Here is a 71,556-nt window from a genome sequence, read left to right as displayed (position 1 = left end):
TTGTCTTGAGTTTAATTTCTTCATCTTCTTATCAGATTTCTAGCCTTTTGAACTCGAAATTCGTCCATCCATGTTGGCCCATATACAAGCTATCCATTTAGTGCCCAAAACTGCTCCAAAATGCACCAAAATGCACTTTCTTGGTACTTTAACCCTTTGGACCTACAAACACACGAAAATGAGTTGAAATACTACATTAACTAAGAAATAATAACACAAATGCACAAGAATAAGCTAGCTAAGTTGCCTAAATATGCTCCTCTCATTACTCTCATGTCACATTCAGAGTTCGGCACACTGACAGTCGAACCATTTTTATGATTAAGACACTCATCTCTTTTAAGTATTATTGTCCATACAATTTGATACCAATTCGACGGACCTATATTTTTACTAATATAGTTGAGGTTGCTGAACTTGGTACACAGGTTCCAAAATTTTACAGTGATTTGCATAACTTTGTCTTCAAGTTTTAGAACTTAAGGCTGAGAGTGTTCCTTCCTCAGCTGAAGTCATTCAATTTAGAAGTTAGTTGTGCATTTCACCACATCACCATTTTCAAGTTATTCGCCCGGCCTAGCTCGGCAATGAATTGGCACGCTTGCATCAACATTCAAGCCACGAAAGACATATAGTTAGCTCTTAGTTACTTGGCTCGCATGACACGTAGACTTTATAATTTTTAGGATCAACATTTTGACACGCCCGGTAAGACCCTTTGTGCAAATCTGTGAAGCCCACATGATATTTCAATATTCCAATCTGTCTTAATCGGCCGATTGGACAAGATTCAAGCTCAACAAACTCATTCAAAAGGGTGAGGAGGATAAAAGGGCATGAAAGTGAAGAAGATTCTTGATACATATGAAGAGATGAGAAAATCCTTCTCCCAAATGTTAAACCCGAAAGCTCATGTTACCTTACAAGAACAATGGGTAAAAGAAGACAATGCCTATTTTAATACATGGCTAGATGAGAAAAGCTTTCCTTTCGTTCTTGGGTAAAAATCAATTCCATTTAAAGTATAGTTAGATCAAAAGACCGGGCTCTTATCATTCTTAATTTTCTGTTGAAAAGGGGAGGTAGTGTCTATTTCTTTTCATATTTCTTGAACTATCTAAAGCTGGTTCTGTTGCCAAATTTCTTAATCACTGTATTCATTTTCTTAATGGAGTGGAGAAATATATGATATGCCAGAAGAGTGAAAGCTAAATGTCAACCTCTCATTGTACAATTAAACATGCACATGGCTATGTTGCGTACCAAATGCATATGAGATCCCTGAGCAGATAAGCAATGGCTGGAAGGAAGAACGGTAGATCTTCTTTCTGGAGAAAGTACTTTCCTCCCTACGAGTCGTATAAAGTGCTTCTCAGGCCCCATCAATAACTGGCAGAAGAATGCAACATCAAAGATCAAATTAAATTCGACCCCATAAAAAAGGAGTGCAATGACATTGAGAAGTCGATTGCAACACATATGCATCTGCCCAATCTTATAGTTTCTTGCTACTAGAATTGGGAGACAATCTTGGTAATGATTATGTAAATGATATGTGAGTTGGGTGTTTGTTATACTAGCAATGTCTTTCCGTAGAGGGTATTTATAGCATACAACCGGATATATATCCAGCATTTTTGTATGGCTCATCAAGACGTATGAAGAAATGTCATAAGGGAAACATCCACAGGGCAAGCAAAGAATCTCTGTAATCGGATCACACACTCAAAACAGAATTCATTTGATCCACACTACAAGGACGGCCACTAGCTACCAACAACTACAGTAGCTAACGTGTGGCAAAAGATACAAATGCCACTATAATTAGGTCTTCCGTCCTTAAATGTTCCCATAATATTTGAAATTAATTTGTCACTGTTCTTCAGTCTTCCATGTTGAAAAACCCGCATACTAGACCTTGTTCTTTAATGTAACCATCGGCAATAGACTAAACTAGCAAATATTAGAAAACTTAGAAACACACAAGAATTATACTGGTTCAGCATAACTTTTGTCTACGTCTAGTTGTGATTTCTCTAGGTAAAAAAATCACTGCTCCTTTGATTAATAATAGAGATTATAGAACTTTTGCAAACCCTAGAACTAATCTCAAAACTCTTGGTTGTCTGGCTGTTTTCTTTTTTTCTGTAAAAATCAACCTTGTCACACCCTATTTATAGACATAGGGTTGGCTTACATGTCACAAGGCTGATTGAATTTTGTTATTTTTTTTTTTAATAAACTAAATGTAAAGAGTAATGCTAAGGAGATTAAATTTGTAAACTAAATTTGCAAACTAAACAATGTGTTACTAATAGACAATGAGCACGTTTTTTAACGCTTAAGTAATAATCAAATCAACAATTTTCATGTTATTTAGTTTACAAAATTTTGTCTACAAATTTAGTCTTCCTTACATTACTCAAATGTAAAATATTATTGACCAATACAAAGCAATTTGAGAACCTTCGCTAATTTCGAGTTGAATGCAGTCAGTACCATATAAGTAATGTTAGGGAGACTACATTTATAGATAAAATTTATAAATTAAATTATGTGTCACCAATAAGAATAAGTACGTTTATCAATACTTAGTAATAAACCAATCATCAACTTCCATGTCATTTAATTTTCAAAATTTTACCTACAAATATAATCTCTCTAACATTACATGTACCATATTATCTAGCACGTTTAATTCATTTCTTTGTTTATTATTTGTCATGTATTTTGGTCCAATATTCTTGTCAATTTTATGTTTCATATTTGATGTTGGAGAATACGATGGTCAAACTAAAAGTCCACCATCACAACATCCGTGTCAATTTCGTGTCATTCCTAAAGTTTCACCGTCAGATCAAAAACCCTTCTGCGAAAGGACACGTGGGAGCGACCGAGCCTGCGTTTGCATTAACTAACAAGTCGTCGCACTGAAACAGAAATTTCGTTCTTTTCCCATTCGAGTTTCCTTCACAAAACCTACTATAAAACCCCATTCTCCATGGAAATCGACATCACTCATTCAAAAAACCAAAACCTATCCGGCAGCCTGAGGTCTACTAAACCCTAAAAATGTCTACGGAGAAGAACTGCGGATCGAAGAAAGCCGAGGATCGAGGTTTGCTGATGCTGAGGCTGCTCATTGGGAAGCTAGTGCATAAGGCTCTCTCAATCTTGGCATCAAGAGGCCCTCACGATCACCACCATCGTCACAATGATTTGGACGAAGATTCAGAAGTGGCGACGGTGGTGCCGAAAGACGTAAAAGAAGGTCACTTTACAGTCTTTGCAGTGAAGGGTAATGAAGCAGAGAGGTTTGTTGTTAAACTGGAGTCGTTGAGTAACCCTGAATTTTTGAGGTTATTGGAAGAGGCCAAGGAAGAGTACGGATTTGAGCAGAAGGGTGCTCTTGCAGTTCCTTGCAGGCCTCAAGAATTGCAGAAAATCTTACAAACATGCAGGAGGAAGAAGAGTAGTAGAACATCTAATAATATTAATTTTACAGTTGTACAGGGATACTAGCTTGCTTCTTTTGCAGAAATTTGTGTAATTTATTTATCTAATTATTCCCTACTTTTCTGTATGTTTTGCACTGAATGTAGAACAAACTTCTACATGGAAATAATGAGAAATTGATGCTATATTATGTGATTTCTGCCGGCAATAATGGTGGGTTTGGGGATGACAATAATTGATAATGATATTTAAAATATTGTTCTAAATGTCGGTGGTCTTATAAATTATATGAGTTTTTATCACAAATGGTCTGTAAAATTGATCCACCTTGTCAAGATGGTCTTTGAAATTAATCCACCTTGTCAAGATGGTCTTTGAATTGAAAATCAATCAATGTAGTCCCTGAAAATGGGTTTTCACAAATCAATGCAGTCCTTCCGTCGAAATTCTATGAAAAATTATGTTATGTGCTGACTTGACACATAACTGAGTCTCACAAATCTAATTAAATATTATCATTTGTAATAAAAATATTTAAATAATAAAAACAATTTTTATATAATTAAAAACTTTAAAATAAAAAATAAAAAAGAAGAAAAAGACAAATAGTTCATCAAGGAATGCTCTGTGAGGACTCCTTGCATTCGTCCATGAAAAAACACCAAGATATGAGTGTGGAAAACACTAAAGTATGGGACAGTGGGTTTTGAATCATACTAACTCATCCATTTGCCTATAGAACCAACTCAATTAAATGTTCTAGATATAACACATCATAATAGAGAAATTCAGATAAAGTATACCAAGGCTACAGAGGAGACATAAATAGTGAAAGTTATTTTTGTACTCTTATTATTTCAAATAATGAAAGAAACTATTGTTGTTGTTGCAGGACCTAGGCACATTTGTCAAACCTCGTAAATATTCTGTCTTATTTACTTTGTATGCCACTGTAGATATATATTGTTTATTTTACAACACCTTACCAACACGACAATCTCTCATGTCAACAGTAAGCAAAATGACATGGATATGATGAAGCACTACCTACTTCTCACCTCTATCGGCGGAAATCTCACATATAAGAAAATCTTCTTATTTTAATATTTTATCCTCAAACCCCAATACGACTAATTTTCTTAAAACAAGTATGTATCTTGTTGTAAGCCTATATATTATCATTGGCAGAAGCAAAAAGCACAGACATAAAGAGAATGAATGAAGATAATAGTGCAACATCAACTTGAAGAAGATAATGCAACATTCAATGATAAAGAAGAAAATGATAGTGTTGACTCTAAAAACTACCAAGCATACGTCACACGCAAGCCGAATAGCGAATGAGCTAACTATGTCCTTAGGTTGATGAGGGGCGTGCCAACTCATCGACCGAACTCAATCGGTAAGTGAATGAAATGTGGTGGTGGTGGTGTCGAACGCGCTACTGACTTCTTATCCAAGCGATCACGATCAAGGAAGGAACTCATTTCAGCCTTTGGGTTCGAGAGCCCATAGACAAGGCTACTAGTCAATGTGAAGTTTAAGAATCGTCTGCACCGGGCTTGGCTATTTCAATTATATTTGTGAAAATATAAGTGTGCCGAATCGATACCGGACTATATGCACACAAATACTCAAAAGAGATAAGTGTCTTGATCGTAAAAATGGTTCGGCCATCGGAGTGCTGAACTCTAAAATGCACTTGTGAATATTCAATAATAAAATAGGTTCGATTTTCAATGTGCCGAACAACATAACCTGGTAATACCTCACTCACTGAGAGACTGATGAGATGACCCCTTTCGACAAGGACTCAGAGATCCCTTGGACAGAGACTTGGATAGATAGTCAGCCGAACTTCGAGTTGTTTATTCGAATTGGAAGATATGTTTAACGAAGTTAGGAAGGTCAATGTTTTCACAAAGATGAGAGAGTTCACGTAGAGCGATAAATTGTGCAGGATAGATTTATGTATTGTGTTGGAGGTCTTTCTCTGTTACATAACCCTTGTATTTATAGTAGTCATATTTTTGCTTGGCATGGCCTGCCTATCTTATAGAATCCAACAAGCAACTAAACCCGCGTGATGCCGCCGGTTACAAAACTATGTTAAACGTGTAGAAAATTTTGAAAAAGTATGTGCTAAAGAATAGTGTTTATATACATATATTACATGAGAAAATTGAGAATGCTGATTTGCCATAGCTAGGGAGTGCTGTTTACAAAATGTATAGAGATTACCTTCAACCCTTTGTAACCATATAGAGGTATTGAACGATTGATAACCATGAAAATTCATATGTATTCTATAAACAACATAAATCAACCAAGTTAATGAATTCCATTAAAAAAATCTAACACATGAAAAATTCACTTCGTATTTACTGTAAAGCCAAACCACTGAGGAATTGAAACTTATTTAGTAAAAAAATTAACCCTTCTTCGGGTTCAACCAGCTGCAACTCTTGGCGTTGGCACCCTCAAGCATTGTGGTAACTCTTATGCTCTCGTCATAAACATTTGATTCTTCCAAATCCTTCCACCTCGATCCTAGAATTCGACCCCCGGTCACCGCAAATACATGTAAAAAATCAGAGAAAACCAAATGATATAAACACCAAATTCCAAATTTGCAGTAAAAACCAAATTACAAACAATGATTGTTTGCATATACGAGCCATAAGGGAACTAAATTTAAAGAATTATTTGGACATGAAAACATTAAAAAACCGGAGGGAAAAATATAAATTGATCAAAATTCCCTATTCAAGGATAAGCTAAAATTGGAAAATATTCAAAACCCAGAAGCTCTGGTTTCCTAAGAGCAACTCCACCCCTAAAGACTTTGCGCCAGCACCCAGCCCATTTATCCACTTAATTGAACAGTAATAGACCCAATGAACAGTAATAGGCCAAAGCATCTCCACCCCAAAAAAAATGTGCTGGCACCCAGTCTAAAAATGCGCTGGCACAAACGATCTTCACCCCTACAAAATGCGCTGGCACCCAGTCCATTTAAAATATTAAATAATTTTTTTATAAAATAATAAATAAAAAAAATAGTTTTAATTTCGGATAGGATTTTTAACCAATCTCGTCACGCCACGTGTCATTATCCGAACGTACTATTTTTTGAATAGATTTCCACTAAGATTTTCAACCAATCCCGACAACCCACGTGTCACTTCCTGTTTATAATAATTTAGGCAAGATTTCGATAAGATTTTTAACCAATCTCGTCACGTCACGTGTCATTATCCGAACGTACTATTTTTTTAATAAATTTCCGCTAAGATTTTCAACCAATCCCGACACGCCACGTGTCACTTCCTATTTACAATAATTTAGCCAAGATTTCGATAAGATTTTCAACCAATCACGTAATGCCACGTGGCATTGTCCAGAACCTCATCTTTTTTTTTTGTCCAGAACCTCAAAGTGTACAAAATATTCAAATGTAGAAAGTGTAGAAAGTGTAGAAAATATTGAAATGTGGTGTAAGGTGGAAGATGACGGTTAGGTTTTTATAGGAAAAAAAAAATTAATTTTTTAAAATTTTTCTGTATTTTTTAAAAAAATTTCACAATTTTTAATTATTTTTTAATAAATTTTAATGTTGTAATTAATCTGGACAGTTGGATTTGAAAAATAATCAAATCCAACAGCCAATAAGATGCCACGTGGTTCTCACCGGATCGAACCCACTTGCGCTGACACGCGGGGCCCGCGCGCTGCAGCGCTGTCGGCTACTCGCGCCAGGCGCGAGTGTTGTGCACGCGCCAGGGAAATGGACCGGTTTCTGGGTCTGTCTGAAATGGGCTGGCCTGCTGCCTGGCGTGGGCTGGGTGCCAGGCTGTTTCACGGGCTGGAGGGTGTGGACTGGGTGCTGGGCTGCTAATTGGACAGGGTGCTGGGCAAAAAAGTGTGGGGTGGATCTGCTCTAAACGCCACATACATCTGCATTAGAAAACATTGGAGTAGCATAATACTTAATTTGGTATAAAAGTGAAAAAGTTAAGTCTTTTCTGTATAATGCAAGTGTTTATGTTCACATAATCATGAGACATCATTTCAATGTTTTCTAATGCACAAAATTAAGGACTTCTCTAAATTGCATATTATCAAAACCCGCAGTTATCTTGCTTATGAAATTTCAAAACTAACAATTAAAGGGATGAACTACTCTGTAAGTTTACTCTTAATTTAGATAACATGAGCACTACTGAAAATAACAACATGCAAAATTCGAAGGGTAGGGCAACTAATGAGCGATATAATTTTGATGTACAACATAAATTTCATGGTCCAGTTTACCTTCCACAAATTGGCCATCATTCGTTTTGCCAACCATTCATTATTGCAACCAAGTTGAAAATGATGAGGACATGTCGTTTGACTTTTGGATTTTTTTTTTTTTTGGTGTATTCTGCAAGAAAATATATCAACTATTAAGTATTAAAGCACCAAGAATTTAAAAAATTATCCAAAAACCCTATATCGTAGAAAATTGAAAATTGCAAGTAATCAAAAGCTCAAGAATTTTACACATAAGAACTAACTTTCGCTATATCGTAAAGAGGGTTATGGAAAATGCACGGATCGCTAAATCATGAAATTATCCAAAAACCCTATATCGTAGAAAATTGAAAATTGTAGGTAATCAAAAGCTCAAGAATTTTACACAAAAGAACTAACTTTCAAATAATTAAATATATAATCACGGGAGAAACGACACCTGTATGGAGGTGCTTCAATGGAGGGGAGAGAGAGAGAGAGTGGAAAAGTGAGAAGCTTCGAAATCGAAAGGAAGAAGCTGTGAGTAGGTTTTTGATTTTTAGTTGCTTCGGCAAAGGAAGAGGTGGAAGAGAAGTCAAGTTGGGTTCGTTTGCCAGAGAAAGATTTGACGGAAGTCGGTGAGATCGAGAAAGAAGCAAGTTGAAACATCGAGAAGGAAGAACCACGCGTCACCATTTTGTTCTCACAGCATAGTAATTGGCAAAGTTGAAATAACAAAAAAGAAGTAGGGGTGAAAGCGGAAGAACACTGTTAAGGAACAATGTTTTTTTCTTTTTGGATTTTAGTATATGTATAATTTGAAGTCTAATTTTGTGGGAGACCACCTGCTTGGAAGTAACCAATCACCCTGCATACCAAATCCTTCAGCCGTTTGAAAATCTCTAAGAGGACAAAACTTATATTTAGGCTTTTCCTTAAAAGATGGAAAGATAGGCTCAGAAGCCTTCCACGTGACTTTATCACATCAATCTTCACTTTGCATGACTGCATATTACCTCGGAGCATTTTTGCTCACCAATATATTTACATTAAATATTCTTATTTTTATTTTAAAAAAGTTAATCAAAATTAAATAAAGTGATACGTAGTAAATAATTAAGTATATGATAATCTCTATTAATTAATGGAAACCTTCTTTGTCAATTAAAAGAGGGTGAAAAGACAATTTAATCTTCTATCACATAAAAAAAATGATGGGTAATAATGTAATTTCATAGGTTCAAATTTCATTTTTTTTTTATTGAAGCTTCACCTACATGTAATATTAAAATACCTCTAATATTTATATTAAAAAAATAAAAAAATAAAAAAAACCAAAAAAAAATAAAAATCTCCCACTTCCCCCACCTTCTCTCTCTCTCTCTCTTTCTCTCTCTCTATCTCATTTTCTAAAAAAAATGTGTTCATGCACACAAAATATGTATGCAAATACTAATCATATACTAAAGTTTAAGGTACCCGTTATGCACCCTTATCCCTTCAACCAATCTACCCTTATCACATCACCATCTCAATTTTTTTCAAACCATTCAATTGTTGGCGTGGACTTCAACCATCATCACCACCATCCAAAAACCCACAAGCACTTTGTGCTGCTGCCACCACGTGCTTATTGCTAAGCTGTCATCAACTCATATTTGTCTTGTCAATGGGTAATCCTTCATCCATCTGTAAACAATCAGCTGAGATTAAGTTTAGATAATTAATATATTATTAAGAGAGAATTATTATGATTAAAACTCACAATATTATGTCCAAACACTAATTAAAATTATCTCATCTAACGATCTAAAACTTTGTTTATTCAACGACTTTAATTGCACGAATTGATAACGTAAAATCGGGTCTAAACATATAAAAAAGAAAAAGAAAAAAAAGGAAAATTAGATTGTGAATTAAAGCGTCGGCAAAAGGAGGAAAAAGGGAAGTTGGTACTAGTTCACCAACTAGAAAGAAAAAAAAAAAAAAAAACTTTAATAAAAAGAGCTTGGATTAAGTTTATTTTAATAAAAAATCATGTTGTAACTTTATTTAATTAAAATAATTTAAATTCTAACGAAAAATCCTTAAATTTTAATAAAAATGATAAAAGAACTTAAATTTGAATGAAAAATCTGACATGCGGATCCACGCATTCTCACACAAACTGTTTATGAAACTTTCTACATTATTTTTGAAACTTAATGGTAATACAGTGTTTATGAAATTTACTACACTGTTTATGAAACTTAATGGTAATACAGTGTTTATGAAACTTACTACACTGTTTATGAAACTTAACGGTACTACACTGTTTATGAAATTTAACGGTGCTACACTATTTATGAAACTTAACGGTATTACATTCTTCTCTCTCTTCTTCTTGAATTTTCTTGGCACATTCTCACCTTCCAAACACATTTTCTTCTTCTAATTTTCTTCGATACTTATCAAATTTTTTCTATATCTCTTCAATTTCTTAACTTTCTACACCAATTATTTAATTTTCTTCTATTGTCCGTCCATCTGCCGCTTCCTCTTCTTCTCCACCTACAATCTTAACTTTCTACACCACATGTTATTATGTAAGTGGTGAGAAATTTTATTTTTGAACACAAGAATCTCACCACTTGTATAGAGACGTGGTGTATTACTCTATGTTCTGGGCGCATTGAAAAATCTCTCGTCATCTTGACTACTATTGGGAAACAACACCACAAAAATAAAACTGGAAAAATGTAATTCAATTTGAAATCTTTCTCTTATGCGAAGCAAAATAATAATAATAATAATAATAATAATAATAATAATAATAATAATAATAATAATAATAATGTATTAATGATAGCTGGCAATGAGGAGAAAACATAGTGAAAATGCGGGGTGGGGTGGGGTGGGGTGGGGTGTATGCGTGCCAGCGCATGTGTATTTATTGTTTTGTCTCTTATCATTAAATAAAATTAGTGGATGATTTTTTTTTATTAAAATACAAATATTTAAAGTCCTTTTCATTAGTTAAAAAAAAAATGTGTTTAGTGATTGTACGGTGAGGAGAATGAAAAAAAGGGAGACAATGTCCTACTCTTTGTCTTTGTTTTATTATATATATATATATATATGTATATATATATATATATATATATTAATTATTATGATGAGTGATGAGTGCCTTATTATCGCCCATCTTATATTACACACACACACGGTGAATTGGGCAATTTATTGCTCTTCCTATATTAACATACATATATATGAATGGTGCGGCATTATCGCCCTTCTCATATAGCAATCATTATTTTTAAGTTTTGATATTTATGTGAATAGTGTTGAATTAAATCCCTTGTGACAAGTTATATTATTTAAAGTAATTTGTTTACAGTAAGTGAAATTATTGCCCTTTGCAATGATTTATTTATTGTACAATATTTTGTTAGGATGAGTATATATTGAAACCTGAAGTTCCTTGATTCTAATCATATAAGAAATCGGGCCGAAAGTTCTTTCATCAAAATTATAACCTGAAGTATTTTTTTATGAATCAATTGAGAAAGCTACATTTCCTCAACTAAATTAAATGAAAGCCATAAGCTCTATTACATGAGGGCCAGAATTTCCTTGAATTATGCAAACGAGGATCATAAGTTTCTTAATCCATGTACAAATAAGTATGAGCATGAATTTCAAAAATATGAACCTAAAGGCTCTAATATTGTCGATATCGGGAATAAATTTCGAGTACATATGTTTAATGTCTTGACCTGAAATTCAAAATATACATAATATTGAGAACTTGAAGTTTTAACACTTTGTGTGAACATATATTTATATGGAATTAATTAATTATCACAAGTTCCATCATACCTCACTTTCTTCCTTTCGGGAATAAGAAAATGGTGGACTTAGGAAAACTCGATTTTGTTACTGTCGACGTCTTAGGCATGTAATACCTATCATGGATTCCAACTTCCAAAAGAATTCATATAATTACATGGAAGATATTCGGAGAAACCTCGTAGGATGACTTGAGGTTCCTAATCCCTAATTGTATACTTTGATCTTGACTTAAAAACTCATTTGTACATTTTAGTCAGAACCAGAAATTTTCATGGTTTCTTACAGCTAACAGGTCGAACCAGAAGTTTTAGGCATGTATAACTAAGTAAATAAAAAGAGTTTTCATGAAGGTTGATAATGTGGACCCTCAATACTTAGCAAAACTCTAAAAGGGGGAGGCACCAAGTGCATTCGGAATCTAGCCACGAACCTCTAATGGTCATTTTAAATCCGATTTTTGGATTCCTACAGCTGATCGAACGTTCTTCTCAAGTTCGTCGAGCATTAGTTACAAGTCTATGCAACTCTCTATTCTTATGCTTGAGTCCTCTAATCTCTTGTCTAAGACTCTCCACCTCAATTGTTAATGATTCAACTTGGTGAGTTTGAGCAAGTAGACATTGGCACATGTTAGATACAGAACTCGTACAGTTAATACTAAAAGCCAAAAAGTCTTGAACATCTAATTCATCAAACCTTTTTTACAAGATCCTTTTATCTATGAGAGTGAGAAGGTTCATAACTACTTCTGTGACAGTTATATCATTCTTCATTATAAAGTCTCCAATCGTAAAAGGACCGTTGGAGGATAAGAAAGATCGGTGCCATATATTGTCCTAAATAGACACATGTGCATCTTCTGTAACACTTCTGTAACATTCAAATCAAAACAGCTAATGAAAGAAAAAGAAGTTAGAAAAATGGAAGTCTCAAAAATACAGCATAGTCAATTTTCATAGGTGAGCAATTTTTCGAGCATGCATTTTGGATACAATTAATGTCTTTATAAAAGGAGAGGCAACATGGCTACTTGCCCAAAAATCAAAAGGTCACCCCTCCTCGAATTTCAAAAGTCGAGATTTTCCTTAATAAAGTTCGACCATGGGCAACTCTGCTAAAATATCTCTGAAAAAGTTGAAACGTGTAAATTTTATGGTTCAAGCTACACTACTGTTGTTGACAAGTTTGGATGACATGGCCCCAACGAAGCTACTATTTGCTATTGGAAAAAACACTATATATGTCCACCTCTGTCCTCCATGACAAGACAAACCTGCAAAAATGCATAACTCCCCTTCCTTGCTGAGAATGCATTTTCAATCAAGCCTTTCAAAATACTCAACATTCCTTCAACTATATCTCTCAAAATGCCTAACTCATTCTTTAGCAAGAAAATATTTTTAATCAAATAGTTTTACATCAACATGAAATTCTTCTACTGTTTTTCTCTTTGAAAACATGTTTCATGAAAGAGTTTGTATGCAGTGGATAAGGGACTAATTAGGATGCTTCTTCATATTGAAAACATGCAGTGTGAATTAAATCAAGTAAAAGGCGAAATGCACATTACACTATCAACGTAAAAATTCATTCAAAACTTCCAGAGTGATGAAAGGGTAAAAGGAAACAACATTGCATGCCACAAAGCCTACTATATGAACAAAAGTAAGAAGAATGCATCAAGTTAAAAGATAATAAAACAATTTAATTTTCATTTTTATGTTTTTGAATCTGTCAAATTCATGCAAGTATTTCTTTGTTGTGGTCCTACTTCCTATGCTAAATTAATGCCCTTTTTCATTTGATGAAATTTTAAAAATTTGCTTCACAACGTTTTTCCTAACATTGTAGTTTTTTTTCAAGACAATTTAGACTCATTTGCATTTTATTTCAATCCTCCAAGTATTTGATAAGTGGCATACATGCCTTGGAAGAAATAAAATTTTATGAGATTTTAAGCAACACTTTCCTAAGATTGTAGCATGATTTATTACATAAGAGGTTGTGGGTGCTAATGTGCAGGTCTTAATCATCCCAATCCAGAGACAAATATTGAAAAAAAATGACATCAATTGCTATGTGTTAATTGTATGGTTTTCAGGTTGAAAACATGTTTCATGAATGAGTTGTATACAGTGGACAGTGCACTAATTAGGATGCTTCTTTAGGTTGAAAACATGCAGTGTGAATTAAATCAAGTAAAAGATGAAATGCACATCAGACTATCAACGTAAAAATACATTCGAAACTTCCAAATTGATGAAAAGGTAAAAAGAAGCAACAGTGCTTGTTATAAAGACTATTATTTCAACAAATGTAAGAAGAATGCATCTAGTTAAAAGATAAGAAAACAATCTCATTTTCATTTTCATTTTGTTCATCCATTATATTTTGTTGCAATCTTGAATGTTTATGACTAAGATAGGAATTTGAATCTATCGAATTCGTGCAAGTATTTTTCTGTTATGGTCCTACTTTTTCTGCTACATTAAGGACCTCTTTCATTTGGTGAAATTTTAAAAATTTAACATTTTCCCTAAACATTGTAGTTCTCTAGGATAATTTAGACTCATTAGCAGTTTATTTCAGTCTTCCAAGTACTTGATGCATGGTATACAAGTCTTGGAAGAAAGAAACTTCTGTGAGATTTTAAGCAACCATTTCCTCGAATTGCAGCATGCTTTGTTACATAAGAGGTAGGTGCTAATGTGCAGGTAGAAAACATGCAGTGTGAATTCAATCAAGTAAAGGCGAAATGCACATCAAACTGTCAACTTAAAAGTACATTCAAAACTTCCAAATTGGTGAAGGGTAAAAAGAAGCAACAGTGCATGCCACAAAGCCTAGTATTTGAACAAATGTAAGAACAATGCATCAAGTAAAAATATAAGGAAACAATCTTATTTTCATTTCCATTTTGTTCATCCATAATATTTTGCCGCAATATTGAATGATTACGTCTGAGATAGGAATTTGAATCTGTTGAATTCGTTGAAGTATTATTTTTTTTTTTTTTTCTAGTCTTACTTCTAGTGCTACTTTAAGGTCATTTTTCATTTTGTGAAATTTTAAAAATTTGCTTCACAACATTTTTCTTTGAACATTATAGTTCTCTGGGACAATTCATACTAATTTGCAGTTTATTTCAATTTTCCAAATACTTGATGCGTGACGTACATGCCTTGGAAGAAAGAAACTTTTTGAGATTTTAAGCAACATTTTCTTAGAATTGCAGTATACTTTATTATATAAGAGGTGGTGGATTCTAATGTGCAAGTCTTCATCATTTCTATCAAGAGACAAAATTTGATGAAAATTGACATTGATTACTGTGTGTTAATTGTATGGTTTTTAGGTTGAAAACATGCTTCATGAATGAGTTTGTATGCAGTGGATAGCAGACTAATTAGACCATCTCCAAAGAAGATGTCAAATATGCCAAATAGGATTAAAAGACATTCAAGTATTCTCCAATAGATATGTCATATATGATGTGGCATGTGAGTCATTTGACTCATTGCTTTCTAGCTGCCTTTTTTTTATAACAAACAAATGAGTCAAATATATTTAATTTAATTTTTTAATGCATGGGTCCCATTAACAACTAATAGAATACAAACTAAAACTAATTTTGATTATTTTTTAATAGTTAATATAACTCTACGCCCAATAAAATAAATATTTGACACATCCATTGGAAAAGAAGAAGATTTAGCACTTGTATTCAATTTGCCACATCAACCATCAAATAAAATTTTGATATACTATATTTGACATATTCTTTGGAGATGCTCTTAAGATGCTTCTTTAGGTTGAAAACATGTAATGTGAATTAAATCAAGTAAAAGATGAAATACACATCAGACCGTCAACGTAAAAATACATTCAAAACTTCCAAATTAATGAAAGGGTAAAAAGAAGCAACAGTGCATACTACAAAGCCTATTATTTGAACAAATGTAAGAAGAATGCATCAAGTTAAAAGATAAGAAAACAATCTTATTTTCATTTCCATTTTGTTCATCCATAATATTTTGTTGGAATTTTGAATGATTACGACTGAGATAGGAATTTGAATCTGTCAAATTCGTGCATGTATTTTTCTGTTATACTCCTATTTCCTATGCTACTTTAAGTCTTTTCTCATTTGGTGAAATTTTAAAAATTTGCTTCACAACATTTTTCCTAAATATTGTTGTCCTCCAGGAAAATTCAGACTTATTTGCAGTTTATTTCAATCTTCCAAGTACTTGATGTGTAGCATACATTCCTTGGAAGAAAGAGACTTTTATGAGATTTTAAACAACCATTTCCTAGGTTTGTAGCATGTTTTATTACATAAGAGGTGGTGGGTGCTAATGTGTAGTCTTAATCATCCCCATCTAGAGACAAAAGTTGACGGAAAATGACATCAATTGTTGTGTGCTAATTGCATACAAACTCATTCATAAAACATACTTTCAACTTGAAAACCATACAATTAACACACAGCAATTGATGTCATTTTTTGTCAGCTTTTGTCTCTGGATAAGGATGATTAAGACCTGCACATTAGCACCCACCACATCTTATGTAATAAAGCATGCTACAATCTTAGGATACGATTGCTTAAAATCTCATAAAAGTTTTTTTCTTCCAAGAAAAAGGTTGCCACACATCAAGTACTTGAAAGACTAAAATAAACTACAAATGAGTCTAATTGTCCTAGAGAACTACAATATTTTGGGAAAATGTATGAAGCTCCTAATCATGGATGAGTCACTGAAAAGTGATCATTTGAAAGACCATTCAAAGGCAAAGGTTGCGCACCACTTTTGTTGTGCAAGAGGCTGAAGTAGAAGGATCAACAATGAACCCATAGAAGTTCAAAAGGAAAAACTGAGCGGCTGACTAAGTAAATAAAGGACCAAAGTTTAATAATGGGAATCAACCCCAAGTAATAAGTGCATTTACATTCACACAATCACCTTACTTGTACTGATGGTCAAGAACTTCTAAGGAGAAAACATTTAATGCGTCAAAATTCTGGTAAACTCTACCTCAGTTTACGACAACTACAGAACAAGCACGGCTTCAACTATTATTCCGTCTCACCAATTTATATCATTCAAATGATGTACAAAACGGTAATCAAATCTTGACAATTACTAGTTAACTACTAAATGCTTTAACAAGTTAAAAGAAAGATGGTGCATTGATACCAGTCCCAAAAGGACAATTTATAGATATGGAAATTTTAATATGTTTCATGCCTAAAGAATGATAGACGTATAGGTTCTAATGGTTCAACACTTCAACTCCCCAGAAGTGGAGATTAAAATCCAAGCTTTGTAACACTCTAGAGGAGATTATGATCCACATTCTCTAAACAATTCATCTTATAAGAGATGATTTTCCTATAAGAGACAATGTAAGTCCCTGAAGAGGCAAGGATATCCAAAGCAATGAAATGCTTATAAACTATACATGCCTATGCACATGAGAATTGTGGGATCATGAATTAATGATAATCAATAATAATTCTGGTTTTACAGTAGTTACTAGATTCATTAATGAGTAGTGTTGATATTGAGTCACGTTCTTGTGTTAAACGTCAATGAAAAATTACTGGCCAAAATGGAAAGAGGCAATTCCATTACAATTTAGTAAGAACGTGGAGAAATGGACTCATATGATCGGTTTCTAGTTGAAAGCTAAAATAGTGATATACTCCAGTAAACATGATTTCGCATTTATGAAACGAGTTCACTTCATTTCATATGAATGGAGAGTTATATATGATACGAAGATTTATGAAATGATGGAAGCATATATCCATAAGCAATTCCATATAGTATGCATTAAAGCAAATTTCTCTATATAAATTTCAAAGGATAATGTATCATGAAGTGTAGAAAATTTTGAAGGATTCAAAAGCTAGCCCTGGAAGGGTAAAGCACAATTTATATACTCAACACCAATAGATAGTATAAATTGCCTTACTGAATACTTTTATTATGACATGGTTGCAACGTACTAAACCTTTTGCAAGGGTAGATAATATATTGGGACACTTGAAGAGACTAGAAAGATTATAAAGTATTGAAGGACAAATATTGTGTCGAACTACAAATAGAGCAACATGTCCACGTGGGCGCTATGTCATTAGTTAACGGAGATTCTGATAGAAAACTTAACGGATGTAGGAAAGTGTCCCAGAATTATAAGTTTAGGTGCCAGATTGAGACGAAAAAAAAAACTTGATTTATGAAATGTTGAAAACCAAGAAACTTCAGAGTAATAAACTAATATTAGCCCTAACTTTTTAATGCATGGTCCCATTGACAACATAGGGTGAAAACTAACTATGGGGCCCAATATATAAATAAAATAAAGATTTGACATATCCATTGAAAATGAAGAAGATTTAACATAGATATTCAATTGGCCTCACTAGCAATCAAATAAAATTTTGACATATTATATTTGACATCTTATTTGAACATGCTCTTAAATTTAATAACTTACTTCTAAATATGCAAAATTGTTATCTTATTAACAATGAACATATTTTGATTCCTATGGCAGCAATGTATAAACAAAGACGGAATAAGAAAAAAAAAAAAGGTATTTCTTCGTTTATCTTCTTTAGCTTTCACTATGCCTGATCTCATCGGATTCAAGACCTAGGAATTGCTGAAGCTATTTTCTGTTAAACAAAGCCAGGTTATATGGGGAGTCTGGTGTTGCAAGAGATGGTAGATAGGTGGTTCATGGGCAAGGGCGGATCCAACTTGGGGTAAGGTGGGTCATCCAAGCTTAGAAATCCTCCATGGAAGAGCTTGGGGCTGCCCTTTGAAAATCTGTGATGCTCTTGAAAGTTGCCCTTCAACTGCTTGACGAATTGCCTCTATGGGCACTGAGCATGGTAGTTGCTAGTCTTATGTCTTTGTATGCATTGCTATGGGCATCTTTCAATAGGCTCACTCGGCATATGTTGGCATGTTCGCCCAAAAGTTATTGACATCAGTCGACATGCTCAATCAGAAGTTGTTGATATCTGTCTTTGGGCGTGCAATATGACTTCGCAAACAACCTCATGCCTACCAAGGCTCGATGAATGCTAATTTGCATGTTAATCCATCCAAAAATTTTGCACCCCTATTCTTATTTCTCCCCCCAATAATATTTCCTAGATCCACCACTGATGGAGAGGATAAAGAGATTATGAAAAAATATATAAGGTTATTATTGTACTTTAACAAGTTTCATTAAACTGCTCTTCGCCTCTTTCGAATTCAATTTGCGCAGATGCTTTTGCACAGAAGCTTTTTCAAGTTACCTTCAAAGTAGCTTTTTCACACCACAACTTTTTCAAAAAGTAGAGGTTAGGTCACTTATCAAAGAAAAATACTAGAGATACCATCGTTTTAGACCATAATTTATAAATCAAATTACGTGACGGTTGATGGTTAGATTTTACTTTAATGATTTAAAAAAAAGAATTCAATCATCAATCGTCACATCATATAGTCTACAAGTATGGTCTCTTTAACATAGCTAAATACTTAATCAACTAAAACATTTTTATAAGGTAGGAAGCTCGCCCAGATAAGCAAATTATCCTAAACTCGGTAAGCACCGGCATTGGAGAATTCTTGAATATAGTAATACGAATCTGTACTTATAAACGCACTGGAATGATTTATACCGTGTTTGGCCAGGTTAGGACCAACAAATTTGGAGCTTTTCTTCTTCCTTTTCGTTTTATTTTTTTAATGAACAATTGGAACATGGAAATGGACTAATGGTCATGGCGGTGGAAAATTCCAGCCAAATGCTCCGTTTGCACTTGTTTCGTTGCTCTATATTAATCTTTTTTTTATTATTATTAGGAAGGAATATTCTAATTGTCTTCATATTATTACTTCTTCATTACAAGTCTGTTCATTTTGTTTTCATAATTAGGTTCTTTCAATATTTAAGTGGTATTGATGGGACCCTATCTATTTGGACCTCGGGAATGTGAGGAATTGATGAGAGTTGTCCAACGTCAGAAAGTTAAAGAGTCTTGCATAAACTTATTAAAAATTGGGTTAGTCTTTTATTACAAATACGTTTTAGGGTGGAACCCTACCTTTCTTAAGAGAACATACATTTTGGTGAATGATATGAAGTTGATTGTACTAGCCTTGAGTTTATTCCACCACCAACTCAATACTTTGAACTAGAAAGTTCAATCCGAGACAAACAAAAAAGCAAGAGACTTCTCTATCCCATGAAAGAATGACGAGGAATACGATGAATGAAAGTTTTTCTCGAGATTAATCCTTAACTAATAAACTTAGTGGTTGTATTAATTCCAAACCTTTGTATCTAGAAGTAAGATCTCTAGTGAACTGTATGGTAAAATGTTCACAGTTATACAGAAGCTAAAATGTGATTCATAGTTCGGTTCATGGCAGCTCATCTTGTCACCAATGGCATCGACATTGTAAACCCTAAAATACATATAATTAGGTCGGAAAAACAAGAACGTGAGATGGAAAATGTCGAGTGAGAACTGAAATACATATAATTAGGTTTCGATTTACATTTTATTAGAGTCACACAGACAGATGACACAAGAATAGTCACTAATTTCTCCATTGCTTCGAAAAAAGCAGACCAAATTGAGAAGCAACTCGTTTAGAATCAATATACCTTCTCTTGAACGTCATCATACATGTTTTAACATTTACAATCCTACTTTACAAGATTGACAGGGTGCAAATGAAGGAATCAGTGTAAGTACTCATTGCACTACTATTTTACCTCAGAGCAATTATTTGCGTCTACGGGTTCTTTCAAGCAGCTAGATATTGCCATCACTGCAGATTCAATCGCTCCATCTTCTCCCTATTCCATCCAGCAGGTACAATGATATTATTTTCTCAAGAAAATGTCGTGCATTGCAATGCAAACAACCACATAACAACTTCAGTTATCGAAAGAATAGGGCCCTAACTTCACCTTCTCTTTCCAGTAAAACATATTTCCATACTTCCCTGCCAAGCGGCTCCAAAAGCTGCGTGGAACATCTAGATCAACTGAAGCTCCCACGTTGAAGTTTAGTATATTGCCTGCTCAAAGAGATCAAGAGACACATTAATTAACCTAGGAAAGAAAAGCGTAAATATAACAGATCAGTGAGTATGTGTTCAATACCAAAGGTCGGATCAGCAACAAAGACAATAGTTCTATCATCCACTCGCCAGAAATCCTTAATCGCTAAACCTGCAAAAAGTTGGAAAACAAAACTGTAAAGGCCATGTAAATGTGATATTCTCAGACAATATCTCAAACATAATCTGATTTACGATTTGGCAACCTGATTTGTTAGACTGCATGACAAGAGAACACTTTCTCATGTCAATCCATATTTGAAACAAGAAAACAAAAGCAAACTACTCTGCTTGGTGAATGCCAAAGCCTTACAAAACGTTGAGCAAACCTGGTGTGTCAGGATAGTTCTGGGCAAGAACCCTCAGCTTGTATCCAGTATACTTCTCTATATCAGCAATCTCTTCGGCTAGTCTTTTCTCCTGGAAAAATTTTACCATACATAACATACTTGAGCTCAATTTAATTCTCTGATTTCATTCAAAAGGTTTTAAAAATAAAAATAAAAAATCCCATTTCCCAATATAACTTACATGCAAGTTTTCCATTTTTTCAACCCTAAAATCTAAGAAAAACAATTGAAAAACTGAAAGGGAAATTCTATTTGAATACATGTTTTGTATCTCTACATCCAACTTAAATTTTTAAGTGAAGTGACTTTTTCTACCCTATTTTACAATTACCGTCAAGGACAAGATGCAACTAAAATTAAATTTAAAATTTATCAATACACCCTCATCAACAGTAACCAAACCCTCACACAATCTCTTCAACCCACAGTCCATTCTCGCTAAAACCCTCACCGGCTCTACCTCCTATTAAAATAACGGAATAACGAACAGATTGTCCCAAGCCATACAAAATTCAACATGTAATAAAAATACTCCATAGCGAGGCAAGGGGTAAATGTGCAATAACAACAATTGAAGGCCTTATCCCACTAAGTGGAGTTGGCTATATAAATCCTAGAATGTCATTGCACTTGGTTTTGTGTCATGTCTTCTGTTAGATCCAAGTAGTCCAAGTTTTTTGTTAGAGTCTCTGTCCAGACCCAACTTACATAGGGACATTGATCAAGACCCAGCTTGTAGAGATTCGGATGTAACAATGGTTGAATTGAATGTATAAATTTGTCAAATTGGCAACAATGGTTTTATATGGATATGTTCTATATTGGCAAGACAGAATACCTAGTTAGTTAAGAACATTTAAACACACAAGAATTCAATGAACTCAAACTAACTACTCAGAACACTACTACATTCATGGTCATTGAATCCAGAACATAAGTGAGTCAACAAAAACCAAAGCATACAAACCGAAAACCGGAAACTTAAAGATATGAATTAGGACCTGGCCATCAGAGAGGAAGCCAGCTACATCAATTACAGGGCTAAACTCTTTGGGAAGCAATTCTGGTTTGTTCACTCCAACTTTTGCCTCTGCAATTCCTGCTCCTACACAAAGATAAATGGAGTTTTTACATTTCTGGTGTTCTATGTTATATTATATGCAATAGCAGAAAAGGATAACAAAAACATGGAAAAGCTTGCCTGACCTGAGAGAGAGAGTCCGAGAGTGAGAGCCCCTGAAAGCACTAAATTTAAAGACTTGGACCGGAAGTCCGAGACCCAGTTGTTGGAATTGGCTGTGGGCTTTTGGGTTGAAGGGAGATGACGAGACGACGTAGTGACAGTGATGGATGGTTTGAATGCAGGACGTGAGGTTGGGTGGGAAGTGGGCGACGGACATGGCGGATGGAGATATGCCATGGTTTCCTGGTTCTGGTCTGGCACCGTGGCAGCTGAAAAGGTTGTGGATAATGGGATGTTAATCTTTTTCTTTTATTTTTAGTGTAATTTTCACATGGAAGTGGCAAGTTCCTTTAATTTTGAATTTGGGTATGGTTTCAATGTTACATATGATTTAATATTACTGTTGGCTTGGCCGTTAGAATTAGTTTCTTTAACTATTTAGATCTTCTATTTTCACTAACGTAGCATTAAATGATATAGGAATGGATGAATGACTAATGTTTCATGTTAACGTCTCCTATAGTTCGTTTTGGTAATTATTTCGTCAAAATTGAGAATGACCTTACATTCTTAAAAGTCTCAATTCATTGTAAGTGGTCTTTTACCATAATGTGGAAATGTGTTGAGTCATTGCATGACGGCGTGGGTTCAAACCCTGTCGATGGCTAATCTAAATTCTAATATAACAAAATCTATCATTTGACAATTTTATTTTATTTTATTTTTATTTTTTACTAATTTACTAGAATTCCTAGTTATGTGAAATTAAACTTTGATGGGTCAGTTAGTTTGGATCATTCTACAACTGCTTTTGTTATTATTAAGAAATGAGGAGGGGCAACATGTTGGTGTTGGGGCATTGCACCTTAATGGCGCCACCATTTCGGTTGCGGAAGTTGTTGCTTTAAAGGAATGACTTTTGTTTGCTAGGTGCAAAGGTGTGAAGAAGCTGATGGTGTAAGGGGATTCTAAGCTTGTCATCCATGTGGTGCAAGATGTTTGGATGCCTCATTAGCATCTTAAACCTATCATAGAGGACATCAAAATGGTTGGCTTTAGAATTTCGGCATATCAATTGAAAGCATATTTATAAGGAGACTAATTTCATGGTGAACGCATTAGCTCATGTGAGCCTCAATGTTGCCAACCCACATTTTTGTCTTCTGATTTCGGCTATGAAAGCTTTTAATTTTAATTGTATAGGAAACAGTTATTTTAGAGGTTTTAAGCTTTAATAAATTTATTCTTCATAAAAAAATTAAAAAAAAAACTAATTGAACTAGTGAATGTAACATTTTTTTAACATAATATGCCCTCATAAGTTGGTCATATGCATTGAACCATGTGATGAATTAACGGAACCATGAAAATTTAGGGGCCTCAAAATCTATTTCAAGGTTCGAAGAGGAGTGAAATAACATCCAAAATTCATGGGGCATTACTTGTTTTTCATTTATTTATTTATTAATAATTTTGTCCACAAGATCACATGTGGTCTAATATCTTAGTGGATAGGATGTTGAATTTATACTCATACATCTCAGGTTTAAAACTCCTTCTTTCCAAAATAGCATAATAATTTCGATCCCTTCCTCTCCCATAATAGTAATAAATTGAAAAGAAAAAAAACAAATTTCTCGTCCACGAGATTGGAGCTGAAAAACAGCTTATTTAAATAAATTGGAGACTGAGAATAGCTAGACTAGTAGACGGGCTATATTCCAACGTCATATTTTACTTATTTTATGTGATTTGTAAGTGAATGCAATTATCCAAAATTTTATGGGTTTTTGCATATGATCCAATATCCTAATTAATAAAGTGTTGTGTTTCTACCATGCATCTCGAGTTCAAAACTCCTCTCCTCCTAAATTAATGTAATACTTTCAATGAAGTCATGGATTCCATAGAAAGGATTCAGAACTGCTTGGCAAGAAAATGAGAAAGCTCACAGCCTCAAGGTGAATAACCTAGCTCCACTAACCTTTGATAACAACCTTTGTAAAGCAAATCCCAGTCCCTTTTTTTTCTTTTCTTTTTTTGAGTACGACGATATATTTTTACACTAAGAGGAAGGGGGATGTTCGGCTAAGCCACACTAGGCAACCTAATTTGGTATCGAATTCGTCATCCACAAGATTTGAACTTAAGACCTCTCACCTACAAGTGAAGAGGAATACCACCAGACTGGAGTACTAAGTAGCAATCCCAGTCCCTTTTTACCAAGTGCATTTAATCTTAGGACCTAAGCTAGAGTACTTCAATGACACTCCAAGGACTTTTGTCCTTGGGGAAGTTAAGGGAGGGGTTCATTCCCTTAAACGTTAGGACAATAATCCTTTCTATTAGCACATTATGCAAACAGGACACCTGAGGTTAAGTGGCAATCTTCTCAATCAAAACACTATTAAGAACCCTTATAAGACTTACATTATTCACTTGTCCAGAAGAGAACGAAGCTGAATCCTGTAGTAACGCAGCTACGAGAGTTCTCCAAGCAAATCTCTAGCAGAAAAGTTCTCACATACCGTCTTAATCATGCAGCTAATTACCCAAAATAATGCTTTTCAACCTAAACAATTTTTCCCCCACCTACCAATTCACAAAATGTACCAAATAGCTTGCAATGTGCTAGCAATCAAGATAGTTTTGCATTAGCTTATGCAACTTTTATCCCGAAAAGGCCAGCATCATGTTTGAATAAGAATGACAAAATATGTTACGATGCTTGTCAGATATCATTACAAATGCAGAGATTCAAAGGAAATAATTTTTGCAAACCACTTTTCCGCACGCCCGTGTTTATTTATGTTCCTGGATTCCAAGGCTATAAAAAATAGGGGCGTGCATGGGGAGGAAATGGGCGTGCGGAAATCATTTTCAAACTCAATCACCTGCAGAAAAAATGATCACATCACACAACTCAATGGCATTAGCAATGATAAAGGATAAAATTCGGATTTAAGCACTCGATTCAATACATGATTACAATGAAGAGGCATAATAAAGCTTATAACCCTTCATGCTATGAGAGTTTCAGCTAAGTCGAATTCGAAACAAGAGCATGCCCATTTCAACATACAAGTAAAAACAGCTAAGGGAAGTAAACAGGCCAGTTGAAATAGTAGGACTCCCTGTGGTCCCTGTCCATGTACTCGTTCCACTGCAACAGCAGAAAAAAAAAAAAATTCCCTTAAATTATAGGGCTCCAAAAATTTCAAAACCCACAAAATTACCAATTGGGTTTCATAAAAATCGGTAGAAAGCTTCAAAATTTCAGCTTTTTTTTTTTCAACTTTTGGGACACAACCAACCAAACATACCTTAAATTTGTAGGGCTCCCCTTTCTTCATGGCCTTCTTCCAGTGGTACTGCTCAAACAGCATTGCTTTGTCATGCCAACTGCAACCATTTTTTCAAAATTAGGAAAAAAATAAATTCAGAAATTCAATAAACACAAAATTACAACCAAATCACAAACTGGATAATCGTCAAAACTCAAAAAACGGTGACATACTTGAACTGATTGGAGAGCTGCCACATGTAGGGATTGACCCAGGTGAGGGCTGAGAAGGCGGCGGACCCGATCCATATGTTCACAAATCGTTCCGGATCGGCGTGTGGGATCCCCGGGTCGCCTCTGTATGCGTTACCGAAGTACTTCTCCATTTCTCAGTCTCTCCGTTGCTCTCTGCGCTCTCTTATCCTCCACCTCCCATGAACACAATGAGCAGATATATATACTCTTGAGTTTTGATATTTGGGCCCTGACGGGTATAACAGGCCCGTACAAATCCCGAGCCCAAAACCCAAACATGGGCCCTGCTAATCTGTATTAATTATTAAAAGGGAAATATTATTAGCACTCCAAAAATCTCATTTTACACTCCTCACAAATGTATTTTTCTTTCCAAATATAAAAAGATTTGGAGTGTAGAATGAGATTTTTGGAGTGCTAATAACAATTCCCTATTAAAAAGGGGAGTTGGGATTTTGATTACAAACTCATGAGTCATGACAAAAGTTCTAGGGTACTTTAGAATACAGAATATTTCGGACTTTTGACTTGTAAGATTCTAGTTTTTGTGTGTTAAAATAAAAATCTAATAGTTTAAATGTTTGGAATATCAGATAATCTAGACCACCGTAAAAAAATCTTTACTCTTTACCCAATTTATTATAATGGACTACTTGAAAAACTACAGATCGAAAATCTGACGTGCAAATCTTTCGAATTGAATTACTACGGTTATTGACTCTACCGTTGAACTTTGAACAAGGGTTGACTTTTGTAATTGATGTGTTATTTGGATCCGATTTTACATTATCGTCCCGAGCAATCGAAGCCGTTGGTTGAGCATAGTTCTAGATCGGCGGATGGAAAGATAATTTTGTTATTAAAAGATAATATTATGGTTTTATCATAATAATTATCTTTTGGTAAAGAATTTTTTTTATATAAGATAAATGGGATGCAAACTATATCTCAAAGCTTTGAGACTCTTATCTGGTTAAGCAAACATTTGTGTGCAAATTAAATGTTGGTCAGATAGGACTATAAGGAGATATGGATGAGATTGAAGACTATTGCCGTGCAAAAGTTGGATATGCAATTCACATTGTATGTGTGGTTGCATCTGAACAGATATTATGGAAAAGAAAGTTTTATAGTTGCATTGGGAGTTTTAATGGGATAAAGCAAGGCATTGATAGGAGTTCTGACTATGATGTGATAAGCCTAGAAGGGTAGCAATTTGAAGGGTAGGCCTCTGACACGGGTCAGTTTTTGCTCCGCGAGTTTGAGTTGTAGCCGAACTCTGCAATATTATCAGACCTTGCCAAGCAGAAAATATGAATACTATAAATACAAGACTCAATGCAACATTCAAGGGACCTCCAATTCAACACACAACTGCACTGCGCAAACCTCTCAAACATCTTGATATTTTTTATTTTCTTTTTTTGCCAACACATCTTCAGTTTGGATAAACAGCACTGTGAAGGCAACCGGTGACATCTTCAGTTTGGATAAACAGCACTGTTGTCGTATAATCAGTCGTTCCCGGAGCACCTTTAATTTGGATAAACAGCACTGCGTCGAGGTCGACTGGCTATCTATCCAAGTCTCGGTTGAGAAGGATTTTCGAATCCTTATTGGCAGAGGTCATCTCATTAGCCTTTTTAGCGAAGCGAGGTGTTACCAGGTTACTACATTCGGCACCCTAAATTTGATATTGAACTTCGCAGAATTAGCAGCCTTGTCTTCAGGCTCTAGAACCCGAAGGCCAAGACGTGTTCGTTCCTCGACCGCAGTCACAAGATCAAGAAGTCAACGATGCGCTCAACACAAGATCAACAAATTTTACTTCTCGGCCGAGCTTGGCCGACGAGTTGGGACGCCCCGCATACAATTGAAGGACGTAGTTAGCTCATTAGTTACTCGGCCTGCGCGCCACGTAAGCTTTGTAATTTTTAGGGTCAACATGTGTACAACCTAGAATTATGTGTTTTATCACTAGAATTCTAAGAGCAGACTTGTAATTTGTTTAGGCAACGATTGTACTTAAGCACCTCAATCGTTGTGCTAGGGCATTGTAGCACGAACTCCAACTTTAATAAATGTGTTATTGGTTATTACTCCAAAAATTATCATGCTTGTATATTTAGTGGACATGGCATGGATTTACAAAATGTGTTTTTTTTTATTAATTATTGCTTTTAAATTCAATCATTGTTCTATTTGTATGAAATGTGGTTTGCTATAAATATTTGAAATGTCTGTGAAATGTGAGGGCTATTAGAGGACCGTTAACCCATTGTCATGAGAATTATGACATAGAACTCGTATCCTGTCTAGTTCCATGAAGCTGTTCCGAACTAGGTTCCTAGAATTCTACTCGGTTATGTTGAGTGGTCACAAACAATGTTTTGCTTGGGTTCCATTGAGTGGTCCGAAATTCCTCTTTCTAGACGGTTTCGTTGAGTAGTTTGGAATTGTGTTATGTTTGAATTCTGTTGAGTGGTCCAAATCCCGCTTCGTACTTGATTTCGTTAAGTTGGTCTGGAACCCTCCTCCGCTTAGATCCTGTTAAGTGGTCCAAAATTTCATTTCCTACTCGGTTTCGTTGAGTGGTCCAGAACTTTATCTTCGCTGGATTACATTGAGTGGTCCAGAAGTCCTTTTCTATTTCTGTTCCATTGAGTGGTATGGAACCCTATCTTCCTTGGATTTTGTTGGTCTAGAATGCGAAAATTTCGGAGTTATAGGCTTCGGCTAAACTATGTTGCTCTAACCCTAGTTTTCAACATATTTATGAAATGGACGTTTGGGTCACTCATTTAGAATTTTCATTGAATAGTTGATGTTTTTATGATTGGTATTTATATGCTGAGATCGATGGACTTGTTTTATGGTTATCACATACGTTGGATTACTTCACTCACACAAGCTTTGCAGCTTATCCGGGTTGTTGCTTTGCCAGGTGCACCATTCTCACGGTATATGAGGCGATTGTGCAGGTGACAGGGTATAGTAGGTACGGGGTACTTCCAGGGTAGCAGTGAAAAGTTCAGAGAACTTGGAGTGACTATGCCTTCATATCTTCCTTGCATTCCTTTTGCCCTAGTGAGGGTTATGAGCTTTTGTTGTACAATTGTTATAAATTTTGGGGTAGAGACACCACCAACTTACTTTACTGTGAATTTAAATATCTATATTCTTTTGTGTATTTTGTTTGTCTTTCCTTGCACTTGTACCCCTAAACGATACGCGTTGATTCTAGACATATTTCAGGATTGGGACGTGAAATAAATTTCAAGGACTTGTAACGTGGTTGATATCTACGAGTACCATGCTAATGAAGAGCCGTTGTATGCAGAGGCAACTTGAGGATGAGTTGTTCTTTTTTTTCTTTTTTTCAAGTGGAGGGAACTGATTCAGCGTAGCCATCTTGATTAGGAATTATTTATTTACTGGCAATAAGATATAATTTAGTTTGTCTTTTTTCTGTGTTGTTTATGTTTTCCCCGAAAGAATTAGGAGACGATCCTATATAAAGCCTAGTTGTTCTCTGCTGTATTTAGCAAATTTCAGATTATATCAATTGAACTTCGTATTTTATTTAATCTTGTGGATTCCAGAAATCCTATTGTTGGTGTGTTTTAAGTTTGAGACACTAGGATATGGTTGATATGTGATTCAATATTTTAGTAGATTAGGATGTTTTTCTAGTTAGAAAATCTCTTCATCTTTAACTTATTATAATAGTTTTGAACTCTCTTCTCCCTATTAATAATAATAAATTAAAAGAAAAAAAAATATTTTGTCGTGTTACTTTTCAATCCACAACATTTCGAGTTCAAACAATCTCCCCTCCCCTTTACATAGTTTTTTTTTATTTTTTATTTTTATGTTTTTAATATGACTCAGTCCACTATATTTCAAGTTCATATAACTCTCATTCTCTTAATATACACTAGCATTTGTCTACACACTTTGTGTGTATAAACACATTTTTTTAGAAAATGAGAAGGAGAGAGGGAGAGAGAGAGAACGTGAGGGGGAGTGGGAGGTTTTTGTTTTTTTTTTGTTTTTAAATATTGGAGGTATTTTAATATTACTTGTAGATGAGGTTTCAGTAAAAAACAGTAAAATTTGGACCTATAAAATTACATTTTTGCCCATCATTTTTTTTGTTTGATAGAAGATTAATTTGTCTTTTCACTATCTTTCGGTTGACAAAAAAGTTCTGTTAACTAGTAGAGATTATAGTGGGACTCTTAACATTACTCAGAGCAAGAGTAGTAATATCATTAACAAAAATATAATAATAAATCATCCTAACCCCCTCAGCAGAAGGCCCATCCATATTCCAAGCCCACCAAAAGGCCCATATAGGGCCTCCGAGTTTGGTGAAATCTCTATAAAGGTAAACCCAAACCCCCCGTTCTCATCATCGACCTCCCTCGCCTTCTTCTCTCTCTTTGTTTCCCCAAATCTCCTTCCCTTTTGAATTTTGATGCCAATTTTGCTGTAGGGTCTTACCAGAAATTTATCGAATTTCAATTTTTTTTTCTTTTAAAAAATTCTTAAATTCCCTCCATATTCCGAACCTTCTTCCTTCTCACAAACCCTAACCGTACCCAATTTCCCTTCCTTCCTCGAGGGTTTGCGATGTTTCTCAAAATCTGAATTCGAACTCTGCAATTTGGCTTCTGATTCGTGTTCCGGAGTCTTCAATTTGCAGAAAGACTCCGAGAAATGCGTCTCTTTCACTTCAATTTTTGAATATCTTTGAGCTTTGCGTTCTGGGTTTTTTCTAGGGTTTCTGAGTGTCCAGCTCGATTTTTCTTTCCCCCCTTGTATGTTTCTGTTTGACTGCCGAGAAAACGAGGGAAAGGGAGGGGAAATTCGTGGGTTCTTGCCGGAATGCGCTCACGGGTCGATTAATATGAGAGTTGAAGAAAAAGCTGAGTGATATGAGGGTTTGAATATGAGCCATGGAGATGTGGACAGTAGCAGCAGAGTGAATCAACCCAGTAGTAATGTACCGAGGAGAGCAGGAGGAGGAGGAGCCGATGAGTTTGGCCGGGCAGTGTCGATAGTTGCGGTGGCGCAGATATGCGAGAGCGTTGGGTTTCAGAGCTTCAAAGAGTCTGCGATGGACGCCATGGCAGATATTGCCATCCGATACCTCCGTGACTTAGGGAAGATGTCGAGTTTTTACGCCAATTTGGCAGGCAGAACCGAGTCCAATGTGTTTGATATTATTAGGGCGCTGGAGGATTTGGAGTCATCGCAAGGGTTTTTGGGTGCGGCGGAGGTGGGTCATTGTCTTGCAGAGTCCGGGATTGTAAGAGGCATTGTGGAGTATGTAGGTTCGGCTGAGGAGATCCCGTTTGCACAGCCGTTGCCTCGGTTTCCAGTGATCAAGCAACGAAAATTGATCCCGAATTTTGAGCAGCTTGGGGAGGCACCGCCAAGTAAGCATTTGCCCAATTGGTTGCCGGCTTTCCCTGATCCACACACTTACATTCAAACACCAATGTGGAATGAGAGGAAGACTGATCCTCGAGAAGATAAGATCGAGCAGGCTCGGCAGAGGAGGAAGGCTGAGAGGTCTCTGTTGAGTCTGCAGCAGAGGTTATTGTGCAATGGAGAGGCTTCTAGTTCAGGAGGAGCCTCTGCAGCAGTGGCATTGGCTGGTGGCAACGGCGGTAATGATGGAAAGGGATTGTTATTATTACAGGGGAATGAGACTGATCAAAGTAATCCATTCCTTGAACCCCCAATCCAGCCGGGGGAGAAAGATGCATCAGTATCCCAAGTGGTTTTGCCATCCCGGTTTTCGGATGAATTGGCAAAAGGGAACGACAATGATGGTTCTTCCCTTTTGGATGCGTTTGCGCCCGCCATTGAAGCAGTGAAAAGCGGAGCATGGATGGATGGAGACGACGAAAGGAGGCAGCTTCTTCCTGAAACCAGACCTGCAGTGAATTTCAAGTTGAGAAGCGGGAAGAAGTTTTTGGGGCAATCTTCGGATCTGAGCCTGCAAAAGAAGGGTTCCGGAAGACCGGCATATTGGTTCGGGCGAGAGGAGGAGAGGGATGACAAGAAGAGGAGAGCAGAGTTTATTCTTAGACAGTCGATGGAAAACCCACAGGAACTCACTCAGTTGTAGATTAATTTGACTGACTGGTTTTCTAGGGATTTTAGAAGTGGGGCTTTTGTGTACTTCGTTGTTCTACAAGTAGAGTCTGGCTGTTAGTAGTCCCACTCTCACATATTTTTTTGTTAGAGGTAATGTAAATGTATTTTTTTTCCTTTCAATTTCCATGCTTTCTTGTGAACCAATTTTTCTAGGTTGAAGTTGTTTTTTGGGGTTTTTTCACCACCATTTGATATTTGTATTGACACATTGAATTCTAATATTGATTTGATCATGTAGAAATCATGTGCTCCTCCATGGTCTTCAACTTTTATTTCCTTATTTCCTTTTTGGGTAGTCATTTAAAGTAAAGAAAAATGGAAAGCGGTTTTCCCACGCCTCTTTTCTCGCCACGTACGTATAAGGATAAATTGAGGTGAGGCGAAGGAGAAAAGAGATGTCTGAAAATTACTTCCCATGCTGCTTTTAAATTGGAAATTCAAAGACAACACTTGATTTTCCTATGACTGGTGTCCCTTTATAGATTCAAATGAGCAACAACTTGCTTGCAAGAGGTTCACCGTTACTGTGGCGCATTATTGTATTGCGACATCACGTGACAGTAAACCACTTCCACATAAGTTGCTAAGTCATCTGTCATTGAACTCCAGTTTGAGAAGCAGGCATAGCTACTTCGAGGTGATGGGCCCCCAAACAAATCTCATTGGAATTATAATTAGAAAGCTGGGAAATCTCCAAGTTGAAATTATTTTAAAGGACTTGCCGAGGCAACGAGAAAGTCGGCAGGTATCTGTCTTTGGTAGGGGGCTACAGATGTTGAGAGAAAATACAAAAGCACAGTCCAAGACAACTATAAAATGTAAAGAAACATATGCCAACTGATCTGCCAAATGCTGCCATTCTACCCTTTTAAAGGCCAAGAAAGAAACTGAAATCGGTCCCAGTTTTGCTTGATTGAAAAGACCTCAGTGTTTGAACTTCAAATCCATCTCCACAGGTAACACTCTGGCCCGATGGTTGAAAATCATAAAGTCAAGGTTGTCTGGTAGAGAAACAATCCTGCAGTCCAAAATAAACGAATGTCAAACATCTGATCAAACATCTTGCATATAGCATTTCCAATGTCAAACTAGCTATCACTCCACAACTCTGAACACAACTCTGAAGTTCCAGTGCTGAAACCGTGGAATAAATAGCAACTGAGATATTTCATTCACACAGTTTTCTCTTGCAAAGTTTATGCCTAAAAAGCGCAAACATAGCTGGTTCTTTCCATGTTGAAGAGTACGCATTTGTTATCCACTCATCTCTATGAATATGCATCAAGGATTAGCCCTCAGTCTTACTGATGCATTAAAAGTTATTTATGCAAGGAAAATGAACTTGATAACTGATGGGAGACAAATTAAGGTCAACCACATCTTCAAGTAACCTTACACTATCTGGCCATGCAAAGAGGGTTACAATATATTTCCCAATTACTAAACAAACCCAGATAGTTTACAAGTGAAGCCCAATATCAGGCTCATTCGTATGTTGCCTTTAACTATTATCTTTTATAAGAGAGTCAGAAAAAATAGTTGCCCAAAATTATTAAGGGCAGCTTCTATATGCATTACATTGATGATCATCTTATATTAAAGAAAGTTAAAGGCTATATTGCACTCGCCCTTTTTTTGTCTCTAAACTCAAGATTTTAATCCCTACGTTTTGTATCTCTTTACAAACTTCGCTCCCTTTATCCCACTACTCTCACATCCCATTTTTATCTCGATAATAAGTTTTTTTGTTATGTGGTCGACTTTTTTTTCAGATAACTCCCATTTGCATATTTGCAACATGGTTCACCAATAACAACAGGGAACATGTCAGTGCATTCCCATTTGAATAGCATTCAACTTCTCAGTTAACTAAGAATGTGAAACTATGTACTGAATCGCCAAAAAACTGCAGAATATTCTCTCTTACTTTACAATAAATTTAAAGAAAGAAAGTTCCGTTTTCAATCTGTAAGGGAGCTTTGCTCCACAATCTTCAGAAGGACATGTGAACAACAGCTAATAACCTTATCCATAAGCCCCACTACAAGGAGATATACAAATTCCACTCTTAGCCTATGTTGGGTTTATCGATAATCGAGAAAGCAAAGAACTACCCTCTGCGCTTGAAGAAATGGATGTCAACCTCCAAATCTGTCCAAGTTGGTGGAAGAAGATAATACATGGACAAAATTTTGAGTTGGCATCCATTTTTTCATTCAACACACATTCTCTTTATTTCAATCCAATCGGCCTTTGTCTTTCCATTATCCTATTATTGGTGAAAATATAAAAGAAAAGGATTTAACTCCAGGGTTTTCTTCTCAAAGTCTATCTTCCAATTAAGTTAAGATTTAATAAAGTTCCCAAAGTATTAACATATTCTGTTTATTTCACCTTAACCAATCACAAGGGAATATTCAAAGTTCCCGTAATTTTCTTTATGGTCTCTATTTTCTCAATCTGACTATAATCAAACCAGTGTATTAAAAGCGTGAGGCGTGGGCGAGGCATCCGAGGGATAGCTCGGCCTAGGCGTGAGGCATGACGCGAAGCCTTACAGGACCTAAATTTTTTAATACATACACTGAGCATACACATATATTATATTTAAAAAAAAAAGATTATTAACCAATAATCATCCTGAGCACACACATATATTATATTATATTATATATATATATATATATAAAATAGGGGATGAAAAACACAATGAGCACACATATAACAATGCACGCATACAGCACACACATCCATTATATAAAAAATAAAAATCAGAAAAAAAAGGCAGAGAGACGATAGTGCAAGGAAGAGGTATGAGGTAGTTAAAACCCTACCCAAAATTTGGGTTTGGGAGTTAAAAAATAAAAATAAAAATAAAAATAAAAAAATAAATAAAAAAATAAAAAGCCCTGAGGCTCTCCTTCCGCCACCTAAGTGGCTCCGGCAAAGCCTTACGCCCACTCCCTCAAGCCCAGCCTCAGAGGGCACCTAGGTGCGCCCTGAGGCGAGTCTTTTAAAACATTGAATCAAACATAAATTTTGAAATTGTTGACGTCTTCTTTCGATCCAGTCCTTGCCAAATCACAAATTCGCAAACATGATATTCTAGACCATATTATATGCAAAGTGCATAAGCATAACATAATGACTACAGTTTACTTCAACTTTCAATTCAATCGAAAATAAGTCCAATCACACCTTGAACTCAAATCTAAGTCATATGTTGAACAGAATAAAACGCATAAACATACCGATTCTCTTCAGAATGGGGATGAATCGAAAGAAACGTGCCCGGGACAGTAAGTGCCGCCCACATACAGAACGCTAACCCTAGAAGCAATTCAACCACCACCTGCATCCCCAACAAATCCTTTTAGACAAATAAGCACCTAAAACACAATCAGAACAATTTTCAGAATTTGTCTTTGCTAAATCTTACAGTCAATGGAGGTCCTGGAAACTCTTCCTCCATAATCTTCAACAATCCTCTGTCTGCAATCAAATCAATCAACCAGTCCAATTTCAATCACACAAAAACCCTAAAAAAAATTTACTCAACTACTGCAAATCGATCTATAAATACATATATACACACACATATAGACATATAGATATACAGAAGATTAGGGCTTACATTGAACGGTTGAATAAGCGGCATGAGAGAGAATTACAACGCCTAAGATGCCAACAACGAAGCCCAAACTCATCGCCATTTTGGCTGCGATCTCGAGCAGGCTAGAACTCCGGTATCGGCCCTAAACGACGTCGTTAACGATGCAAGCACGAATTGTCGTTTGGCTCTTCTTCTCCAGTCCACACTGAGAGCTTCTTCCCCGTTTTGCTTCGCTTTGTAGAAGCTGCGAATTAATACTTGGGAAACTACATGCCGTCTTATGAATCAGTTCTTACCACGAACCGTTTCATTCTTTACGACACGTCGTTTATCTCTTTTCATGCAACCCTCTCTCCTCCCAACTACCGGGCCCAATTTTGAAAGGACCGAACTAGCCCTGAGTTTAAAAGAGACAGGCCGGGCCGGGTTCACGGGTCCTTTGGGGTTGTTTTTTTATTTTTGAATAAAAAAAAAAAACTTAAAATTTGCACATATTCATTCCCAACATAGATTCACTACCAGTGCAGTATGCAGATTTTTCAGTTTGCACAAATTCACATCCAATCCAAACATTACAAAGAACGCCATGTCTAATGCAGTAACCTTTTTTTTCATATGAACAAGGTTGAGCCTGTAATTCTCTATAAGAGTTACAAAATGCGTTACAAACACAGAAAACAGGATAAATTATCTAATTCCACTATAGATTCACATGCGCATTCTTCAATCTGTCATTAAGGTTCTATTGTATGATGAATCCCTCGTCTTCTGGGACAAAGTATGACATGCCCCGACCCCGAGGTCCTAGGGACATCGAGATGGTCACGTGTTGGCCGACACCCGAAGGGTGACGAAAGCCATTTAATTTAAACGAAAACTGAGAAATAAGCTAAAATACGCAATAGGGCTAATTATACAAATAAACGTTCAAATTCTAAGTATTGAAATTAGGTAATTACACAACACGTCTAGAGCATAAGTCTACCACAGAGTACAAGCAGAAACTAAGATAAAGAAGTGCTATTACGATAGATGGCGAAACGGAGCGAATATAACACAATATCACTAGTAGGGGAATGCCTCGTAGCTCAGATCGTATTCCTCGTTCATAGGTCCTGAAGGGGGCGCAAAACAAACATGAGTAGACCAAGTGTGTATATATATATATATATAATATAATAAAACAGTTATCAACGTACTAACCCCCAGGTTTTATGAAAACACAAATATAATGATAAATATAGGTTTTCCGAAACCTAGCATGCTGTGCAATGCCTCAAATCATAATTTGCATAAAAAAAATAAACACTAGTGAATGTCCGATAACTCTTCAGGCCCCATGCCGGCTTCCCGTCTCTGAGCAGACAGTCAGAGGAAAATACACTTCAGGCCCCATGCTGGCTCCCCATCCCTGTGCTAAATAGCCAGAGGAAACACACTCCAGGCCCTATGCCAACACCAAACCGTTACCCAGGACGGACCGGATCTATCCCTACGTCCCGTAGACGAAAGGACCACTAGGTAAGTACAAAACCATTTAACATACATATATTGAAAATCAACTTCATAGTATAAAGTCATCCATCATCTATATTATAAAGAAGTGTTCTAAACATGTTCTACATATCATATCATCATCCATCAGATATTCTATAAGAACATGGGTTATAGGAAAAATAGTAGTAATTCAAACTAGCCTCAGTAAGCATGTTATCTCAAAACGTTTCGTAAAACATAATTGTGAAATCATGCTTTTCTATGTATGCATTTCTACTATCAAAACATGTATTTTTAGAAGAGGTCCACTCACCGTACACCGTTGGTGCAAGCTTTACCAAACAGGAATAACGAAATCACTGCTAAGAATCGCATCGCACCTAAACACACAATTGGTACTTTCAGTCAAACTCTACTCAAACGATCGAATTTGGGAAAACGGACATCGGAAACGGGTTTAGAACGTCAAAATTAGCCTAGGAGGGGTCCCGCACAAATACCCAAAAAGTCAACCCCGAGGTCAAAGTCAACGTTGACCGTTGACGGGTCAAAGTCAAAAGTCAAAGCTGACCGTTGACCCAGTCAACGGTCAACGGTTCATGGGTCAACCCGTCAGAGTCAACCCGGGTCAACCCGGTTTAGGGTTTGGGTATTGGATCCGGGTTTGGGCTTTAGGGTTTGGGTTAGGAAAAATGGGTTTAGGTTTTAGGTGGGCTGGGTTTGGGTTTTAAACCACACGGCCCAAAGGCCCAAATAGAAAGGGTTTTGGGTTTGCTAAACACGGCCCTAAGGCCTTTGGGTCTTAACGAAAAAAGAAAAATAAAAATAAAAACGAAAGGGTTAGGGTTTTGGGCTGAAAACCAAAACAGGCCTAAGGCCCGTGGGGGGGAGAGGGGAGACGGCCTGAAGGCCTCGTGTGAACCGGAGGAGGACACCGGAGCTTCCACAACTCAGGCCAACTTCAAACGTGCAAACGGGACCCCGATCTAGGTACCAAAATGAAGCACTAGACGGGAAGAGTATTTTTATACCTTTGGTTCGCCGTAAAACGGCATGTGGTGGTCAGAAAATCCCTCGGCAACCATGAAACTAGCCGGAGATGGGTGTGCCTTCACCCGTGCCAAATTCACTCCAAAACCTTGGAAATAATGAGCCCACACTTAGTAAAACACATCCAGGCAACGACTAATATGAATAAAAGGGAAGAGACAAAGCTTACCCAACCGGAAAAACAATAAAACTCACCGGAGGTGCTCGGTTCCTAAGTTCTCCCGGTGACGAGAGCAAGGGAGAGAGAGAGATGAAGTTTGATGGCAATGATGGTGACTGTCTCCCTGAGCTGGTGCAACTATGGGTGCGTGTGCACTGTCACGGTGTAGGAGAGGGAGATAAATGGGAGGGTTTCGAAAGAGGGAAGAAAGAGTGCAGACAAAAAAAGAAAAAGAAGAAAAAAGAAAGAAAGGAAAGTCACGGCAGGTGGGGGGACAAAAAGAGAAAAGAGAGGTGAGTTGGGGTACTGCCATGTGGCAGCTTAGGGATAGGGTCAAATCTAAATTTCCAGATCTTGATGGGTGAAAAATTAAGGACTAAAGTGATAATTCTATAAATTTTTAGGGAGAATTACATAATTACACTTATAAGTAGGGGCGGGTGTCACAAAGTAAGAGGAGAAGCCTACTTATCCTAGTGTATCAAACAAGGAAAACATTGGTAAAGCATTTGCAGAACTCGAACTCCTATTGCATTTACCAACAAAAAAAAGAATCCTATTGCATAATCGCAAGACAATAGAGAGTGCCATTATAAACTGTTGCCCACAAGCACTCAAGGGAATTTACATAATGGAAGTGCAAAGTGCTAACGCAAGGCAATAAACACAGTGATCTAGCTCCTTTCCCTATATTGTAATAGTAATTATATTGCTTCTTTCCAAGTAAAAGAAGCAAGTAGCTCTTAAATACAAGTTGTTTTTTCACCCTGGAAATTTTCCATATAGGAGCTGATCATGTAAAAGCATGAACCACAAGAAACTATTCCCCACCCCAAGAACAAATTTTGTTGTTTCAATTTCACAATTAACTTAGAGTAAAACAAATGCTTCCAGCAAATTTTTCGCTTCAGTTAAACCCCACATCATATAAAGGATGATATCATGAACAAAACACCACCTTCTGTTAAGTAATTGTAAATAGAAACTACAGAATACATAGAACGAATACGCGGAGCTGTTTGAAAAATAACCAAAATCATAAACCGTAATTGCGAATCGAACAATATCAACAAACCACAATTTCATCTATTATCCATGTACTATAACAACGACACTAGTTTAAAAATAATTCCTCCGCAATTCAATACAACAAACAATACTAGGGGAAAATATTCAAACTAAGCTTTAACAAATGAATAGAATAAACAAATGATAATGCGATTACCTACGAATGATCATTTGCAATGACTTAAATCACAAAACATAAATTAACGAAAACATTACTTGCGAATATTTAAAGCTTTAGAGACGGAGGAATGCGTAGCTCAACTCGATATTAGCTCTTGACCTGCATCGGTTATAGCCCTTTGCCCCTCCCTCCCATAACCCTAACACCCACGAAAATGAATACCCAATACCCAATACCCAATGGGAGGGCAAATTAACCCAGTAAAATCAACACCCACAAAAATTCTCGATATTCATCAATCTAAATCCTAATTTAAAAACCCTACAATCATTACACCAGAAATTCACATTAATAACAAAACCCTAATTCAAAATTACCTAAATTTTAGGGAGATGATGGCTGGTAGTAGTGTCCTCGACGGAGGTGATGGGGGTGATGGTGGTCGCGAATGCGGTGGTGTTGTCGAAAAGGAAAGAATCGAGCCAACGTGGTTCTAGAACCTGGGTTCTCTAGGGTGTCGTCGAGAAGGATGGCTGGATGGGTGGTGTCGTTGGTCGCAACGACAGTGATGGGATGGGTTCTCTAGGATGTCGTCATAGTCGAGGGAGTCAAAAGAGTGATAGATGGTGAAGAGGTGGGAGTGAGACTGATTCAGATTGGACGATAGGTTATCATTCAATCTCGACCGTTCATTATAATTAGAAACGGGTTGGTCCAGACCCCGTTTTTCTAGGGTTTAGGACTCGGCCTGCCCCGACTCGTGGCTCCTTTATCCGTTTGCCCACCCCTACCCCCAACTCTCCCAAATTCTCAAATTCTTCTCCAAAACATGACCACTTCTTTCCCATATCCTCATGCATTTCTCCCAAACGTCACTGTTTCGGTGTATCTTAGAGCAAATTTCCTTACCATTAATTTAGCATTTAAGTGTAGGGTAATTTACTCAAAACTCTAATCCACCAGATAAATTGCACTTCTTTTTTTTTGTTTAATGTGATTATTTTTCAATTGGATTTTGCTGTTTTAGGCCAATGGAGGAAAATTGAGTTCCTTGCCTCACTTGCAGACTCTGAGAAAATTTCCGAAGGGAGGAGCTTGCTGCAAAAGTGGAACAACAGAGATTCCAATCCGATGCAATATTAACAATTAAGTATTTACGATCCGGGGCTAGAGTTGTTCTTGCTACTGATTGGAGTGTTGTTGTGAATATTACATTTAAGAACGGGAAAAACATAACAAATTTGAGAAATCAAAAACAAAATAACCAAGATAAACAACACCAAAAATTTATGTGGTTCGGTTATATGTGCCTCTTCCACGAGGCAACTACAACAACAATCTTTTATAGCATATCAATAATGAGTACAACAGATAATCTACCCAAGCCTCTAGGATTAATACTTCACGAAAACCTGAAAGAAAAAGAGCAAGAAATATACTCTTATCTCTTTTTTAACTCTTGCACACATTTAGCTCCTCTCTTACTCTATGTCCTTGAGTGGTATACAAATTATTGCTTTGCTCCAAATTCAAAACTAGTATAATAGCCCCTTTATATAAACATAATAAAAGTCTTCTTCAATAAGGATTACTAATTGTAAATGGAATATAGTTATAAATCTTTCTCAAATTGAGAAACTAACCCCAATTGGGAAAACAACTTAAATTGGGTAAGCAACAATTTAAATTTGGTAAATAAACTTCGGTTGGGTAAACAACTCAAACTCTAATTGGGTAAACAACCTTAATTGGAAAAACAACTCCAATTGGGAAAACCATTTCAATTGGAAAACCAACTCCAATTGGGAAAACCATTTCAATTGGAAAACCAACTCCAATTGGGAAAACCACACCAATTGAGAAACAACTTCAATTGGGAAAACAATTTAATCCTCTAAGATGATAAGATTAAAAGCACACCACAAAGTAGCACACAAATGTCCTATTGATTTTCCTTATTAACACAAAGATTTGTCAATTGTAGCATATGAACATAAGGGTCTTTCCCGCAGAAGATTGTTTTATCCAATTACTTAAAATGTCACAAAAACTGGGTTACTGTCCCTACTGACCAGCCACCGAAAAATAATTATTAGACTGAATTATACTGATCTAAAGTATACGAAATTTTACATGCAGACACTAGACACACAAAGCTACACTCACACAAATTTTTGGGATTTTTAGAGTTGATTTGCTATTTAAATTAAATTGAACGAAAACAGAACAGAAACAGATTTTAAGTAGTTCACAAATTAAGAAAAACGAGTTAGGGGAATTGCTATCCACCACCAAATAATCATGCAAACATGTTATGTTTCATTCAAATTCCTTCTATTTCTGGATGGAGATGCTCAAGTTGGCTTAATGTTAGAACTCAACCTATTACTCTTTCTTATGTAGTATGTTAAGAGAATGATGTTTTCAACTTAACTTGGTCCCTAACATGCAATCTAGAATGCCGTGTTCATAGATTTAACACGTGGTTCACATGTTAATTGCAATTAACAAGTACTACTCTAGAACATATATAGGTCCTCATTCGACAAGGGCAGGAACACACATGTTCATAGTATTAGAATCCTAGATATGCTTACTAAGTATGCATCCGTAGAAAACACATAAAGAATTCATCAATGGGACAAGTAGTGAACCAATTTTCATCCATTCATAAAAGTAATTCAAACGAAATGTCATAACAAACTTGCAATTATATTCGGGGCTTCAAAACAGAGCCCCTAACTACTAAAAATTTAGTTACACATTATTCTCAAATAAAACCAAAATAAAGACATAAGTTTGAGAAGATAAAACCTAAAGAAAAGAATGCCAAGATTTCCTCCTTCATTTCCTTCCTTTTTTTTTTTCTATCTTTTTATTTCTATTTTTTTTTTTTGCCTTTTTCTCCCTTTGCCGCTGCAACGTGCAGCCTTGTTGTTCTTGCTTGCTGCCCTAGTTTCTTCTCCATAACTTACCCCACTAACAGCCATTTAGTGATGATAATAAGTGAGAGGAAATGGTAAAACAATTGTAACTCTTTGGGCAGCCTTTATGCCAATTACTCCCACTTAATCCTCATCTTTAATTCAATTTCATCTGATATTTGAATAGGTGTCAGCTGGCTTCTTCTTGGCTTCATCAGTTTTGGCTGCTAATTTTATTGGATTTATTGCTCAATGCTTTCTGGTTAGTTTTGGCTGCTAGTTTTACCAAATTATCGTACCAACCGTCCGACCAACTATACCATACCAAATTATTACCAAAAATTTGTACCAATTGGTAATGGTACGGTATTTGTACCAAACTATACTGTTTCGGTACTGTACTGGTATCCAAAACCAGTACCAGTGGTATACCGTACCTACCAATATTAATAATATTATATTATGTATTTATTCATATAATTATTTGAGGGTAAAATTAATAAAATTAATAATAATTATTGTAAGTGTAAAAATTGTAAAAAAAATAATATATACAATCACTCATAGTGACAAGCTTTACAACTTTCATAAAGGGGTCAGCTTCAAAATCCAACACTATAATCCATGATCCATAAACCTTAAATTTATATTTAGCCATCGATTGTCATTTTGCTTTATTCTTCTTACTGAATTTCTTTTTTTAAATTTTCTTTTTTGAAAATATGATCATTTGACGGATGTAAGAAGATGAACAGTTCAAATCTTTAATATCACGTTTCGATATTTACTGTTAACTGAAATATGAGTCGATATCATATAGTTTGTAGAAACTTTATAAACATCAAGCAATATTTTCACTAACCGTAAAACTCTGAACATAATATCAACGATCCAAACCGTTCATTTTCCTACATCCTCTAATAGAACATGTTTTCCAAAAAAGAAAATCCGAAAAAAAAAAAACAAAATTTGATGAGAAAAATGAAGCGTAAATGTAAACAACAATCAATGGTTAAATTTTGATCTATGATTTATATGATTATAATGGCGAATTTCAAAGTTAAGCTCTTCACGAAAGTTGTAACGCTTGTCATTACGAGCGTTTATATATATTTTTATAGTTTACATTAATTAAAAAATATTAGATTTTGGGCAAACTGAGTGGCGTAAAACAAAGTGGCAATTACCATTGGTATACCATACCAACCAAATTATTTGGTATACCGATATTCGGTATACCGAAAGTTTGGTACAGTAATGGTAATAGATTTTTCCGTACCAAATATTTGGTATGGTAATTGGTACAGAGGTTTTGGTACGGTAATGTACCAAAACCCCCCTAAAAATATATATAAATATTAGCTTATCATAAGACTATATTTCCCAATAGTCTTAGGACAACTAATCATGGGCTGGAAAAACCCAATAATCTCCCCTACAGACCATGAGCAAGGTATACCAAAATAAGATTGCTCCTCTTAAGCAAACTTCTCATAATCAGGCTTTCCCTAATTGAATTACTCATGGCCAGACTCCTCTTGATTGAATTACTCATAACCAGGCTCCTTCTGATCGAACTACTCATAACCAGACTCCTTCTGATTGAACTACTCATAACCAAGCTCCCCCAGGTTGAACTATTCATAACCAGGACCCAGGTTGAACTATTCATAACCAGACTCATCTTGATTGAAACTACTCATGATCAGACTTTCCCTGATTGAACTTATTTTGACTAAGCTCTTCTTAATCAGACTTCTCATGACCAGGCTTTCCGAATCACAGTAGCCATGATTAGACTCCCTTGATGGAACATCTTTTGATTAAGCTCTTCTTGATCAAACTTCTTTTGATTAGGCTCCCCCTGATCATAACTACCATTGTCATAGGCAAATGCAGTTATAGATTTATTTGCCAAAAAACATCGCTCATCTTCATATGGTCCAATTATCATTAGATATATTTGATGGCTTGCTCTTAATACCTTTAGTAAAGCATGTCATCTATTCTTGATTTCTACATAACCCAGTTAAAGCGGGTTGCACTCCCTTCTAAATAGATATCAGCTAAATCAGGCTCTGATACCACTTGTTGAGAATATCATGTTAAAGATGGGAAAAACAAGACAAACTTGGAAATCAAAAAACAAAGTAACTAAGATTAACAATACTTAACGTGGTTCGACTATATGTGCCTACGTCTATGGAGAAGCAACAACAATCTCACTATATTAATAATGAGTACAACAGATAATCTTGCCAAGTCTCTAGGATTAAGACTTGACAAAAAACCTGAAAGAAAAAGAACAAGAAATACACTCTTATCTCTTTTCTTTTTTCTCTCACACACTTTGCTCTTCTCTCACTCTTACTCCTTGAGTGGTATATAAAGGAAAAGGATCCTCGTCAGATCATTTTCCTTGAGATCCTAGGGATCCTGTGATCGTGACCGTTCATCATACACTGTGCAGTTAGTTTTTGTTAGGTACTATTTATATTTAATTTTAAATTTTGAAATGCTTTCTAACCACACGATGTATGATGAAAGGTCATGATCACAGAATTCCTAGGAAAATGATCTGGCAAGGATCCTTTTCCGTATATAAATTATTGTTTTTCTCCAAATTCAAAACCAGTACAATAGCCCTTTTATATAAACATAATAAATGTCTTCTTCAATAAGGATTACCAATTCTAATTGGAATCTCTTTATGAATCTTTCTCCAATTGAGAAACTAACTCCAATTGTGAAAACAACTTAAATTGGGTAAGCAATTTAATGTAGGTAAACAGTTTAAATTGGGTAAATAACTCCAATTAGGAAAACTACTCCAATTGGGAAACTAACTCCAATTGGGAAAACCACCCCAATTGAGAAACAATTTCAATTGGAAAACAATTTGATCCTCCAAGACTATATTTCCCAATAGCCTTAGGACAACTCATCACGGACTGGAAAAACCCAACAAAAACAAATCTTAAATTGTTTGTTGCACAGGCTTTTGCAGGTACATAATGCTTCTTGGTAATGTTAGTTTAAATTTGTGAACGACATTTAGGAGATTATGATGTCCGATTACAGCTGACATTGTGTTGTTTTAGCATGATGAGGCTATGCTTCATGACAATTCAACATTTTAATAATTGGTTTATTGCTTAATGGTCTCCATATTTTGAATTTCCTGTCATCTTTTGTTTATTACAAAGTTGTTTTGGTACAATGTATTTCATGTAACATGGTATCAAAGACGGAAGATTTTAAGAAATGAGATATTATTCTTGTTGTGAATCTTTTTGACTTTCAAGGGGAAGTTGCCAATTGTTCAAATTTTGCTCAAGTTGTTGTCATCAAGAGTTGAGAAGGGTCTATCTTAACTTAGAAGGGTTGCAGAAATTGTAAAAATATCTTATGTATTGTATGTATCTTTAGGGTAAAATCATAACCACCAGGATTGGTTGAGAGGAATAGGAGTTCATTCTCAATGAAAGCACTAATTGTTGGAACCAAATTTGTGTAAAGCCGCATATGGTGAAGGTACAAATCCGAGTAACCTGCAAAACCGTGAGCAATCTTGAAACCAAGGGGGGTGCTAGTCAAAGGCTCTCCAATGGTCAAGTTAATAAGCAGTTTTAAACTCAACCAGTGGGCAAGAGAATTAAAGTATCGAGATTGCGTTATCAGGGACGAACCTTAGATGAATGTATCTATATCATTGGGAGAGAAACCTTTTTAGGACAGAATCCTTGTTCTAAGCCAAGAGAATCCTAGAGGATATCTAAAAGTAAATATTGCAACCTCTTAGGAGTTGTGATTACTTTCGGCACACGCCAGTTCCTAGATTGTAGGAACTTCAAGTCATATGAAGAATCTGATTGATTTCATATCCAGATTAGATTGCGTGACTTACGGAACAAGCATGGTCATACCAACGGAGTTGCTCGGGCTTAGCTTATTGCCCCGAAATAGGGTGATGGTGGCACCATTGCTTCGTCTGATCTAGCTTCGCTTGGAGCTGTCGAGTCCATGACTGGACTTCTGAGGTAACTGTATTCCGATTAACCTTACTCCGACCCTAGAAAATCATGGTCCCACACATGAGATGGTCATTGCCATAAATAATAAACCTAAAGGGTAAACAAGCTAGAACTACTCTATTGGATACATGTAAAACTAATATTAAAAATGAGTTGAAACTTGTCAAACAGACATGGCACGCACACGAGGTGTCCATCATGTCAAATAGATGGTCGAACACAAAGCACAATCCACTCATAAATATTGTTGCAGCAAACAATTGAGAATGTATGTTCTTGTATGCAAATGATTTTTCAGTTGTTCTTAGAGCATGGAACCAATGCGGCAAAAGTTTTTGAGCTTGTGTAGAGCTATTGTTTTTGGGATGAAGTAGATTCCATCATAAAGATCACAAAGCCCATATATTAGTTGGTAAAATTTTGTGATGGCGATAGACAAAAATGGGTGAAATTTATGAAAAAAGATGGATAACATGCTTGGTGAAATAAAAGATAAATGACAAAAGAAGATAAAATGCATGAACAAGATTTTTTTATTTTGAAAAAATTGTGCTTAGTAGATGGTAACATTCATTCCTTTATATTGTCTATCATTAGCTTTAACCCTGCAATTTTATAATTATAATATCTATTAGAAATGGCACCAAGAGGCACAACTAGAAAGATGTTGTCACAACCAAGAATGAGTTTGGAGCACATATCCATATTCCATAATGTTAAGAGAAATAAGTTGAATTGCTTGAGAGTAGATAATTTGTTTTTGTTCATTCGAACATCCATTTTACATCACATTTTTGCAAAATTTATGAAGATGAAGCTTATAAAAAAATAAGATGTTAATCTAAAAGAGACAAATCTAAAGGATCATGTTAGGAGGTTTGAGGCAGCAATCATTGGAGGAGGAAGATCAAACTGCCATTGGAAGCAGTTCAAGCAACAATTTTAGGGCTCAGGGGAAACGACATGCATGATGCTGGTCCTTCTTCAAGTTATTTGTTTTTTTGTTTCCATATTTTCAAATTTTAGCTACTTTTTAAATCTTGTTTGAATATTTTGTGGTATTAAGTATTGTCTTTACAATATTCATTAGATTAATTTTAAAATTTAGTTCTTCAAGTTTTGCTGCTTCCGCTTCTATATGTGATTGGAAGATGAAAACACATCAAAGATGAAAACACATCAAAGTCAATTAATTAACTTAATTGTTCAATCAAAATAATATAAAATATTCTCAAATTTGATAAAACAAATGTTACATTCTTATGTTATATATTCAAACACTTACCGCAAAAGCACAAATGATAAACCAGAACAGTAAACGCCAAACCAAATTGTTGGAACCAAATTTGCGCATCGACATAAGAGGTGGAGATGCTCATACTTGTTTACCTGTAAAAGAACACACAACCATGAGTAAGCCAAAGATTGAAGGGAGGAGGTGTGCTGGTCAAAGGCTCTTTGAAGGTCAAGTTAGTAAGTAATATTAACACTTAAGCAATATGCAAGAAAATAAGTGTGGAGGAATTGCGTTCCCAAGATAAACCTAAAAGGGTGTATTTATACAAGTCGAGGAAATGACCTCTTCAGGATAGTGGAATCCTTATTACATCGCATGCTCTTACGAGTGCGATTACTTGCAGCCCACGCCGATTCTTAGATTGGAAGGACTCCACTATTAGAGAAAACCCACTGATTCCTTACTGGATTGGGTTTTCATATCTTGTGGAACAAGCATGGTCAATTTCAGGCGCATTGATTCCAGAACAGGATGAAGGTGGCATCACTGCTTTGTTTAGTCGGCTTCTTAGTGAAGGCTTCTAAGTCCATAATAGGACTTTTGAGGTATTCGTATTTCGATCTGCCTTACTCTGTCCTTAGAAAATTATAATGCCACACAAATCTAAAAGGGACAAGCTCACAATTATCTTGAGTGTCCCAATCAGGGGGTGATACAAAGATGGAAGGATAAACTCAATAAAGATTACCATCTGATGAGGAATTGACGAAGATGAACCTATAAATTTACAGGTGCGTTTTCTTTTCTTCAATTTTTCTGTAATCTCGTCGCTCTGGGCAAAAACGCAGATATTCAGTGACTTATCTGTTCAGCTAACATGGTCTCCTCCTTGAAACCAAAAACTCTCATGCATTCCCACTTTTGGGGTGGATTCGAAAACTGAAAACAAACCAAATTGAAGGAAAAAAAACCAAATCGAATTTGGCAAATCGAAATATGTTTGTTTGGTTTCGCTTTACTGAACCAAAGCCCAAAAAATCGCATAAAAAGAAAGAACCGAATTTGACAAACCGAAGTGAACCGAAATATGTTTTTCGGTTTCAGTGATTCAGAAACCGATCCAAACCGAACCGAACCGAACCGAACCGAAGTTTAAAACGGTGTCGTTTTACTTGACCCCCTCAGACCTTGGGTACACGACGTCGTTTACCCGTTATCGGCAATTCCTCCCTCAGAGCTCTAGAGTCTCTCTTGCAGACCCCTGCGAATTCCTCAGACCTTGAAACGGAACCCGGTCCTCCCAACCCTCGCAAATTTTTCACTCAGACTCTCAGTCTTCTGAATCACTCGCGATTGGCGAATTCCCTTTCTGAATCACCGGCGAATACCCTTCCTGAATCACGCCGTCGCCTTCTCCTCCCCGTCTCACAGCTCGCTGCCTCCTTTTCGTCGCTTAATGGTAACGAATTCCCTCTCTCTGGTACTTCCGATTTTATCTTTATACCTGTTTGGGCTGCTACTTTTAGTTTCAGATACCAAATGTTGCGAAATTAGGGTTTCCGAATGTATGTAAATTGTATATATTTCTTGCCAATTTTAGTCTTCGTTCTGGAATTCACTAAATTTCTGATAGATTTGAATGATTTGGGTGTGCAATTTTACCATTGTTGGTTTTGATTGAGCTGCGTTTCAGATCTTCGAGGGTTCGGTTTTGTATCGAATCCTCGTTTGTATATGCTGAATAAATACATATATAATGTAAATGATTTGTTTCTTGAGATATTTGTTGAAATCAAAAGCAGGGGATTATGAATTTTGAGATTATAGTTCATGCATGATCATGTGAAAATATTTGTTGATACTCTGTACCAATAAACGATCACAAAATAAAGCATTCCAAATTTCATTCTGGTTATTATTGGCATGATCATGTGAAAATATTTGTTGATACTTATTTCATTTTGATTATAATTGGCATTCAAATTTCTTTGGAAATTAAAGCATCAGAAGGCTCAAGTTTTAGAAGACTCAAGAATCACTTCCGATGTTAAGATCCCTGATAATGGCAACCTTAAAAACATTTTTCAGGTAACCAAAAAAAAAAAAAAATACCGAATTGAACCCATACAGAACCCGACAAAATCGAACCGAACAGTAATTTTGGTTTGTTTTTGGTTTTGGCAAAAAACCAAACTGATTGAACCGAACCCAGCCCTACCCTCTTTCTCCAACCCAAACCTATCTGCAGACTCCGACCTGGGTCTCACTCTGTCAGCCCTGTCCATGTCTTCCTCTGCCGAAACTTCCCGGAAAAGCCACGTGCTTTCAGCCTTGAAAAACCTTGAAATTAGAGATGAATAGATGAACAACCACCAAATTTACCACCGAATTGTCAACGAATCGGTTCGTCCCTACCATACGGAATTCAGATGCTCTTTCCGTATTTGGTAAACTATGGTGTTGGGTCTTTAAGTGCTAATTTTGAATCTAATAATCACATAAGCAGTTTGAAAGAACTTGTGAGCTTCAGTGTTTGTTTTACGGAGTTCTTTTTGTGAGTTTTGGTTTTGAATGTGAAATTACTTGTTCGTTACCCATATAAAATTCTACCCAATGAAGGGGTGCATTTCAAATTGGGCCATTTGAAATTAGCAGATCTGAAATTTTAGATCCTTATGTAAATGAGTTTGATAACTCAACCAGAAAATATTATGAAATATACGGAGAAATTGAATTTGGGGTGTATTAATGTGAATCCTTGGTGCATTTGGTGTACCCTGGTTAGATTGGTTCCTTCTATTTATTTAACTTGGTCTTTTTTTTTTTTTCTGAATTGATTTTTTCCAGGCTAAGCTTAACTCCTCTCCTTACAATTAACTAGTTGGATTTTCACCAAGTTTGAAGGTCAAACAAAGTATAACTCGAAGCACTGGAATCTGAGAGCAAGAGCATATAGATATCTTGTTATGCATTGAACATGCAGATAGGGTCAACAGTCATCATGGACTCTGAGGTACATCCTCATCAGGGGAGCTTCTTGGTTCAGGATGGAGGTCCAGTTGTAGCCCCAACCATCTCAACTCATGTCGCACAGCAGCAGCCCAGTATGCTTAATGCGAAACTTATGCCTAAATTTATTTATTATGGGCTTCTGCTGAATATGTCAGTTTCCCAGGTACAAATTTCGACGTTCTAATTGTTGTGAATGTGCAGTGAAAAAAACAACACGGCAATGGGCTGCTTGGACACATCAAGAGGAGGAAAGTTTCTTTTCTGCGTTACGACAAGTTGGGAAGGCATGTTCTTGTTATTTGGGTTTTTTTTTTGTTGCTAATTTACTATTTTAGACATAATAATCCCTAACTGTTCAAACATTGATTGCAGAATTTTGAAAAGATCACTCGACGTGTTCAAAGTAAAAACAAGGATCAGGTATTTGATCACAGTTACTTTTGACTGTTTTCACGATGGTCCATGGATCCTCCTGTCGACATCTTGATTTTAATCTTCTTTCTGTTTCATTTTGTTTTCTTTCCCCTTCATGGTTTCCAGGTCAGGCATTATTACTATCGTCTTGTGAGGCGTATGAACAAGCTGCTGGGTCCAGAATTGTATTTGGATTCCAAAAATTCTAAAGATACGAATGCTGCTATGCTTCGATGGTAAGATTCGTTACTAATCAGATTACCCCTATTTTTATTTCCTGTGGACCTCCTCTAAAAAAATACAGACTGCAGTTGGATCTTAGTTTTTAACAGTCTTTGTTGGGAACATTCAACCTGATATTTATCGTTGATCAAAGGGCTTAGGGACATCATGATTGACAATTACTTGTCTGCCGAAATTGTCTTGATAAATAGTACAATTGTGCACAGAATTATATGTTTTGAATGATTTTGTTGCAGGTGGTCTTTGCTGGAAAAATATAGTTGCAAAGCATCAAAGCTTCACTTGAAGCCCCGAAGGTTTAAGATCTTTATAGAAGCACTGGTTAGTAAAATACACCAATTGATCCATGAATACTTTCTTACAAATATATGTGTGTGTGTGTGTGTATAGATATATATTGGATAAGGAAATACTTTCTTATGTTTGATAGATTAGAATTTTGCTGACCACCAATTTAGCTGACCATGCCTTGTGTTACACACATCAACCATGGGTAACTATAGTGTAATTCGTGTACATGATGAGTGGAGCAGTTTATGGTGTAGCATGGTTAATGTAGTTTCATAGAAGGGCACTATGTTTGATTTTGATCTAATATACTGATCATGGATTGACTAACATATGTCTTTTCCTTAAAGGAACACCAACTCCTGAAAGACCGGAAGAAGAGTGTTAGGAAACGGCCTTCTCAGGGGGAAAACTGCCCTCCTAATGCTCCGAGTACTGTTTCCAATCAGAATAGACCATCAGGACATGATAATCGCACAGTTAAACTGGTTCTTGTTGACAGTCACAATATTCAGAAATTAGGACCTGGAAAAGCATCAATGAAGCGCAATGTAAATATAGGTGTTAATCGTAGCAACAAAGGAGACTCAAGTACCATGAAACCTGCTAGACAACGACGGAAACCAGGTGATTCTTTTTGTTAGTCTAACCACTTTTCAGTCTCTCCTTGTAACAGATGCTAGTTTATGTGGTCATTTTGTTTTGGTACTTCCTTTAGGTAATTAGTCACATTGACAATCTTTTCATGTAAAGTTTAGAATTTAATTCCTATTTGCTGCGTTGTCCCAGCTGTGCAAATTGGCCTCTAAATTGTTTGGTGTACTTTTTGCTCATGTATACTTTCAGCGAAGTGGTATAAGGATGAGCATAAATATCTGATGTCACCTTCCACCCAATATGAAGGAATATCTGAGTGCATTTGGATTTTAGGGTTTCACCCTCATTAATTTTATATAACTTGCTTGAATCTGAGGATGGTTATGGTTAAATTTATTTTGGTTTATTACCTTTAAGTTTTCAAACTACCAAGTACCTTTGTGTCTCTAGTTTCTTAGATTGCTGTTCTTGCCTCCTTGAAACTTAATGTCTGGCTTTATTCTTCTTGTTTTCTTTTCCCGAGAATAAAATTGACTTATCTTTCTTTCAATTAGAAAAAATAATTTGAAGGTTTTACTTAATTTGATTTTCCCCGTGTTGGATACAGTGAGGAATTGCTTCTTGTTTCATATGATATCAGCTTCATGTTATAAAATTACTATTCATATGGTATCAGCTTCATTTTATAAAATTACTATTCAAAATAATTAGCAGTATCTGGTTTTTGAAATAAGTGAATATGGTCACATATTTTTACTGCTGGTTCCATATTGAGGAAATTTGGTATTTTTCTGGTTACTAATGTATTATTAGCAGGTGCTGTCTCCTCAGTGGCGTATAAAAAGTGGGAAAAGGCTGCAATTGCTGGGGTTTCTTTGGTTGCTGATGCTGCTGAGCACCTGGAGCGAGCAGCAACTGATAAAGAAGTTCAGCAGCAGGACAGAAGCACTGAAGGTGAGTCATTTTTTGGGCCAGTTTTTGTCTGTTACATTATATGTTCTTGAAGGGCTTATCCTCAATGAAGTTGGGCAAAGTTTCTTAATGCAGTGGTTCCTTTCGTTTTGATTTCCAGGGCAAAGCTGCTCTGTTCCTGTTGGAACCGTCCTGTCCCCTTTGCCCACTTTCCCACAAAAAATTTACGCAGAGAACAATTGTATGAAACTTAAACTCCAGTTGTTCCCAATTGATGATGTTACTAGGAGAGCCTTGGAAATTGTAAGCACTGGCATAACTAAAATTTTAGAGTTTGATTTGTAATAAAGGTTAAACACCTGAACACTTGTTAGAGATGTAACCAAAATTTGGGTTTTCATTGGTTCGCAGGATAAACATAATCCACACTTGGAGCTCACTCTTAGTACTCGGAAAAAGATATCATCAGTTTTGGAACACCTAAATCGCAAATGGGGGAATTCAAATGTAGCATCGGGAGAGCTAATGCTTTTCCCTTACAGTGTTCAGAGAGAGAACCTGATGGGTTATCCGAGATGGGCACAAGACTCAGTTGTCAGTGCGGCGGATGTATACTCAACAATTGGAAGCCCTCCAGTTTTTCGTTTAAGGTTTCTACTTCTTTCTTTTGAACTCAAATATAGTGTCTTATATTGGATCACTAAATAACATAAATGACTTGCTCTATCATTGCAGGTACGGTTGGTTCTCCAATACTGAGCTCAGGTCTGTTGAATTCCAAGCACCTATAGCATCTTGCAGCATTCAAGGGGAGCACATGAATGTGGAGAAGAGGAACGAGCAGATTGTGGATTCAACTCCTATATCTCATCTATCAACTAACAATCAGTCTGTGGATAAGAACTCTCTTGCTTTGACATCAACTGATGAGCCCAATGAGATAAGTGGCTATGTCTCCTCAAGTCCAAACAATGTGGGGGCCCCTACAGAAATAAGGACATTGCATAGAAAGGAGGCTGGTGATCAGAATACCTCAGTACATCGGGGAGATCTGGTAATTGACCTTCCTCTGGTTCAAGCATTTAATTTTATCATTCATTCCAGGCTCATAGGCCTGAATAGACATATTAACAATTGACCTTCCTCTATGGGTAACTTCACCTCTCTAATTTTGTGAACCATGGAGTAGATTGTGCCGTAAACTCTTCACATATTTTTCTTGTTTATATTTGCTATGCTGTTTTTCTGAACATTTAATTTGTCTGTAAAAACCTAGGATGGCACGCGATTAATTAATGGCAATTCACTATCATCCGGTGATTGGGCGGATAGCCTAACCAACATAAGTGTTGGAGATTTGCTAGTAGGAGTGTCTCATGATTTAGATTCTAACCGCATTGATCCACCTGCTGCTGAAACCTCCCAATGCCTACAGCAGATCCCATTTAGCTGTGATTCTTTTGATGCTGTGATTGCCGCTCATATTGCTAGACAGGACAAGATGGGATGTCAACATATTATGGAATCCCATGTATCTTCTATCTGGGATGCTGAAGAAACATGTGATGGCTTCTCATTTCCAAAGAATCCTGTTTTCTGTCAAGAAGTTCCTAGTTTACCTGGGGTTGCTCCCCCAGGGCCATGCAAACAGACAGTTTGTACAAGCTCAGCGGGATCTGATCTTATGGTTGAGGTATCATTTCCTATTACATAATTTGTTTACTCAACTCTGCATGGTGGATGGGGAATAGGCAGAGTTGCTTTGTGAAAACACATTGAGTAATGTGACTTTTTTTTGCAGGACATACCTGTCGTTGACAGGCCCATTGATCCTCCCCAAGGAGACCGTGTGGACCAGTGTCAGCCGGATCTACATATTGAGAGTTCAGTAAAAGATTTTAACGCATTAGCAGATATATATTGGGTATGTTTCTTTTCAGCATTTTCTGTCTTTAACTTTGAAGCTTCATGACCTGTCTTGCCGGGTCTTGCTGAAACCTACCCCTTTGTTATCAAGGAAGCAGAGGGTCCTCAAAAAAGTGTCATTGGAATTGTATCTGTATATATGTAGAATTATTTTAGCGATACATTTATGGCATTTCAGTAATATTTTGGGGATAAATCTGATTTTTGTGTTCCTATCTTTACAGCCTGAATCTTTAGGACCATTAGATTTGGAGATGCCGTCCTCCAAATACAATAACGAAGAATTCATGCTGAGTGATAGCCTTAGTGGGTTGAACCGCCTTATTGCCAGCAGTCTTGATGCATTTCAAAATTGCTCCTTTTTCGGGGTGAATAAGAAAGAAGCAACACCATCAGCCGAAGGTCGAGAAACTGCATCCTTTTCAGATTTCAAAATTGGCAACGGAGTTTGATACGTGCCAAATCGGACATACGTGCCAAATCGGACAACAGCGTAACACCCTTCTAATTGCGGGGCTTCAATTGGAGTTCAATGACTTTAACGTTTTCTCAGTTTAGCTCTGACTTGAGGATTGCATGCTAAAGGTGCCCCTGCGAGCCCGAATGGAAAACCAAACCTTTTATGTGTACAATTCTCTGATCAAAAGGTCGTAATTTGTACAAATGTAGAGAACTTGTATTTTGGATTTTTATTTTTTGACTTTCTTTTCCTTCTGTAAATTGTATTTCATAACTGATGTACGACCTACTGCAACCTGATCAGATGAACCTGGTTGTCTCAAACCCTAAGGTTGGCAGTGTTATTTGTACATTCGTTCCTACTCAATGTTTATCATCTTTTGCTGTGAATTTTTATCACAGATACAGTTTATAAATAACTATTTCCGGTACCGACGTATTTTCGTCCTTTGGAACTGTTAACAAAACCGAGAAGCATATTGGCAATGTGGAGTTTTACATTCGAGTTTGAATTTTGGCCTTTACATCACTAGTGAATTGGCATAAGTTTTTATGTGAGGATCCGTGCATCCTCCAACGTTTGGCTTACTTTCTTGATCTCGTTTTTCAACCTGCCTGAATTTGTACTCATCAAACGGTCGATCTTCTCTGCTATCTCCGCCCTTCGAACGGGTTTAACCCTATCACAGAGATTCCGTCCAATCCCCCGGTCATCAACCACTAGTTTTCGATTAGCGTCAGCCAAGAAAAGGGAAACACATGGGAATGACACACCGCTTACATTCCAGTATGGAATTCCATCCGCAGTGTGTTAAGAACCCTCCTGCTGCTGGATGTGAAAGCACCTTAATTTGACAGCACCATATCACATTCTTAGCAACTGTAGCAACGCTTCCAAATGAAATGTACAAAATGGAACCATGAGGCTTGCAACCGAGCCATTCGGTGCAGTCAAACTTAGTCGCGAGGTTTGTAGCCACAACAATACTCTTCGTAGGTTGATTGGGGAAGACGGGGCCAATTGCATACGTGGGTTGCTTGTCTTGCAAGGCTGAAAGGCACTCGGATTCGATGGTGTCCTCGCTATTCTCTGAAAAATCAACTATCAAAGCGATATATACTCAATCCAAATTTTCTTATTCCAAATTGTCAACTTAAATCACTCATGAGTTGTGAACTTGTGTATTGACAGTTTGACAACATAAAATGTCATATTGTAGTAAGATAAGGTATTCGCAACCTAGCTGTGTAACCTAAACTTTAAGGTGATTTATGAGAAGGTTATTACGTACCATGAGAACAAAAATGGCCATTTTTTTTCTTAGGAGGTCCAAGTGATAGTAGAGGCTTAAGACCAAAGCTGGCTCAGTCCAGAAGGTAATATGGACAAGGTTGTGCTTGTGGGCTATGGTTGCTGGCCAAGTGTGGAAGCTATCAGCATCAACACACCCTCAAGATACTTGCCGAGGTTCTAATACCGGTTGAAGGCCAGCAGAAAACCATCACTCACGGTTTTTGTAGCTTATGTCTAGACTGGACTTGCGTGCCGTGGCGAATATGTTAGTTTGATCATGATCCTCAGTGTTCTTGTTGCGCTGGGATTTTGTTATATGGTGGTGAATAAATTTGGTGTTGATAAAATTGATCCTGTGACGCAAGCTTCACGGCCAGATTGGTAAATGGGATTACATAGCCTTGGAGAGGGAGAGGCACCATAATTGCATAAGGCTTTGAACGATCTTCCATCTCTCTCTCTCTCTCTAGATTTGCAAGTCATTGAAAACACTATATTTTTAGGATTTTCCTTAATTAATGCAAAGTCATTTTCACTATATATTTTCTTTTTTCTTTCTCGGGTGCTTTCGAAGAGTAGACAGATTTTATTCCCACAACTTATACATATGGATTTCTAGGCAATTAATATCAGTTGACATCAACATAAATTAACTAATCAAACCTGTATAAAGTTTGTGCAGATTTCGAGTCCGTTACCGTGTTGTTTTGGAAATTGCTTGTTCTTTCATTACCAGCTCCACTTGATACATCAAATTTTCCAAACATATAGTGTTTGATCTGTCTTGTCTTCTGGAAAGTTTACTTATTGCTGCCTTGTTTCTCCCACCCTTTAGCATCTGTGATCCTAGTAACTTGTTGATTCGCTTACATGAATCGGTGAGACTACTTTGTAGTATAAATAGTAAACTTCTGCTCTTGCAAAAGGCAGCTTGGTTTTGGACCAAGACGTATTGTTAGTACAAGCGTTAAGCTTTCAACAGAGAGGAGAAGTTCTACTGTGATTGGCTATGGCATCATCTTCGTCGATCTCTACAGGTTAGGTTTGTTCTTTCGTGTTATTGATACAATCGAGATTTCGTTTTGTGGTTTATTAACTTAAATTTTCTCTGCTTGAGGCTTTTATTATTCTTAGAAACCATATATGCAAGACTGAAGCTGAGTTCTAGCTCCCACCAAGTTTTTGTTCCAAAAAAAAAGAAAATCAGCTTTCACCAATTTAAACCGCTGTCTTTTCGTGGTGCCTTATTTTCACGGGGCATTGAGCAGTCGAAGAATAGATCAAGCAGAGCAGTAATGTTGTGTACTTGTGGAAGATGCAAGTCACGTTCACTATATTCTCAAACTAAAAGCAGAAGAACAAAAGAAATTCAAAGCCTAATATGAATTTTGTAGTGAATATTGGAGAAAACATTGTGCGTAGAAAATTGTTAAATATGTACATGCAGACAAGGTTGTACTTGTTGGCTATGGCCGCAGCCGAGGTGTGGAAGGTATCGGCAATTAAGCTAGTGATGGAGGGGTTAGATTGGACTAAATGTCCCGCAAGTTCAACAACATGGGCAGGGAAGACATGCAATACACCCTCTAGAAATTGTTCGAGGTTCTGAGACTCGTTGAAGGCCAGTGGAAAACAATCACTCACCATTGTCTAGCTCATGTCTAGGCCAGACTTGCGCGCAATGGCGAAGATTGCATACGCCGAAAACCACTGAAAAAAACTTTTGGGGATTAGGTATCGGGACAAAATCCTTCAACGGTTACAAACGAAAAATCACGATTTAACGATTATTTAGCTTTGATTTTCATGATTTTTCACAACTACACTCCTCGACCCTAGAAGAATACGATGAACAAACCCGATCATCAATTTAAAATATTTACACTAGCTGATGCGACTAAATCTTATGTTCTACTTAATGAAAGTCTGGAAGAAACTCTTAAGTGTTTGTTGAATTTATTATTTTGTGACAGGATACACATTACACAAAACTAGTTTCAATGATCCAACCGTCAAACTTGTTTGTATGTACTCCAAGATCACATAGGCAAAAAATCATGGAAAACAAACGTTTGCAAATTAGGTAATTAGATAGAATTCTTTGATGGTTACAAACGAAAAATCACAATTTAACAGTTATTTTAACTCCAAAATTTGATAATTTTATACAACTACACTCCTCGACCATAGAAGAATACTATGAAGAAGAACCTGATCATCAATTTAAAATATTTACACTAGTGGATACCACAAAATCTTACGTTCTACTTAGTGGAAGTATATAATAAACTCTAAGCGTTGCTTGAATCTATTGTTTTGACGGGATATGCATTTTACGAAATTAGTTTCAACGATCCAACCGTCAAACTTGTTTGTATTTACTCCATGATTGCCTACACCAAAAACAAATTTTTGAGGATTAGGTAACCAGACGAAATCTGTCAATGGTTACAATTGAAAAGTCACAATTTAATGGCTATATGACCTTTGATTTTTTTTTTTTTTTTTTTTTTGTAAGAATGGTAATTGAGAGTAAAACCACAGATTAAAGTGACTTGATCATCAAGTTCAATGACCTTCTAACAGTTGGAAATTAAATTAAAAAAGTAAGGAAATTAAATTTTTTTGATGTTTGCCCAACGAAATAGGTGCAAGTCGTCCAGCAAACATACATATATTCGTCGGACAAAAAATCAAATTTGCCCATAAATAAAAGGTTGTCCGACAAAATATTCTAAAATTTCATTGGGAAAACTTTATTTCCCACCATTTTTTCATCAAAATTAAACTGCTTTAAGTGACCTTTGCCCAACAAACATTTGAAGTCTTCCTCCTCCTTGTGCCACTTAACCTAGAAATCTCCCTCTTTCTATCTCTCTCTCTCTCTCTCTCTATCTTGTGCTCCCTCTCGGTAGTCTCTTAATCACTCTCGTCCATGAGCCACCACCACCATCACTGATCTTTCTTCGTCCTCTTATTAGCCACCATCTACAAAATCAATGGTAAATTTGATATTTGAATTTGTGAAGATTTTGTGAAAATAGTGATCTGTGTGAATATGGGAATATTGTGAACATTGTGAAAATAGGGAATACCGTGAATATTGTGAAAATATTGTGAATTTGCGAAATATTGTGAATATTGTGAAAACAGGGAATATTGTGAAGTTGTGAAAATATTGTGAATATTCTGAATTTTTGGAAATATTGGAATATTGCGAATATTGTGAAGTTGTGAAAATGTTGTGAATTTGTGAAAATAAAGAATATGGAATAGGAAAATAGGGAATATTGTGAATATTGTAAATTTGGGAGTTTGTGAAAATAATTGTGAATTTATGAAAATATTGTGTTTGTAGAAATATGTGAAAATTGTAGGAAATATTGTTACCCAAAAAAAATTGTAGGAAATATGTGAAGTTTGTAGTAAAAAAACTTAAGTTTTAGGAAAGAAATTAAATTTGTAAAAAGTCTGTAAAATTGTAGAAAGTATTTTGTGTGTTTTTTTTTCACAGATGTCATCGCAGTTGATCATTAGTGGTCGTCGTTATATCTCCGCTTCAGGTCAGAGTGGCCCGACAAAAGGGATACCCAGTAGCACCTAACCGGTCACTACTAAGTCGGCGACAGGCCCTAGTACTTTTAATACATCGAGGCGAGTGCCCCGATCTACCAAGCGTCCTCACAGCCAGAGATGCCACGAGCATGTGGTGGTCCTAGCCGGCCCTGCTGATGTTGTGGAGGCCGATTGGGTGACTGTTCACTCGGAGGGAGATAGAAACTCCCAATTGAGAAGAAGAGCAAACCGGGGAAAGGGGGATCTGCAGAGGTTTAGCCTCCAACTAGATTACCTGCTTATCGTAGGCCCGGATCGTCGTCGATTACATCCTACTCTACCAACGAGCAGGTCAAAAAGTCAACAACTTGTTGACTCATGACATAGGTGCCATTATCCGCATCATGCCCCATGGTCACCAAATGTGGAGGAAGCTCGGCCTCGAGGTGAATGACGAGATGATGAGATAGATTTTCGTGAGTCTAGAATTTTTTAAACTTATTAACCAACTTCTCCATTGACATGAAGACCTGGGTACAAAAGAGTACATACAAGTGGTGTGGACTAAGCAGTACAAGGAGTAAAAGTATGTGCTGCACTGGTATTACAAGACTTGTGCATCTCCTGATGAAGCTCATATTGATCCACCCCCAAAGGTTAGGGAGAGGATTGGTTAGTGCGAGTGGTTGTGCGATCATTTTTAGAGCTAGACATTTCTAGTAATTTTTTTTAAAATTTTTTTAATTCCATTTTTGTATTTTTATTTAATTTTTAATTTACAGCGTAAATCGACGACAAATAAAGGTAACCAGAAAATGAAGCCATACCTTCATCACTTTGGTTCTTGGCCGTTATCTTTCCAGGTCGACGAACGGCGTGAGCATGGTTCAAATTTCCTAGAAGTGGAGGCTTGGGGGGATAGACATGTCAATTATGGCAACTAGTTGGCTGACGATATTTATGTAAGTATTTTGTTCTAAATTTTGATTTCAAATTTTTTTGTACTATAAAATATTTAAATTATGATTGATAATCTTAATTGAGTTCTCTTATTTATTTGTTTTTTTTGTAGGCTTCTATGTCGCAGAAGAAGGACGATGTCTTCTAAACTGCAACAGTTAGAGATGTAGCTAGCAAGCCAGCAAAAAGAAGCTGCGCTAAAGCAAGAAGAAGTTGCATGAAAGCGAGAAGTCGTGTACCAATGAGAGGACGACCTTATGCAGTACATTGTTGGGATAGCCCAAGCAATGTTAGCTTCTGGCATCTACATTCAGGATCATTCGAGAGACCTTCAGCTGCCATTCAACTAGCCACCTGATCAGCACCCACCTGAGTGGTTGTAGACACGTATGAGTTTTTGTTCACATTACATTGTATAACTCACACTGAACGTCGTAGTGTCAATATACCTATGACATGAAAGTCCTTATACGACACAACACGACATGGATATACCTTCACGCCCGTGTCATGTAAGTTATTATGTATCCTCTCGGTAAAATGAGGACAGGTAAGATGAGGCGTAAGATTTTGACAAAAAAAAAAAAAAAAAAAAGTGAGGAAACGGTGTCGTTCGTCGTTAGTGTTGGTAGTATTATTGTTTCTTCTACAGTTTAAACGGTCAACTAAAATCCCTGAAAACCAATAAATCAAATCATTGTGGTAGATAACCAATGGCTTCCCATGGAGAAAAACTTAACTTGCCACTAGACTTTGTTGAATGGCTCTCCACTATCACTCAAAACTTGCCATGTGTCAAACCAAATTAATATATATAACTTTCTCTTTATTAACTTTAATCTAAAACTTGAAAAAAAAAAAGTTACCACATAAACTAAAATTGAAAAAAAAAACACAAAAGATTTATTATCTCAAATAACCTCATCCCTCTCTCCCTCCTTCCCGTCCCCACCAACCCAACCCATTCATTAAATCAATGATCAATTCTTGCCAAAAATACAACTTCTCAGTTCATCAGTCTTTATTCAGAAAAAAAAAAAAATTGGAATCAATGATCAGCTCATCAAACCTCTTTTTCTAGGCACTGCTTTTCTTCTTTTTGGGAAAAAGGATTGATGGGATTCCAATGTTGAGCAGTCAACGATATCAACCCTGATATCTTGGCTTAGTTTAGGAAACTATTTTGTAATTTACTTGTAATTGATTTGTGATTATTTGTAATCTTGGAATGTAGGCTAGATTACTTCCTTGATTAGGATTCTCATTGTATAAAGTCTCATTGTATCAATAGAAGAAAATTGCTTCTGCAAAATATTCTTTGCACGATTCTTTACATGGTATCGAGAGCTAGGCTGAAAACCTAATTCTTTTCGCTACCTTTTATCTTGCTATTTTCATATAGCTCATTTTTTCCGTCGTCTACCATGGCCACCAATGTGAATTCTTGAGGCAGTTCCAACGCCAGGGCTGATATTTCCAACCCATTATTCATCCATCATTCCGATCATCCATCCATGATGTTGGTTTCGAAACCCTTGAATGGGGATAATTATTCTACCTGGTCTCGTGCTATGAAGATCTCACTGAGTGCCAAAAACAAACTTGGCGTTGTTGATGGCACTGTCACGCAGCCTTCCTTCAAGACAAAGCAAGACGATCACGCTTTGTGGAAGAAATGCAACGACATGATCGTTGCATGGATTATCAATTCCATTTACTCAAATATTTCTGATAGTATCCTTTATATGCTGATGCTTATGCGATTTGGGAGGAATTGCTTGAGCGATATTCTCAAAGTAATGCTCCCTAAAATTTCCAACTGCAACGGGACATTGCTTCACTCACATAAGATCAACTCTCCATTGCTGCATACTACACGAAGATGAAGAGTTTGTGGGATGAATTGTTATCCTACAGTGACTCTGTTTCCTGCACTTGTAGAGCACATAATGAGAGGAACATATTGATGCAGTTTCTCATGGGACTTAATGACTCATATAGTGTCGTTCGACGACAGGTCTTATTGATGAATCCTCTACCTACAGTTCATCAGGCCTATGCATCCATTTCCCAGGAGGATAAGCAAATGAGCCTTGCTTTTTCACGAGTTACTGCAGACACAGTAGCTATGGCTGTTCTTCAAGGTGGCTCGAAGTCGTCTTATTCTTCATGCTATTATAATCGCAAACCTCTGCATTCCACTCATTGCGATCAATACTACTATACCATTGATACATGTTATCAACTTCACGGGTATCCACCAGGCCATCGTTTACATGAGGTTAAGCCATAAAAAGGGAACAATCGTCCCAAGAAGGAAAATAGTTCTTCCTCAGCTAATCAAGTCTCGGAAAATGCAGTTACCAAAGAGTTGACGTCCAATTTCAACAAATTCGTCGAATTATGAATGGCCAGGGAAGTGATGCTCCACATGCCAATGCAACTTAGACAAGTTTGTCGAAATCACCTTTGCTCCTCCATTGATGGATAATCGACAGTGGTGCAATAGATCATATCACTTCTACACCAGAATTGCTTACTGATGGTGTTAAAAATATGAAAATGTCTTCTATTTTGTTGCCTAGTGGAGAGCAAGCCCGCATACTTTCTATTGGTCACATTCCTTTGAGTTCTACTTTTAAATTGTAAAATGTGCTATGTGTGCCTACTTTTAAAGTAGATTTGATGTCAGTGAGTCGTATTACAAGTGGATTACATTGTTCCGTAACTTTTTTTCCTTTGGTGTTTCATTTAGGACCTAACGATGAGGACAGTGATTGGTTTAGGTAAGCGAAGAGGAGGGATGTACTACTTGGTGGCCTGGGGTCCTACAAAGTCTGACCATCCTCAGTGGTTCTGCAACCTTGTGCTCTCACCTATGGAGTTATGGCATCGGTATTTGGGTCACTTATAAGCCCTAGATTAGCTTTTATGTCAAAACAATTGTTGCATTTTCCTTTTGTGTCCAATAATGCTGGCGATGTTGGTCCATTAGCCAAGCAAAGTGGATTACCATTTGGTGTCAGTTTTATTTCAACTATAAAACCGTTTGCTTTGATTCATTGTGACATTTGGGGTCCCTTTAAAGTTGCCTATACTTCTAGAGCAAAATATTTCTTAACTATTGTAGACGATTATTCTTGTTTTCCATGGATTTTTCTTATGCAACACAAAAATGAAACACAATATATCCTTAAGAATTTTTTCTCCCTTGTCAATATTCAATTTAATACTTTTATTTGCCAAATACAAGTCGACAATGGTGGGGAACTTTTTTCCCTTCATGATTTCTTTAAAGATCATGGAGTCAATTACCAACATTATTGTGTTTATATGCCTCAACAAAATGGGATCGTAGAATGCAAACATCGCCATATACTTGAAACAGCCTGTGCCTTGCGTTTTCAAGCTAATCTTCCCCTCCATTTTTGGGGTGAATGTGTGCTCACTGTTATTCATCTCATTCACTGTCTTCCCACACCGATTCTTTCAAAGAAAGCACCTTTGAACGTTTATATTCCAAACCACCCATTTTTTCACACCTTCGAGTTTTCGGATGCCTTGCTTTTGCCACTGATATACATGTTTTTCACAAATTTTCTCCATGTGCACACAAATACATTTTTCTAGGATATCCAGTTGGTCAGAAGGCACATAAATTTTACAATTTCACCACTCACCAAATTTTTACAAGTCGTGATGTTGTCTTCCATGAAACCATATTCCTATATCGAACCTCACTCTTTCCAACTTCGCCTTGAAATGTGTGTCACCCTACCCCACTTATTGTCCTTGAACCTTCCATCGTCCTTAACCTCCCTGACCTTATGTCACCCTCTGTCATCCTCCCACCTGATCCTCTTGTCAATGCTTCACTTGCGGATCCCCTTGCACCGCCACCTTCAGACAATGCAACGTCTGATGTGCCACCTTCTTCTATTTCAGTGCCTGCAACACCCACTGAACCTGCAGCTACTGACCTTTCCTTGCCAGCACTTGATGTGCCTTCCCTTGCTCTAGCACTAGTGCTTCGTCGCTTTGGCTGTCACTCTTCTCCACCACCCAAGTTGCGTGACTATGTTTACCTTATTATCAAGCTTACCTAACCAAGTTCTTCATCGTCTTCGTTGTCTAGTCACACCTCAGGTTTATCTCACTTATCATCGTTTCTCACCTACACAATAGTCTTTCCTTGCAAATATTGCTTATCAAGTTGAACCCCAGACTTATGAGGAAGTTGTTCGTTTCCTTCATAGGCAAGTTGCCATGGATTCTGAATTAGAAACTTTGAAGGCTAATCGCACTTAGACTCTTGCTCATTTTCTTCTTAGTAAATCGCCCATTGGCTGCCGTTGCGTTTACAAAATCAAGCATTGTTCTGATGGCTCCGTTGAACGTTATAAGGCACATTTGGTTGCCAAGGGTTATACCTAGCTTGAGGGTACTGATTTTCATTATATGTTTTCTCCCACTGCCAAAATGGTCATAGTTTGATGTTTATTGGCTTTTGCTGCCTCACACCACTGGTCTCTCTATCGATTAGATGTCAACAATGTCTTTCTTCATAGTGACCTTCATGAAGAAATCTATATGACTTTTCATCCAGGTTTTCGGTGACAGGGGGAGAACTTAGTTTGCCGCCTTAGGAAGTCTCTATATGGGTTGAAACAAGCTTCTCATCAATGGTTTGTAAAATTTTCCAAAGCTATTCACTCTACCGGCTACGTACAATCAAAGGCCGACTATTCTTTATTTAGCTGAAAATAAGGCAAGTCTTTTACAGCCCTTTAAATTTGTGTTGATGATATTTTGATTACGAGCAATGATTTGAGTGCCATTGATGCCCTAAAACGATTTCTCAATGGTCATTTCAAAATTAAGGATCTTGGCAAATTGAAGTACTGTCTTAAGATTGAAGTATCATGGCAAATTGAAGTACTGTCTTAAGATTGAAGTATCACGTTCAAAGAATGGGATCTTTATTTTCCAACAAAAATATGCTTTAGAAATATTGAAGGATGAAGGTCTCTTAGGAGCTCGCCCCATGGAATTTCCCATGGAACAAAATCTTAAGCTATCAGACAATGGTGAGCTTAAAGATTTGACAAAATATAGAAGATTGGTGGGGCATTTGATATATCTAACGATCACTAGGTCAGATATAACCTATTCAATGCATGTGTTGAGTAGGTTTATGCATGAGCCTCGTATACCACACATGGAAGCAGCCATTCAAAAATAATTGGTCTTAAATGTATATTGTGATTCAGATTAGGCAGGATGTTATACAACACGGAGATCAACTACAGGGTATTGTATTTTTTTGGGCTCTTCATTGATCTCTTGGAGGTGAAAGAAACAAAAAACCATGTCTTTATCATCAACAGAGGCCAAATATCGAGCCATCGCTGGAACTTGTTGTGAATTATCATGGCTACGATATTTATTGAAAGGCCTAGGTGTACTACATCCAAGATTGACCTTGCTTCATTGTGACAATAAAACGGCTCTTCACATCGCTGCTAATCCGGTAACGAACTAGACATATAGAAATGGATTGTTATTTCATCAGGGATAGAATACAAGATGGTTCAATTGTCACAAGATTTGTTCCTTCTTCACGTCAACTTGTAGACGTACTCATGAAGGCATTGGGGAAGGAAACTTTCTCAAGGATTATTCACAAGTTGGGAGTTCTCAACATCCACTCTCCAACTTGAGGGGGAGTGTTAAGAAGTCAACGATATCATCCCTGATATCTTACTTAGTTTAGGATTCTCATTGATTAGGATTCTCATTGTATAAAGTCTCCTTGTATCAATAGAAGAAAATTGTTTCTGCAAAATATTCTTTGCATGATTCTTTACATCCAACCCTTTCATTTAAATCAATGATCAACCTATGAAGTCTAGTTTTATTGTTTGGCTTCACTTGTCAAATGTTGTAAATTGTACCACACATGCTTTAGTTAGTTTTAGGGTAAAAATGCCACTTTTGGGATCATGTTGCTGGAAATATCATTTCAAGAGCTTAACTTCATCAAAGGTTTGTTCATACATATGCATTTCATGCCATTATTTCCAGTTCATTATGTGTAGTGGTTCTGTCTAGTCAAAACTTATCGTTGTTTTCACGCAAGCTGGGCACACACTTTAAGACAACTCACGTGGGCTTTTTGACAGCCTTTTCCCCAAGAATGTTTTTCAACCCTAGATCTTTCTAGATTGCTTTTGCACATGATACGTGGCTTTTCTGGTCCCCTTTCTGTCAGAACATTAAACCCTCTTTATAAACATCAAGCTAAGGTTCATTTGGTTTTTGGGGTTGAGATTGGAAAAGTTTTTTAGAGCTTTATTTTCATTTCTATCTCATACCTCCTATGAGCATCAAACATATTTTATGGGTAATGTTTTTCCTTGAATATTTATAAATCTATCTTTGAATTTGCTTGCTTAAATATCTTTATATGCTCATTTGTTTTGGCTAGGAGATTTACATTTTCAGAAAAGATTTGTTTTAACTTTGAGCTACCTCTTATGTTCTTACTTGAAAACCCTAGCCACAAAATCACACTTATGCACTAAATACCCACATCATTGCATTTAGGGTAGCATTGTTTTTGTGATTTTGATCTTTGTTTTTAGGTCAAAATTTTCAAGTTTCAAATATTCAAACTAACCTTTTTTGGGATTCGCTCAGTTTCATATTTCAAGTGTTTGATTGGTGAAATTGACTAGACATCGAATCCAGATCTGCATATCATTGTCATATCATCATATGTATAGTTTATGTGTTGGTCTCGGTGCCACAAGGTGAAGAGTTCAGGATGAGCTGCCATTTTGTGAAGACTGGAGACAACACATTTTCGGTGCCACAAGCTGAAGAGCTCATGATAAGCTGCCACTTCGTGAAGACCGAAGGAATCCATCTTGTGTAAGGCAAGGTTGCATAAAGGTAAAGCTGTTTCGTAGACTAGGTCTAAGAATTGAGATTTGTGTGGTACTTTTTAAGCATCTTGATTATACTAGTGGAGTTGGACTTAGTGGAGAGTCCCTAGTTTTTTAACTCAAAGATGGGTTTTTCCGGCCAAAAACTTCTTGTGTTCTTTGTCTCTTAAGCTTGTCCACATATCTTATTTAATTGCATATGTTTCATGCATCCTATGAAATGTTATTTGATATGTATTAAAGACTAAGTTTACACTGCATATTATGAGCAATGAACTGATTTGTTGTTGACTAAGATAACTTGTAGTGAACTAAGTTGGATTCGTAGATTTGCGTTTGACTAACTGGCGAATTTATACTTAATTGACTAGTGAGCCTGACTAGTCAATTCAATATACTTTAATTCATAATTGCTTTGTTATTGCTATTTGCATAATGAAACGATTTGTTTTTACAAATGCACTTTATATCACTAACTAACTTGTAACTAGTTGACTTGCTCATTTGACTAGTCTACTGTGCAAAGTTAATTTTTATTTGCAGTATATTCCATCTTGTACCCAATTTCACAACCTTCAACCCCTGTTTAGAAATACATCTTCCTCAATTCCTCAATTCGGAGTTTAGATGTCATTGCTCTTTGTATATTTAATCAAAGTCTTTACCTAGAAGCCCTAAGATGATTAGATCAATAAAAGCCCTTTTAAATAATGAAATGAAACAATTAATGAATCAGGACAGACCGAGCAATGTCTTTGTAGAAAGAACGAGAAGAAAAATTCATTATGCAACTAATCTTTAGTTGAGGGATTCTGATGAATTGGGAGGGGGTGGGTAGTAGGTGTACGATGAAGATGGACTAGGGTGGGGAGTTTGTTTTCATTTCTATCTTTTAGTTTTAAATAATCTTTTTAATTTTAATATTTTGAAACATTTAAGTAGAAATTATATTTACATTTAACAAATGGCAAGTCTTGAGTGAGAGGTATTGCTACTCAACAAAGTTCAATGGTAAGCTGAGCTCAACATAAGTTTTTCTTATGGTGGAGGCTTCTAAATTCAAAACTAATTTCTAAACTCCCCAAAATAGAAAACAAAATAATTAAAAAATAATCAAAAAATAATTCTAAAAGAGAAAGAGGCAATGTTAGTGGAAAGTAATTAAGGGTGGGTTTGAGATTGTGGTGCTTTTAAGAAAAAAAACAACTTATAAGCAAATGCTTTCAAAACAAAAAAAAAAAAAAAAAAAAAAAAAAAAAAAAAAAAAAAAGCTTTTTCTAGAAAATTGTTGTCAAGGACAGTAGAAAAGCAAAATTAGGGTCTACCATGCTTTTAAGTCTATTTTTTTTATAAAGCATATTAATCAGTGCCCATGTAATGAAATTTTCTAATGGTAAGGATACCCCGATATATTTTACAAAGTTACAATCTTTGCCCTTATATTATTGTCTTTGATAATTATTATATACATTAAATACCATACATTTTTTAGTCAGTTAACATATTCACAACAATCTATATAAAAGTTTACCAAACACTCAGATACTTATTTTTTTGCTAAAAGCACTTTTAAAAACAAAATTACCAAACACTCGACAATTTTATTTTACAGTTGTTTATTCTCACTGTATAGTAGAAACATATATATATTTTTTAAAGCACATCAATCCCAAACTAGGCCTAAGTACCCGAAAGTGGCGAGCTGTGGGAGAAGGAAAGGGTAGTGTTTAAGGGGTGGACCAAGCCAACTTAGAGCACTTCCACCCCTACTAAAATGCCTAAGCAATTACTAGACCTGGCAATTTCTTACACGACCTGTTAACACGACACGTAAACGACACGAAAATAACGGGTTTCGGGTCAACACGATAACTAATCGGGTCATTATTGGGTCACACGATAATAACCCGTTAATAACGGGTCCTTAACAGGTTTACACGAGAGTGACACGCGGGTAACCTGTTTCGACACGATAAGAAAAATGCTATTTTGATGATTTTAATTTTTTAAACTACTAAAAAAAACTTACTATAAAATGCAATAGATATAATGAATATGTATATATTGTTTATTAATTATTATTCTATATAAACTTTAAATTTTAAGTTTTATTTATTTATTTATTTTTATAGTATATTATAGGCAAAGATTGAGATTAAAAATCATAAAACACATTAAAAATAAAAATATCAAGTAATATAAAAATACCAAACACATAAAAAAATTATAATAATTAATTTCCCGCCTAATATTTCAAGAGTTTCATCCATTTCCCGCCTAATGTTTGGGAAATTTTGCAGCCTATATCCATCCATTTCCCGCCTAATATTTAACCCAAAGAAACTCTAAGTGTTAGTTAATCTATCGTTTTGATGGGATACGCATCCTACGAAACTAATTTCAACGATCTAACCGTCAAACTTGTTTATATATGCTTCGAGATCGCATACGCCAAAAATTGCAAAAAACAAACATTTAGAGATCAAGTAACGAGACAAAACTTTTCAACGGTTATAAACGAAAAATCATGATTTAACGGTTATTTTAACTCTAATTTTGATGATTTTTTACAGCTACACTCCTTGACCTTATATGAATACAATGAATGAATTCGATCTTCAATTTAAAATATTTACACTAGTGGATACCACAAAATCTTATGTTATACTTGATGAAAATATAAATAAACTCTCAAGTGTTAGTGAATCTATCGTTTTGATGGGATACGCTTCCTACGAAACTAATGTCAACGATCCAACCGTCAAACTTGTTTATATATGCTTCAAGATCACATACACCAAAAATTGAAAAAAACAAACGTTCAGAGATCAAGTAATGAGACAAAACTTTTCGACGGTTATAAATGAAAAATCATGATTTAACGGTTATTTTAACTCCGATTTTGATGATTTTTTATAGCTACACTCCTTGACCCTATATGAATACAATGAATGAATTCGATCTTCAATTTAAAATATTTACACTAGTGGATACCACAAAATCTTATGTTATACTTGATGAAAGCATAAATAAACTCTTAAGTGTTAGTGAATCTATTGTTTTGATGGGATACACATCCTATGAAACTAATTTCAACGATCCAATCGTCAAACTTGTTTATATATGCTTCGAGATCTCATACGCCAAAAATTGCAAAAAACAAACATTCAGAGATCAAGTAAAAAGACAAAACTTTTCAACGGTTATAAACGAAAAATCACGATTTAACGGTTATTTTAACTTCGATTTTGATGATTTTTTACAGCTACACTTCTTGACCCTATATGAATACAAT

General features: G+C 36.3%; 6 protein-coding genes and 1 pseudogene across 9 annotated transcripts; 3 read left to right on the top strand and 4 right to left on the bottom strand.

Moving 5' to 3' along the window:
* Positions 1-3,030: 3,030 nt before the first annotated feature.
* On the top strand, positions 3,031-3,682 carry LOC137744167 (protein SMALL AUXIN UP-REGULATED RNA 54-like). Its single transcript, XM_068484035.1, has one exon. The coding sequence runs from the start codon at positions 3,073-3,075 to the stop codon at positions 3,520-3,522; it is 450 nt and encodes a 149-aa protein (XP_068340136.1). The 5' UTR covers positions 3,031-3,072; the 3' UTR covers positions 3,523-3,682.
* Positions 3,683-20,163: 16,481 nt separating this feature from the next.
* LOC137745652 (thylakoid lumenal 15.0 kDa protein 2, chloroplastic) lies at positions 20,164-22,575 on the bottom strand. 2 transcript variants are annotated; one of them, XM_068485644.1, is made up of 6 exons: positions 22,265-22,575; positions 22,060-22,157; positions 21,038-21,128; positions 20,752-20,820; positions 20,557-20,666; positions 20,164-20,442 (listed from the first exon to the last, which is right to left on the bottom strand). In XM_068485644.1, exons 1-6 carry the CDS (start codon positions 22,476-22,478, stop codon positions 20,350-20,352), a joined length of 675 nt encoding a protein of 224 aa, XP_068341745.1. In that variant the 5' UTR covers positions 22,479-22,575; the 3' UTR covers positions 20,164-20,349. The 2 variants fall into 2 exon arrangements, with proteins under 2 accessions (XP_068341745.1, XP_068341744.1); XM_068485643.1 differs by having other exon boundaries at positions 22,060-22,163; positions 22,265-22,569.
* A 2,602-nt stretch (positions 22,576-25,177) lies between these two features.
* On the bottom strand, positions 25,178-25,958 carry LOC137745445 (uncharacterized). The gene is made up of 3 exons (XM_068485409.1): positions 25,759-25,958; positions 25,565-25,643; positions 25,178-25,404 (listed from the first exon to the last, which is right to left on the bottom strand). The coding sequence occupies exons 1-3, from the start codon at positions 25,908-25,910 to the stop codon at positions 25,336-25,338; spliced, it is 300 nt and encodes a 99-aa protein (XP_068341510.1). The 5' UTR covers positions 25,911-25,958; the 3' UTR covers positions 25,178-25,335.
* A 4,643-nt stretch (positions 25,959-30,601) lies between these two features.
* On the top strand, positions 30,602-32,076 carry LOC137744960 (transcription initiation factor TFIID subunit 8-like). Its single transcript, XM_068484789.1, has one exon. The coding sequence runs from the start codon at positions 30,734-30,736 to the stop codon at positions 31,919-31,921; it is 1,188 nt and encodes a 395-aa protein (XP_068340890.1). The 5' UTR covers positions 30,602-30,733; the 3' UTR covers positions 31,922-32,076.
* Positions 32,077-32,637: 561 nt separating this feature from the next.
* On the bottom strand, positions 32,638-35,813 carry LOC137744961 (membrane magnesium transporter-like). The gene is made up of 4 exons (XM_068484790.1): positions 35,585-35,813; positions 35,390-35,442; positions 35,202-35,302; positions 32,638-32,968 (listed from the first exon to the last, which is right to left on the bottom strand). Exons 1-4 carry the CDS (start codon positions 35,661-35,663, stop codon positions 32,875-32,877), a joined length of 327 nt encoding a protein of 108 aa, XP_068340891.1. The 5' UTR covers positions 35,664-35,813; the 3' UTR covers positions 32,638-32,874.
* A 13,057-nt stretch (positions 35,814-48,870) lies between these two features.
* Positions 48,871-55,904, top strand: LOC137744964 (TSL-kinase interacting protein 1). Of its 3 annotated transcripts, none has more exons than XM_068484793.1 (14): positions 48,871-49,113; positions 50,502-50,758; positions 50,868-50,950; positions 51,039-51,086; positions 51,207-51,316; positions 51,560-51,644; positions 51,962-52,238; positions 53,025-53,162; positions 53,281-53,423; positions 53,532-53,770; positions 53,856-54,174; positions 54,397-54,813; positions 54,922-55,044; positions 55,271-55,904. In XM_068484793.1, the coding sequence occupies exons 2-14, from the start codon at positions 50,632-50,634 to the stop codon at positions 55,496-55,498; spliced, it is 2,337 nt and encodes a 778-aa protein (XP_068340894.1). In that variant the 5' UTR covers positions 48,871-49,113; positions 50,502-50,631; the 3' UTR covers positions 55,499-55,904. The 3 variants fall into 3 exon arrangements, with proteins under 3 accessions (XP_068340894.1, XP_068340895.1, XP_068340893.1); XM_068484794.1 differs by having other exon boundaries at positions 53,022-53,162; positions 54,559-54,813; XM_068484792.1 differs by having other exon boundaries at positions 53,022-53,162.
* Positions 55,905-55,986: 82 nt separating this feature from the next.
* LOC137744377 (UDP-glycosyltransferase 86A1-like) lies at positions 55,987-60,767 on the bottom strand (annotated as a pseudogene).
* Between the last annotated feature and the right edge of the window lie 10,789 nt (positions 60,768-71,556).

Source organism: Pyrus communis, chromosome 9 (assembly GCF_963583255.1).
Source record: "Pyrus communis chromosome 9, drPyrComm1.1, whole genome shotgun sequence".
Taxonomy (NCBI): domain Eukaryota; kingdom Viridiplantae; phylum Streptophyta; class Magnoliopsida; order Rosales; family Rosaceae; genus Pyrus; species Pyrus communis.
This window is presented reverse-complemented; position numbering and strand designations above follow the sequence as displayed.

Excerpts from the sequence above, each read along its gene's own strand:
- LOC137744167 (XM_068484035.1), top strand. The coding sequence starts at position 3,073 with ATGTCTACGGAGAAGAACTGCGGATCGAAGAAAGCCGAGGATCGAGGT.
- LOC137745652 (XM_068485643.1), bottom strand. The coding sequence starts at position 22,478 with ATGGCATATCTCCATCCGCCATGTCCGTCGCCCACTTCCCACCCAACC. Across the intron at positions 20,667-20,751 it reads TGTTGCTGATCCGACCTTTG|GCAATATACTAAACTTCAAC; the intron begins GTATTGAACACA and ends CTCTTTGAGCAG. Across the intron at positions 20,443-20,556 it reads TGTTTTACTGGAAAGAGAAG|GGAGAAGATGGAGCGATTGA; the intron begins GTGAAGTTAGGG and ends TGGATGGAATAG.
- LOC137745445 (XM_068485409.1), bottom strand. The coding sequence starts at position 25,910 with ATGGAGAAGTACTTCGGTAACGCATACAGAGGCGACCCGGGGATCCCA. Across the intron at positions 25,644-25,758 it reads CAGCTCTCCAATCAGTTCAA|TTGGCATGACAAAGCAATGC; the intron begins GTATGTCACCGT and ends AAATGGTTGCAG. Across the intron at positions 25,405-25,564 it reads GGGAGCCCTACAAATTTAAG|TGGAACGAGTACATGGACAG; the intron begins GTATGTTTGGTT and ends CTGCTGTTGCAG.
- LOC137744960 (XM_068484789.1), top strand. The coding sequence starts at position 30,734 with ATGAGCCATGGAGATGTGGACAGTAGCAGCAGAGTGAATCAACCCAGT.
- LOC137744961 (XM_068484790.1), bottom strand. The coding sequence starts at position 35,663 with ATGGCGATGAGTTTGGGCTTCGTTGTTGGCATCTTAGGCGTTGTAATT. Across the intron at positions 35,443-35,584 it reads CGCTTATTCAACCGTTCAAT|ACAGAGGATTGTTGAAGATT; the intron begins GTAAGCCCTAAT and ends ATTTGATTGCAG. Across the intron at positions 32,969-35,201 it reads CCCCATTCTGAAGAGAATCG|GATTGTTTCTCTACCAGACA; the intron begins GTATGTTTATGC and ends TTTGGACTGCAG.
- LOC137744964 (XM_068484792.1), top strand. The coding sequence starts at position 50,632 with ATGCAGATAGGGTCAACAGTCATCATGGACTCTGAGGTACATCCTCAT. Across the intron at positions 51,645-51,961 it reads AGATCTTTATAGAAGCACTG|GAACACCAACTCCTGAAAGA; the intron begins GTTAGTAAAATA and ends TTTTCCTTAAAG. Across the intron at positions 53,163-53,280 it reads GCAGGACAGAAGCACTGAAG|GGCAAAGCTGCTCTGTTCCT; the intron begins GTGAGTCATTTT and ends TTTGATTTCCAG.